At 46.3% G+C, this 68,867-nt stretch overlaps 6 protein-coding genes and 1 long non-coding RNA gene across 16 annotated transcripts in view; 5 read left to right on the forward strand and 2 right to left on the reverse strand.

Moving 5' to 3' along the window:
- The window catches only part of oclna (occludin a), a 7,473-nt gene extending 4,063 nt beyond the window's left edge, over positions 1–3,410 (forward strand). The window contains exons 5-9 of the mRNA XM_076029593.1: positions 249–379; positions 1,832–1,984; positions 2,140–2,311; positions 2,656–2,697; positions 2,780–3,410. Of these exons, the coding sequence (XP_075885708.1) occupies positions 249–379; positions 1,832–1,984; positions 2,140–2,311; positions 2,656–2,697; positions 2,780–2,878 (597 nt within the window). The 3' untranslated portion in view covers positions 2,879–3,410. The remainder of the gene's footprint in view (positions 1–248; positions 380–1,831; positions 1,985–2,139; positions 2,312–2,655; positions 2,698–2,779) is intronic.
- A 457-nt stretch (positions 3,411–3,867) lies between these two features.
- On the reverse strand, positions 3,868–5,917 carry ankrd34ba (ankyrin repeat domain 34Ba). The gene has a single exon (XM_076029592.1). It carries the CDS (start codon positions 5,632–5,634, stop codon positions 4,075–4,077), a length of 1,560 nt encoding a protein of 519 aa, XP_075885707.1. The 5' UTR covers positions 5,635–5,917; the 3' UTR covers positions 3,868–4,074.
- Positions 5,918–15,570: 9,653 nt separating this feature from the next.
- Positions 15,571–44,395, forward strand: LOC142890507 (ras-specific guanine nucleotide-releasing factor 2-like). 7 transcript variants are annotated; one of them, XM_076029596.1, is made up of 29 exons: positions 15,571–16,228; positions 24,199–24,305; positions 25,240–25,387; positions 25,693–25,782; positions 25,871–26,139; positions 26,225–26,304; positions 28,175–28,368; positions 28,459–28,568; positions 28,651–28,769; positions 28,863–29,026; positions 29,782–29,848; positions 29,953–30,089; positions 30,174–30,256; positions 30,826–31,074; positions 31,806–31,898; positions 32,871–33,391; positions 35,437–35,562; positions 35,671–35,751; positions 35,850–35,956; positions 37,845–37,957; positions 38,153–38,213; positions 38,310–38,339; positions 38,571–38,674; positions 39,113–39,197; positions 39,624–39,821; positions 39,951–40,030; positions 40,120–40,237; positions 40,329–40,397; positions 42,132–44,395. In XM_076029596.1, the coding sequence occupies exons 1-29, from the start codon at positions 15,950–15,952 to the stop codon at positions 42,225–42,227; spliced, it is 3,978 nt and encodes a 1,325-aa protein (XP_075885711.1). In that variant the 5' UTR covers positions 15,571–15,949; the 3' UTR covers positions 42,228–44,395. The 7 variants fall into 7 exon arrangements, with proteins under 7 accessions (XP_075885711.1, XP_075885712.1, XP_075885713.1 ...); XM_076029597.1 differs by having other exon boundaries at positions 25,871–26,124; XM_076029598.1 differs by lacking the exon at positions 38,310–38,339.
- Positions 44,396–46,861: 2,466 nt separating this feature from the next.
- LOC142890510 (creatine kinase S-type, mitochondrial-like) lies at positions 46,862–54,667 on the forward strand. 2 transcript variants are annotated; one of them, XM_076029611.1, is made up of 9 exons: positions 46,862–47,088; positions 48,809–49,007; positions 49,920–50,015; positions 50,113–50,334; positions 51,207–51,292; positions 52,699–52,822; positions 53,406–53,540; positions 54,124–54,249; positions 54,354–54,667. In XM_076029611.1, the coding sequence occupies exons 1-9, from the start codon at positions 46,943–46,945 to the stop codon at positions 54,468–54,470; spliced, it is 1,251 nt and encodes a 416-aa protein (XP_075885726.1). In that variant the 5' UTR covers positions 46,862–46,942; the 3' UTR covers positions 54,471–54,667. The 2 variants fall into 2 exon arrangements, with proteins under 2 accessions (XP_075885726.1, XP_075885724.1); XM_076029609.1 differs by lacking the exon at positions 51,207–51,292 and adding an exon at positions 51,512–51,597 and having other exon boundaries at positions 46,863–47,088.
- A 582-nt stretch (positions 54,668–55,249) lies between these two features.
- On the reverse strand, positions 55,250–61,854 carry LOC142890511 (ubiquitin-conjugating enzyme E2 L3-like). 2 transcript variants are annotated; one of them, XM_076029613.1, is made up of 5 exons: positions 61,714–61,854; positions 59,780–59,946; positions 57,501–57,596; positions 57,177–57,363; positions 55,250–56,430 (listed from the first exon to the last, which is right to left on the reverse strand). In XM_076029613.1, the coding sequence occupies exons 2-5, from the start codon at positions 59,804–59,806 to the stop codon at positions 56,276–56,278; spliced, it is 465 nt and encodes a 154-aa protein (XP_075885728.1). In that variant the 5' UTR covers positions 59,807–59,946; positions 61,714–61,854; the 3' UTR covers positions 55,250–56,275. The 2 variants fall into 2 exon arrangements, with proteins under 2 accessions (XP_075885728.1, XP_075885727.1); XM_076029612.1 differs by lacking the exon at positions 61,714–61,854 and adding an exon at positions 61,326–61,446.
- A 5-nt stretch (positions 61,855–61,859) lies between these two features.
- The window catches only part of zfyve16 (zinc finger, FYVE domain containing 16), an 18,727-nt gene continuing 11,719 nt past the window's right edge, over positions 61,860–68,867 (forward strand). Inside the window, exons 1-4 of one of the 2 annotated variants that reach the window (XM_076029595.1) lie at positions 61,860–62,071; positions 64,018–64,126; positions 64,251–66,235; positions 67,768–67,864. In XM_076029595.1, coding sequence (XP_075885710.1) covers positions 64,057–64,126; positions 64,251–66,235; positions 67,768–67,864 — 2,152 coding nt within the window. In that variant the 5' untranslated portion in view covers positions 61,860–62,071; positions 64,018–64,056. Of the gene's footprint in view, positions 62,072–64,017; positions 64,127–64,247; positions 66,236–67,767; positions 67,865–68,867 lie in introns of both variants that reach the window. The other variant, XM_076029594.1, reaches the window with a different exon arrangement.
- On the forward strand, positions 66,248–67,016 carry LOC142890512 (uncharacterized). Its single transcript, XR_012927079.1, has 2 exons — positions 66,248–66,926; positions 66,971–67,016. It is a non-coding gene; the product is annotated as an uncharacterized LOC142890512 (long non-coding RNA).

Consider the following 68,867-nt stretch of genomic DNA (forward strand, 5'->3'; position numbering starts at 1 on the left):
TGCAGAGAGCTTGTTTTTGACACTTGACCCAGTAGTTAGTTACCCAAATGACACCTTGAGTTTACTCAAAGATGCCCTGAAATTTCCATACATTTAAAGTATGCCTCCTCCTCAGAAAAGCAATGGAAACCAGTATATTTTCTTCACTTACAAAAAACATTGTTCTGTCTCTGGTCAGAAGGGTGCGAGGCACTCTTACTCCAAGATAAACAGATTGTGAGATTGAGTGAAAATTTCCCGTCCTCCAGGTGAACAACGTGTCCGCGGTGCCCGACGCTCTGCCCATGTCGGACTACCCCGACAAGCTGCGAGGCTCCAGGAGTCACCTGGACGACGAGAGCACCAACTACGACAAACCCCCCTACAACTACTCCCCACAGTGAGTGCATCCCGCTTTTGAACAGTAGTGTTGTTGTGGCTCAAAGTTAATGAGTTGAAAATTATGACTGGGCTCAAAGAGGCCCATGGTGAGTTCTAGAATCTGATAATTTGCTCATTTGCACTAATAATGTCTGTCCATTTCCAAGATAATTAAAGATAATGAATATTATAAATAATATAAAAATGAGTACTGCCCATGCTAAATGAAGAGAGTGAGTAGTGTGAAGTCAAGGCAAGGCTTCAGTTTTCTTTAGGCTGCTGCTGTCGAAGAACGTGCTGGGACTTGTTCCTGAGTCGATATAGGGAGTTGGAATGTATTTTTTTACTTCCAATCAGTCAAGTGGTGAAAACACCGATACCGTTTTTGCAAAAATAATTTTTAGATCATTGTATATTTGTGTGGCCGTTAATGTTAACAATATCATCATTGCCATTCCTATGATGTCCAAGCCACAAGTTGCTGGCTGCTGCTAACTACAGTAAAAAAAAAGAAAAAAAAAAGTCAAATACCAAAGTGCTGACTTCATACTGGCAAGGAAAGCATCATATGTAAAATATGTTTCCTGCTTCACAGACACTACAATGACAGTGGCTGAAAGTCACAGTCACCGGTTTCACTTCCCCCTTTCATCGCAGGTATCAGTAGTTTAACCGTCTGAGCAGGCGCCCAGACTCCAAGATGGCGGCCCATTCATTTCAATGGAGTTGCTCACCCAGCGCGTACGCCAAAGTTTATGACTTCTGCATTAATGGGCCCATAGAGCGTGTGCAGCAGTGTCACTTCCCATCATGCCTCTGTAACTCACATGATCTATTTGGCCAATCAGAACGATTCTAGAGAACGTCACTTACAGACGCGCAATCAGAACGAGCTGAGACACAGCAGCACGTACAACGTCATGATGTCACGCTAGAAATAAACTCTTTTCTGGGGTTTTGGTCTTTATAGTTTTTTAAAATGACTAAAAGACCATAACTGAAAAATCTACAATAGAAAGATTTCGCAGTCATCCTGTCAGCCATTTTAAAGGCATTTTTTTGTTTTGCAGTCAATGGGGAAAAATGCTTTTTGGGCCCATGGGATGTTTTTACTGCAGTACCTCGAGTGGCCACTGGGAAATCGTTGCACTGCCCTAGTGCCAGTCCGGCATCCAGTTCTTATAATACATCCATGGTAAAAAAAAGACCCTAAAGCCCGGAGCAGATCCATTTCCTGGGCTACTACAGAAACATCAACAAAGTGAACATGCTTTACATGTAAAAATGAATGTTTAATTATGAGATTTTTAGATTGCAAAAACACGCTAGCAATTTATTTTTAGTGTTCTTATCAAACTGACACTTGCGTATATGGTGTTGGTTCTGTTTCATGCCAGTAAATGTCTCACACGGGGCACTTCAAGACCAGATTGCCCAGTCTAACAATCTGTCACCGTTCTTTGCCCCACAGTCCGCCGATGGAGGAGAACGTGCCTCTGCGTAATGGAGCTCCCTACAGCACAAACTCGGACATCGCAAGCTCGTCCGGAAGGCCCAAAAAGAGGCGCGACTACGACGACTACAATTCGTCCGGCGACGAGCTGGACGACGACGACTTTGACAGGTAGGAAGCACGTCAGCACGGTCATCTCTGCCGCTTACACCTAGGAGGAGGGGGAAGAGAAAAGAGGAGAGCTGGTACCTTGCAGGTGGTGGCAACTTAATTTATTTATTTATTTTTTTTGTCTATCCCTCTCTCCCACTGTTTTCACAACTCAGCGAATATCCCCGAATCGCAAACGAAAGGGAGCGCAATGACTACAAGCGCGATTTTGACCGTGACCACCAGGAGTACAAAGACCTGCAGGCGGAGCTGGACAGCATCAACAAGAACCTGGGGGACGTGGACCGGGAGCTGGACGACCTGCAGGAGGGCAGCCCGCAGTACCTGGTGAGAGCTTGCGGGGAAACACATCAGCGTTAAATTAGTGCACAACGCAGAGGGTCCATACTCATCATTGTTCCCCATATTTTAATGTAACTTCTTTTTATCACAAATAATATCAGACTGTAATCCAGGACTGCAGTCTTGGCAAAATGGCCTGTTTCTTTAGTTAGTTAGTTAGTGATTTTAGGAATACGCTCTGTTTTCTCTGGGATACACCTCTGGGATACATATGCAGTGAACATTTTTAGCATTTAGCACAAATTTATCTATCGTAAGATTTTAAGGTACTTGTTTCATTTATTACGGGTAAATAATTTGGGCGTGTCATGTGATGTCTATTTTCACAGGACGCCCTTGACGAGTACAACAGACTAAAGGAAATCAAAAAGGTAGGTCACTGGTTTATTGTTGACTTCAGGCCAATTGCATTAGCACTTTGCATTCATAACCTCCCAAATGTCTTCTTTGAAGACACCAGACTATCGGATGAAGAAGCGCCGCTGCAAGTATCTGAAGGCCAAACTGAACCACATCAAGAAGATGGTGAGCGACTACGACCGCCAGGCGTGAGCGATCCCTCAAGGCTCCGAGGCCCGTCCGAGATGTGACAGAAGAGACTAATTTGACTTGTTGAGGACCAGGGGGAGGGTGAGGAGATGTGGCAGCAGACACAGCCTCCATGGCAGACAAGAAGATTCCCACCGAGCTGATGTGAAACGCGGCAATTATTGAAAGGGAGGAGAAACAACATTTGTTTGTGTTTCACTGCAAACTGTATTCACATCAGCTGATTTAAATACAGCAGCCACTCCAGTGGATACTTTTATTTTTTATTTTTACGTTACTTGTGATTGTTATAATATAACTCTTGACAATATTTCAATGTTTTATGTTCTTATTTTTAACATGCTTGTAAATACATGGGATTTGTTCTTTCTGCAAAAAATATTTCATACGGTTAATGAAAGTTTTTATCATGTGCTTTGTTATTGGCAGAAGATCAAACACTTTTAAATTCTCACATCCAGTGATGTACTTTTACAATGAGCTGTGACTTTTTTTTTTATTATTATCATAATAAATGTCTTTTATTGAAACAAAATTATGGCTGCGTCTTAGTATTTGGCTGGCTTTCACACACATACTTTCTCAACTCCCTGTGAAGATGAATTCTTTCCAAGGATATTCTTTATGGTACAGTTTAAAAAAAAATGCTTTTGGTAATAACAGCATATAGAATAATGCCATATTTATCTTGTTGTGTTAATTTTCCCCACATAAATAACACATTGGTGTCTTGTTCACCAAAAAAACAGCCACTGCAGAGAACAGAAAGATGAACACAAACATTGAGCAGCTCAAAGCTAAAGATTCAGCTGACAAAGACATCTGACTAAATTTTTTTTTTTTTAAATAGAATGATTGTTTTATGCTGTTCATGATTCGCATGATCGATACTCAAGACTAAATTTATGCTTTAAACTGTGCTTGTATTTATGCTAAAAGCTAATTTTAAAGAGTACAATTTGCTGCATTCTGCCCCATGGTGACTAAACCTTTAAAAGCAGCTTTTTAAAACCCTACTGACGCTACATGCTGACCTACAAGCGCACTGACAACACAACGCACGGCCGAAGAAGCAACCTGATTTTCACACGTAGAATATTTAGTCTTCTCGCGCGTCCTCTTTGGCGTCACAAACACTTGCGTTACACGCGACAGAACGTTTTGCGCCGCATTGCGCGTCAATGGCAGGTGGCTGAAGTTCAGGCTGTGCTTTTGAACTGTTGAGGCTGGATGGAGTGTCTCCTCAGCAGCATTCTCCTGCCCAGCTCTTTGGGATGTCCGGGGGGAGCAGACGGGAGGAAGGTTTTGGGGCCGAGCTCTCTGTCGCCGACGGAGCCCGAGTTGTAGACGTTGAGGACGGAGCTGTTGGAGGAGCCGAGGGCCAGTGGCGGCAGAGACCTGGGCCGAGACTGGGAGCCGTGCTCCAGCAGGAAGGCCCCGGAGCCTCGGCGCTCGAACCCAGACAGGATCCTCCTGCCCGAGCCGGAGTTTGGCGGCGATTCCGCCGAGCCCAGGGTGCTGGAGCAGCGTAACGGTGCCAGCCTCCGGCCTTCCGCTCCCACCGGCCCCGCTGCCATGTCTCTTTGTCTCTGCTGGGAATCCCGAGGGACGTTCTGGGCGTCCCTGGCAAGCTGCGGGTCGGAGCTGTAGATGTCCAAGCCCAGCTTGCGCCTCTGGATTATGCTGTGGAGGCTCGACGATGCCATGCTGTGAAGCGGGGCGGCGGGGCTCCTGTAGGGGTCAACCCCGAGGGTGACGCAGCAGAGGTTCGGGTGGGAGGCGGAGTGAGGCGACTGAAGCCCCGGCAGGGTCGTCTTCTTCCCTCCAGGGTCGCCTTCCAGCCCGGCGTCCCTCGCCGTCTTGTCCCGATCCTGTCTGGGAATTTGGAGGAGGACGTCCTCGGCTGGGGAAAGATCCCGGGCCCTCTCTGAGGAGGACGAGGCTGCGTGATGTTTGAGCAGCGACTGCGGGATCTTCAGCCAGGGCTCCGAGTTCAGCCTCAGCAGGTGCTGCTGCTGCTGCTGGTTCTGCTCCTCCGCCTGGCCCAGCCTCTGGAGGCGGGACGGGGAGCACGGGTGGGAGCTGACGCCGCAGGACTGGCCCTCTTTGAAGCAGAAGACAGACTTGGGGGGACGTAGGGAGGAGTTGGGCTGGGGAGAGGTGATGAGCTGGATCTCAGACGGAGAAGCTGGAGCTGCGGCGGCAGTGGTGGTCGTCTGATCAGGAGGACCACTGGGGGGCACCCTCATGCACTGCTTGGCCTGCAGCCTCCCGCCCGGCGCTTGGTCGGTGGTAATGATGATCACCTCCTTCCCCTTGGCCTTGCACGTGTCCAGCAGCAGCCTGAGAACGGCCCAGTCTCCGGCCATCACGGCGTAGACCAGCGCCGACGTCCCGCTCTGGTCCTCCAGGCCGACGTCGGCCCCGCTGGCCAGGAGCAGGGACACCACCTCGGCCTCCGTCCGCTCCCGGCAGGCGTGCATCAGCGCCGAGCGGCCCTCCTTGTCCTGGATGTTGGGGTCGGCGCCCTTCTCCAGCAGGAAGTGGACCAGCTTGACGCGGCTGGCGCTCTGGCTGTCCTCGTGCCGGGTGGTGCAGGCCACCATGAGGGGCGTCTGGCCCTGGCCGTCGCTCTCGTTGACGTAGGCGCCTCCGTCCAGGAGGAGCCGCGTGAGCCTCAGGCGACGGAGGAAGACGGCCCTCAGCAGGGGGTTGCCCGGCTCCACGGCGGCCACGGGGTTCGAGCCGTCGGCGTCCATCCCTCCCTGGTCCTGGGTGCGGCAGGTCTCTGCGGAGGACGGCACAAACAAGACATCCAACGCAGAGGTGGTAAGTAACAGAGTACAAACACTGTCACTCTGCTTAAGTAGATTTTTCAGGTATCTGTACTTCACTTGAGTATTTATTTTTCGGACAACTTTTGACTTTCCCTCCTTACATTTGTACTAGGGATGTTAACAATTAATCCATTATCCATTAATTGTCGATTAATCGATTAAATTAAATTAGCCGCGATTAATTGAACGTTTAACACTCAACATAATTTAAGGGTTAAATGATGTGTTCATTACACATTTTTCATTATGAAATTTAGGTTCTCAGGAAAAATCACTGCTTATCAATTAATCGTTAATCGATCGATTCGGTCAATCAACTAATGATTGATGAATTAATCGATCATTTGCCTCCCTAATTTGTACACAAATGTCTGTATGTCTGTAAAGGTTCTCAGTCTTCCAGTCATCTTAAAGTAGAAGGGTTAAGTTGGGCCAACTGGACTTGTTCTTGCGCTCTTGAAGACGTTTCGCTTCTCGTCTGAAAGGCTCTTTCAGTTTCGAGCTGCACCCACCTACACCTCCTGGTGGTTAAATACTTGGGACTCTCCAACCTTCTCTCAGGACAGAAGAAGCCTTTCAGATGAGAGGCGAAACGTCTTCAAGATCGCAAGAACCCTCCTACACAAATGTCCGTTTTTTGTACTCCTTCCATTAGAAAAACATGCTTGTTTTTAAGTGTCGAAAAGATTAATCGATTCATTAGTGATTAATCCAGATTATTCTCAACAAATGTACATGTACTTTTTAACGCAAGTATTTGTACTTTTACTTAAGTGCAGAGTGTGAATACTTTTGCCACCTTGATCTAGTTATTATTGTATTTTTCTTGTTATTTTTCACCATCCCGCCCAAAAAAAAACCCCACCACAAAACCCTTTGGTCTGTTTCGCTTCTCGCATCGGTCAGCTGCTTCCTTTTCATGGTTTGTCCTCCGCAGCAGTTTTCCATCAGCCCTTTGTGCCACGTTCGTCCTTGCCCGTCCCCGCCAGAGCGCACGAGGTGACAGCGGCGTCTCAGGCAGTGACGCAACGTGACTCAAAGGGCCTCCGCGAAACTAAAGCGCAGCTCCAACTTCATTCTCGGGCCAGTGACGGACGCGTCGGGCTCGAGGGGGTGGGGGGTAGACCTTGAGCTCTGCAAAAAATCTTTACCAGGTGTTAAATGATTTTTTTTTTTTTTTATCTCCAACGTTCGCCCGTGAATTGATCAACTTTTTCTTTGCAAGGCAAACTGTAGAGAGTGGCGGCGACGCGATTGTTCTAAACAAGGACAAATCTTGGTTGTGTGGATGCGTGTTTCTTTTCTTTTGCCGGTGTTATGTAATTGTGCTGCAGGCAATTTGTTGAATTCAGTGGCCCGCCACACACAACACACACACACACACACACACACACACACACACGCACACAGTCCAAAAACAAAACACCACCTGCATCATGTTTGGCAGATGAGGTGGAGGTGGTGTGTATTTAATCAGGCTGTTCCTTTTTGTTGTTGTTTTTTTCTTTCATCTTGATCTGCGAAAGGCCGACCGCTGAGTCACCGCCACAGTTTCCTCAGTGCTGTTAGCCAGTTACATTGTGATGATGGCTGGAGTGTTTTTTTTTGTTGTTTTTTTTTGGTGCATTTCACCGCATCACGTAACAACATGGTGACTGAAGTTGCAATTCTTCTCGGTTGATGAAGTCAAATTTAAAACAGCCTTGACATGGAATTGTGTGAATATTTTCCTCAGCCTAAATCACCACCAGGCCCCCTCACTTTGACTTCCAAATAGCTCAAAGGTCAAACAATTTGTAATTAGAAGGTATTATTACCACAATAGCTTCTTCCTTTTCCTTTCAGCTTTTCTCTTCTCCAGTCAGCCGATCATCGTCCTACATTGGACCTCCTGCTCCCTCACACCAACTTCCTTCCTGTCCTCTGTCACCTCGTCCATGAAGCTCCTCTCTGGTCTTCCTCCAGGCCCACTGTCTGCCTGCCAGCACCAACCTCAGCATCCATTCTGCAGCCCCACCTACATATTTTTTTAAACCTCTGTGCTTTTTCAGCAAATGTTTGAACGCTAACTTGCTTCTCTACACTGTAAGTCCATGGAGGAAAGACAGTGTCATCTCAAGTGTCTCTGAAAATGTCCACTTGTCTCGTGTTTCCTTTTCAAAAACATTCTCCGCCCTCACGTCTCCAATCGAACTGCAGTCTTATAGAAACAAAACTGTAGGAAGGACAGGTGAAATATGACATTTGGATCCAAACTCCCAGAAAACTGCAGACGACACAGTCGCTCGTGCTGCGGCTACCCACTGCAGTGCGCTTGCAATGTATGCATATGCTGTGCTCTTCAGAGCGCACCGGTGTTTTGCTCCCTTCCAATTATTTCGCCGATGAGAATAGAAAAGTCCACTTCACCTGAAGAGGCTTCGCTCAACACTCAGCCTCAGCCCACTGACACTGCTCCTGTGTGCGTGTCTGTGCGTGCGTGTGTGTGTGTGTGTGTGTGTGTGTGTGAGCGCATTAAGCATCAGCATCTGTTCACATCGGACCTCCATAGCACGCTCGGAAAGGTGAAAATTTGTACATTAGAAATCTTCACGAGCAATGTAACGCACGTCTGGACTAAGACTCACGGCAGAACAGTTTTATTTTGCAGTTTAGCCAGTTTGCCACTAAGTTATCCTGAAAAATCCTACAGTAAACACAATTAAATTAGTGCAAGGAATTTTGAATGACAATTATCCTCCTACTTACTCTGACCTTTCGGTGATTAGTCCTCTGTTGCACACATCTGCTCCCCTGTTGCAGCTGCTGGGAGCGAGTGTCTTCTGTGGCCAGGCTGCGCTACTGTGATGTGGTTGCGTGTAAATGGGGTGGTGTGTGCGCGTGCAGGCATGCGTGAGTGAGTGTGTGTGTGTGTGCGTGTGGCAGTTTGTCAGAGGAGGCAGGAGCCGCAGTTGTCAAGGTCTCTAGGATTTGCTCTTTAAACAATGTGATGAGAGAGACCAAGAAATAGGAGCTTGTCGTCAGGCAGGACTGAGAGACGGTGATTCAGCGGAGAGAGGAGTGAGGAGAGGGGGATAATGGAAAGAGGAGAGAGGAGTGAGGAACAATGAGGAGTGAGGAGAATGGAGAGAGGAGTGAGGAGAGGAGAGTCAAGAGTGAGGATGGAGGAGATAAGAGAGAGGAGTGAGGAGAGGAGAGTGAGGAGAACAGAGAGAGGAGTGAGGAGAGGAGAGTCAAGAGTGAGGATGGATGAGGGAAGAGAATGGAGTGAGGAGAGGAAAGTGAGGAGTAAGGAGAGAGGAGTGCGAAGTGAGAAGTGTGGCGTTAGGAGAGAGTGAACAGGGAGGAGTAAGGCGGGAGGAGAGCGGAGTGAGGCAAGAGCGAGGAGTGAATAGGGAGGAGAGAGGTGAGAGGCTGAGAGGAGGGAGAAGAAGGGTGAAACGAAACAGGAGTGAGGTGAGAGTTGAGAGGAGGGAGTAGAGTGACGAGAGAAGAATGCGGAGAAAGGAGAGAGGAGTGAACAGGGAGGAGAGAGGAGACAGGAGAGATGAGTGAGGTGAGAGGAGTGATGACAGAGGAGTGAAGAGAGAGGAGTGAGGAGAGAAGAGTTAGGAAAGAGGAGTGAATAGGGAGGAGAGAGGAGACAGGAGAGATGAGTGAGGAGAGAGGCAGGAATGAGGAGTGAATATAGGGAGGAGAGAGGTGAGAGGGTGAGAAGAGATCAGAGTGACGAGAGAAGAGTGAGGAGAAAGGAGAGAGGAGTGAGGAGAGAGGAGCAGAGAGTTGAGAGAGAGGAGTGAGGGACAGTGGAGTGAATAGGGAGGAGAGGAGTGAACCGAGAGGAGAGAGGTGGACGGCGATGAACAAACAGTGCAGAGAACATTGATGGCTCGCCGCAGGTCTGAGTCTCTTTTCATTAAGGCGAGGTGTGATTCAGAACAGCTCCATCAACTGAAAAAGTGCCTCACACGATGTTTCCTAGTAACATGCATAAAAGGTGTGTGTGTGTGTGTGTGTGTGTGTGTGTGTGTCTGTGTGAGTGTGTGTTTGGGGGGGGGGGTGAAAAAAAAATCCACCTTATCAATGACATCACCATGACAACCACAAAAGGAGGCTGAATGACGGCACATGCTGTAATTGTGCCCGAGGAACTGTTCTTTGTGCGCGCGTGGGAGTGCTCGCACACCTGTGTGGCCGGTGAGAACCCCGTGCGTGCACCTTCCACCATCCAAATTAGGGTTGTCCGAGTGATGTTTTCAACCAATCACACCAAAGTTCACACAAAGTGGCTCAAAAATCATTGTCGGGCTTTTCCTTTTCTTCCCGCAAATTATTAAATTAAAGGCAAATGTAGCAACGCTTGAGCAATACAACAATTGAGACAAAAGAAAAAATCTGGGGGGTGGGGGGGGGAATGATTATGTAGCTGACAGCAGGTTAGAGTTTAATTGAAGTGCAGATGGCTGGGTGAAAGGACTATATACACATTTTAAATGAAACTGCAGAAGGACGTGCCATCGCATACTGCAGTTGTGATGATGTGCAACATTTCTTACCTTGGAAAATAATTAAAAAAAAAAAAAAAAAAAAAGAAGAAGAAAAATATTGTCAGCTGTTCTCTCCAGACCTTGGTACAAGATGATTGTCACTTTACTGTTACCATAGGAACACACGGCATTCTTAGGGAGCAGTTCAGATACTAACCACACGATGTCACCGTTTGACAACGTTTTCTATTTTCCAACGTGTCCGACACGTTCTTCAATTTTTTTTATTATCGTCATAATGATTTTCATTTTTGTGGTATATTTGGCAATATAGTTTAGATTGCCTATAGTATATATGTGCGTCTGCAATTATTACATTTAATAGTACACAATTTAGTATTTAATATGAATCTTTGTCCCTGTTTGTTCGAGCCAGGACAAGCTTTAAAGTTTTCCAAGTTGATACATACGTTTATTTTCTTCAAGGACATATATGTATAAAAACATGATCCCCTCTGCTGTATCTTCATTCTTTCATACCTTTGTAATATTTTATTTCCGACATTTTTGTACTTGTTTCAATGTCTCGGTGAAACATTCAAGGTGAAACATTCAAACTGATGGTACAACAGCCTCAGAAACATTTTTTTCCCTTGTTTTTGTGGCTTCTGCGTCTCCATCTTGTTACATGTTCAAGGTCTCCGCAACCCGAATAGCAAAACAAAGCTGCTCTGAATCAATGCAGACACCCAGTGCTGCTGCGCACGCTGCGATTTGCTTCATCTTCTGCGGCGAAGGGGTCAGCAAAAACTGTGAAAAACAACAACCAACCAACCACCACCACCACCCTCCGCCTCACACACCTGCCACTCAGATCGTCAGCGGCACGAGTGTGAATTTGAGCCACCATCCCCTCCACTTTCCTCCAGCTCTATTCTGATGGAAATCGCCTCATTGAACAAGCACTCTGGGCAGGAAACGGGAGACACCCACGGGACTGTATGTTTAGCCATCGTGACTAACCAGGCCGCCGCTTGATTGCTCTCCGAATGGGAGAACAGTAGCTTGCAGGGGCCGCTCTCGACGAGAGGAGCTCCTCTCATCTGGGGCCGAAGGGCCCGAGACAGTTGTTACTGTGAGCGCCGCTAAGGCTGCGTTCAGACTGCAGGCGAATCTGATTCAAATCAGATTCCTCCTGAAAACTAAATTTTTAGGGCTGACTGTCCACACTGTTTTTTTAGCAAGTGTCCAAATGATCAGGCTCTGTTCAGACTGGGCCACATTATTGACCCATCTGACAGCTTGCTGTAGCAACGACGCCGGAGCGGAGGCGCTGTCCAGCGCATGTAGTGTGTGATGTCATAGAATTGTGACAGCGGCACTTGTTGCGATACATGGCCTGGAGCTATCACTATCCCTTTGTGATGTCACACATAGTTCCTGGACACTTCCTTTCTCCTGTCTGGTGTTTCTCTCTACTTCTGAGGCCACATTGTTTATTTCCTACTTATTAACTGTGTGGAAAAGCCAATGAGGAGTGAATTTTAGGAAGATGGGTAGATTCAGGAAGCTAAAGACACTTAGTGGGAGGCTGTGAACAGAAGGCTAAATATTGCTGATTTCCTCCGAGATCTACAGAGTTCTTTGGAAAAGAAGTCTAAGATTTAAATAAAAATAAAAAAATAAAAAAAAGATAAAATAAAGATCATAAAATGGCCATGGCGACACGGTGGCACAGTGGTTAGCACTGCCGCCTGCCTCACAGCAAGAAGGTCGTGGGTTCGATTCCGGGGCCCGGGCCTGGGACCTTTCTGTGTGGAGTTTGCATGATCTCCCTGTGTCTGCGTGGGTTCTCTCCGGGTTCTGCAGCTTCCTCCCACACTCCAAAAACATGCATGTGAGGTCAATTGAACACTCTAAATTGTCCGTAGGAGTGCATGTGAGTGTGAATGGTTGTCTGTTTCTATGTGGCCCTGCGATGAACTGGCGACTTGTCCAGGGTGTCACCTGCCTTCACCCTAAGACAGCTGGGATAGACTCCAGCAGACCCCCGTGACCCAGAATAGGAATAAGCGGGTATAGAAGATGAATGAATGAATGAATGAATGGATGAAAATGGCCATTATTTCAGACCTCTAAAAGGGATTCAGTTACAGGTCCTCGATACAGGTTCACACTGTTGGTGAGCTGCAGTAACTGATTTCAGGTGGGACAAGCCCTACCGAGAAAGCCACAGTTTGCCAAGATGGAGACACCTTCACCTGCCTGGGGGTTGGTATTAAATATGTATTTCCATCTTCTCACTGAATTGAATGCGTAATTTTCATCAAACCGCTGCTGGGCTGCCTATCAACTTCATGCAACACACCGCAAAATGCGAAGAGCGGATCGTATGAAGCATCGCTGAGGGCGAGTGTGAATACGAAGCGTCACACCGCGGGTGGCTGTTGTTACCCAAATACGATTACGCGCTCGGGCGCACAATAGCGGAGAAAATGACAATGGCGATCGTGATCGGTAATGTTGGGTGAGTTATGTGCAGCAGTCATAGTGGCAGACACACAGTAATCCCCCCTAATCCTTTGCTGGCTATATCTACAGATGAGAGCGCTGCTGTTAAAGCCCCTTATGTCTCTGGAGCAAGACCGCCCACTGTCGATTGTAGTAAAGAATTAGTGTGAAATGAGATTTGTGGCATCTTTTCCACTCATTGTTTTGCTTTCATAACCCACAACATGTTTACTTTTTTTCCCCCCCACTCGGTCTGTCTGCACCTTAATCAAGAGCCATTTGGACGCGCGCGCTACGCTTTTATCTTTGTAAATTAAAACTCTGTGTTACTCCCATCCAAAAAAAAGTAAATGTTGACAATTTAAAAGTTCCAAATTACCAATTTTTAGATCTTTATTTTTCATGCTTTTCTGTTTGCCTTGTCATGCTGTTTACAGCATCCGTCAAAGTTTTAGCCTCTTGCTAAAAGTGATGCTTTTCGGGGCTGCACATATGCTTGGAAGAGGACAAGAAACGGCAAGGTGATAGAGAAGGGAAATCAGACACCTGGCCTCTGGAAGGTATCAATCACTGCCTCTTATGACATCACAAGGCAGAGGAAAAGTGGAAATGCAAAGCAAAGGGTGGATTTTTGTCAATTCTGGGAAGTTCAATTAAGAAGTAGAATGTAGAAATGCATAGTGTTAATAAAAAAAGACACTGGAAGAGTGAATTTTGCAGAATATGAGACTCGCAGGCTGATGCAACAAAGCTTAATGATGCAATTTTTGGGGGATACAGATGGTTCAGGTTGCAGGCTTGTAGATGTATATATAATATTATGGTTGAATTTTTTTATTCTTTTTACTATTGAGATGTTTATTTTGACCTTGATATGATATGATGGTCATATGTGGTCACTCTTGTTTTCTCTATTATTTGTTAATGTCTTTTGGCTGTCAGAATTCAAGAGGTGTTACACAGAGAGAGAGAGAGAGAGAGAGAGAGAGAGAGAGAGAGAGAGAAGTCTTTATCACTCTGCCTCAGAGGGGTGTTTTTACTGTGGGGGGAGTCGTCGACTGGTGTCGCAGTGTTTTTGTAGATGAGCCTTCCTCCCGCTGGTGAGGCAGAGAAGCAGATGAAGCCGGGCGGCCGTGTGTCTCGCTGTGATGCAACGCGCGTCCTTGTCCTCTCCTTTAACCTCGCGGGGATTGTTGTCGCCCTGTGCTCCACCCCATGCGGGCCCACTGATGATGTTAAGCTGCAACGAGACCCCCCCCCCCCCCCCCCCCGCCTCCTATTTAGTGTGGTTCGCCTGTGAATATCAGATACAGCTGAAAAAGTGACAGACGCACCAGGATGAGGCTTATCTCCGATGACCAGTTTAATACCAAGAGTGGGCATTCGTAATCGGTTTTTAGCTTTACCTTCAGACTGCTGGCCCTTCAATAATGCAATGATTCTGGATGAAACCTTTTTTTTAAAAAAAAAATCTACCAAAAGCCTTTCTTGGGTCAAATCTGTTCCCATTCCACCTCAGCTTGCTTCCTGTTCTTTGTTGACTTTGCTTTTTGAAACTATTGAAAAACTTGGATTGAAACTTCCTGTGAGAACGGTCCCTGAGTAAGCATTCGTTCTTGTCAATATAACTGCTGCACGCTCGAAAAGGCTCAAGCGAAATTGAAAATGAGACTCCGTTAACGTCCGGGGGGGGAAAAGCACAGGCCTGAAACCAAACGCAAATCACATATCAGACAGAGTTCGTTATTCAAAACCCACATAAATAAATGATTCTTCCTTGACCTTGGACAAAGCTGATTACTCCTTAAAAAGTAATCTAATTACTTCTTTAACCACTTTGTTTCATAAGTAATCAATTACTTATTACTTTAGTTAAAAGAAAGATAAAGTAACAGTTAATAACAGTTATTAAACGTTATTAAAGTGCAAATTTTGCAATTCCAAATACTGTCGTCTTGTTTGCTGCAACATCACGCACAACGAACCACAATATTCTTTGATTTAGACGAGATGAACTCAAAATGATGTTTGTATTTCACAGGTGTCAAACGCAATCGCTGTTTTGTCTTTTGCCGCCGCCATGCTTGTTTTGGTGCGTCGTCGCATATCAGTGACGTTGCATGCACGGCCGCATCATCAACCTGCGACGTCGTTGTTTTCGGCTGTTCTTCTTAAATTTCAGACATTTTGTGGATAACAAGATATTTTTCAGCTTCCAAAAGATTTTGGAAGAGTAATAGAATTGTTACTTGATAAAGCAAGTATGATATAACTGCCACTTTTGCCACAGTAATCCCGTAACATTACTTCGTTACTCAAGAAGTAGTTGAATTACAGTAGTAGATTACTTAGTAATAGATTACTCGCCAACACTGACCAGGGCTGCAGTAGGAATGATCCCGCAATGTAAAACAAACGCACACACACACACACACACACAAAAAAACAACAGTATTTGATGTGTAGTGATTTCACAATAAAGACTATTCAAGGACTTTTTCATGCAGATGTGCGGGACCGAACCGGAGTGTGGCTCCCTGTGCTGGGCTTGTGGCCACTGTGACGCGCTGTGCGCACGGCAGTGGCAGCAGCGGTAGCGGCAGCGGCGACCTGTCTCTTTAAATTGGTGTCAAAGCCGATTAGCGCTGATCTCCGCCGTGATTCTGTTTCCACCGTCTGTTCCCTCAATCTATTTTTGTTGTGCGCTGCTGCTGCTGCTGCTGCTGCTGCCGCCGCCGCTGCCGCTGCTGCTGCTGCTGCTGCGGACTGAACGGTGCGCGCTCGCCCGCCTTCGTACGTTGTATTTCTTCTTCTTCTTCGTCGCCGCCCCCTCCACCCCCCATCCCCTCCCCCAGTATTTACGCACCCCCGACGGAGAAACTCCAAACTCGCCCAAACTTTGCAGCATGGGGCCGCCGCCGTGAAGGTGCTCTCCGCCGTGGCTCTCGCCTCAAAGCCTCCCGCCCGCGTCCCCCCCTCCGCAACCTGGCGGACGCTCCAACTTTTTCTCTACCATGATAAGCCTGGATTACCTTTCACCACAAACCGCCGCGTTCACCGGAGAGCCAGCGGCTGCGGCGGCGGCGGCGGGATGCGCCGAGTGATGTAAGACCCTGCGCGCTCAAGTTTGCTCACCCGAATTCGGAATTCTGATAAAATAAAGGTGGTTGAATAAATATTGGGGGGAGGAAAAAAAAAACTTGATTAAAAAAAAATATATATATTCGGGTGGACCGAAAATGCAGAAGGGCGTGCGGTACAACGAGGGCCACGCTCTGTATCTGTCGGTGGTGGCCCGGAAGGAGGGCACCAAGCGCGGCTTCCTGTGCAAGAAGAGCGCGGAGAACAGCCGCTGGACCGAGAAGTTCTTCGCGCTCCACCAGAACGTGCTCTTCTACTTCGACGGCGAGCAGAGCGCGAGGCCGACCGGCATCTACCTGCTGGAGGGATGCACGTGCGAGCGCACGCCCGCGCCCAAGGTGCCCGCCGTCAGCAAGGAGCCCGTGGAGAAACAGCAGGTGGGTCCGCTTCTCCGGTTCTCATGGTGGGACGCTGAGAAGTTTGGAGGGATTTGGTCGCGCATCATGGCAGTGTTCATATCTTTATTATTTCTTGGTGCAAAGTTACATATTGGCAAAACTTGGTAGATCTGCAGAAAACGACACGTTTAGCCCTCTGTTTACATCCTCCTGCGTAAATGCTGAGGGGGAAAAAAAAAAAGTGTTTTCGCTTCATGGGGAAACAAATGCTTTGTTGCACCTTCCGCATGTTCGGAGTTGGATCAAAACAGAGGAACACACACCCCAGCCCCCAGTGCATTCTGTGACATCACTAAGGGCTGATGAGTGTGTTTTGTTTTAAAAAGTTTCACCCCTAAACACACACTATTAATATCTTCCACAAAAAAACAACAACTAAGAATTGTCCAGAAAACAGCAAATTTAGCCATTTGTTTACATCCGCCTGCAAAAATGCCTCGTGAAAAATAGTTACTAAAAATGTGTTTTGGCTTCCCAGAAAAAAATATGTTTTGTTGCACCTTCCGCATGTTCGGAGTTGGATCAAAACAGAGGAACACACACCCCAGCCCCCAGTGCATTCTGTGACATCACTAAGGGCTGATGAGTGTGTTTTGTTTAAAAAAAAAAGAAGAAGAAAAAGTTTCCCTTAACAAATATTAAAAGTCCGGTGTTCTACCACGTCTTTATATTCAAAAGTTTCACCCCTAAACACACACTATTAATATCTTCCACAAAAAAAAACAAACTAAGAATTGTCCAGAAAACAGCAAATTTAGCCATTTGTTTACATCCGCCTGCAAAAATGCCTCGTGAAAAATAGTTACTAAAAATGTGTTTTGGCTTCCCAGAAAAAAACTGTTTTGTTGCACCTTCCGCATGTTCGGAGTTGGATCAAAACGTAGCAGTCATGCATTGATGTTGATGCCCCAAAGTGCTTTTCATGACATCACTAAGGGCTGATGAGTATGTTTTGTTAGACAACAAAATTTGGTCCTTGGAAATATTAAAAGTCCTGCATTCTACGCCATCATCAGATTTTAACTTTTCCATTCCATCCGACCATTAATTATATCCTCAAAAAAACAACAACCAAAGAGTTGTCAGGAAAACACCATTCTTAGCCCTCTGTTTACAGCCTCCTGCTAACCCTCCACATGTTTCAAGGGAACAAAAACAATGTGGCCATGAGGGTGTTTCAAGGATGAAAGGCACACCTGACTGGGGAAAAATACTGCACTGACTTTCTGAACAGTGGAGCAGTAAAAAGAAGCAACTCATGAGCTTTTCTAATTTCTCCAGAGCCCAAAAAAAAGCTGCAGAAACCTAAGTGAAGTAAGAAATTGGGAAAACGGACCTTTCCAATTCTACAGTCGCCTTGTAAGATTACTCAGCTTCAAACGTATGAATACGCTCTAATATTCAACATGCGCCGTCTCATTTCTTTTTTTTTTCCTCTGGATTTCCCATTACCAGCCATTCCTGCCACGGAGCTGTAAAATTTCTGAGCTTTTTTATTGGCATAATTGCCAAGGGAATAAGCCTAAATAAAAGAGAGGGGGGGGAAAAAATGTTTGTTTTTGTGTTTGGGATGCTAATTTCAAATGACCCATATTCCTGGTTTTGCTGCTGCGGGCTATGAAGATGGGTTTCATCCCTCAGCAGCATAATGCAATGTTTTCTGTTTTTGCGCATTTGACCTGCAGATCCCCTCTGGATGGGGTTTATGTCATGCGTTTTTTTTTTTGTGTGTGTGTGTGTGCCAGATGGATTTAATCAGCTAAATCTAATCTTGTCATTAGTATCGAAAGGTAATCTGGGGCGTTTGGGGTGGGCACCTCCGCTCCGCTCGCTCCTGATCTCAAGATAGTCTTGTGTGGTAGAACTGCTCACACGCATGAGTGATGTTCTTATGATTTGACTCGAGTCTCACTTCCTGTTGGAGGTATTTCAAGATGGATCTTTGCTACAGTTTACTGCACATGCGAAAAGTTTACTTGAAATTGTCTCTTTTGCTAAAAACTTTGCTGGCCCTTCATGGTGCGTTTCCCTTTCCTTTTTTATTTTTTTTTACCAAGACTTGTAGGCGCCTGTGACGTTTTGGGCTGAGCGCCTGCCGTCCTGGTACCTCGGTGTCTGCACGCATGGAGACCCGGCGGTTGACGCTGTGACGGGACGCCGCTGCCGCTTGGCTTTGCTGTGTTTATTAGTGTGCGAGTGTAGCGAGGTGCTAATTTTATGCCTCCCATCAGACTTTTATCGCGTCGGCGCTATGGCCCGGGATACATTGTCCGTGTGGAATTTGACACCTGTGGCCACGAGCCAAGACATGTTGCTCATTTCTAAAACAAAAATTCTTCTGCTGCATGTTTATCACCTCTGCGCGTGTTCTCGGCTTGCTGGAAGCCGCTGCATTGTTTCAAATTACGAAAAAGTTGCCGTTTAACTTGAACCCTGGATGTCTTTAAATATTCACCATTATTTAGTATTTAATTTGAACCTGAAAAAGAGAGGGTGTTGTCATTTTTGTGGTGTCGTTGTTTTGGGACGTGATTTTAGTATGCATGCATTACATCAGTTTAAAGCTCCATATGAAAGCTTTTTGTCTAACAGTTAGTTTTTTAACTTGTCAGAAATGAAAGTCTATCCTGGTGGTTCTCTTGCTGACTTCTGGAAGTACGCCCTTTGTGATGTCACAGTTGCCACTGATGCGCCATCTTCAGCCAGGTGTTCGTCCCACCCTTGTGAGACTCCCACGGCTGATGTTTTTGTGTTCTTCCAAACGCGCAGGGGGTCAGCGAAGCATTCGTTCAAGCAGGAAGCTAAAAAAAAAATATGTATATGTATATTTTATTGTTCAATACATCGATTTTCTTTCCAAGCCGCGCTTCCCCCAATTTAAGACACATTCTCTGAGACGAGTCAGCGAGATCGGCTGTTTACCACGCACACGGCCAGTTGGACGACGACCAGGGGAAGAATCTGTCAATCAGCTCTTTACTAGCGACCTTCCTCTCGCTCTTTATTGCACAGTGGAGTAAGGCGGTGCTGTTAAGCTGTGACCCATGCAGAGTGACAGCTTGGCATTAGAGCCACGGGCGGGATGCCTGCCCGACCGTGCCGCTGCTCCCGCTCGCTCCTCCTTGTTGGTGCTCTGCAGCCTGGAAACACTATGCAGTCTGGAGCGAGAGGTCTTGCACAAGTTCAGAGGCTGGTGAAGAACACATTGGTAAAATGTTTAGATGGTACTTGCAAGGCAATTTTTTTTTTTTTTTTTAATGTCGGCTTCAAGGGTTAGTTCCAGAAGTTTGTGTTTTCAAAATGTTGGACTGCAGCAGACATTGAAGCAACACATTTTCAAAAGCAAGGAGTGCACTTGGCAGCCGCAACGCTGGCACTTTATTCCAAATGTTGCGAGTTGTAGTCTAACAGTCAGATCAGATGTCCTCCGTCCACACAGCTCACTTCCATTATCAAAATATGTGGCACTGCCCCCCTGGATCAAACGCCTCTTCTTCTTCTTCTTCTTCTGCTTCTTTTCAAATTGAACTGAAAAGTCCCAACAGGGCTAAAAATGTGAGTTTATCGCTCATGTACCAGACGCACAACCTCGTGGTGTTTTCTTGAGCGTGTGAACCGTTGATTGCGCTGCTCTACACTCTAACACTATCATTGCCTACCTCTCAGCGCAGTGTAATAAAGAACAGCTAGGTCTTTAGCTCAAACGCATCCCGCCGGTTCACCGGTTATCATCCTTACTGTCCTATTTTATTGGGTCGATGCACTAAAATGTATCGATTGGCGCCGGGCAGAAAGTGCATTCGAGGATAATGGGGTCAGCGCCATGATTGATCTGTGCAACCGAAGTGCCGGCGGCTTTGAATGCATTCATGTAGTCATCATCATCATCATCATCATCATAAGAATAATGATGCGATGAAAGGCAGCAAGCACGGCGGCCCGTCCCCTGACTGGAGGATGAAGCAGCCAGTTTGATCTCCATCACTTGCTTTCCGGGGGTTTTTCTTTTCTTTTCTTTTCTTTTCTTTTCTTTTCTTTTCTTTTCTTTTTTTAAATGGCCAGACAATAAAGTCAGACAAAAGCATCAGAGAGCTTCAAAGCACTCCCGCGATATCGGGAGATCATTTGATGTCCACTCTCGCCAGATTCTCTGGCAGCGGCATTCATTATTCAGCCACCCGAGTGAGGTCACGGCAATCTTGTTCATCAGCGCCACTGCAATGGTTTGCTGAATATTCCAGACTGTGTCCGTTTCTCTAACGTCTCCTTTTATTGTGTCATAAATTGCGGTTCTTTGAGTGCAAAAAAAAAAGAGCTCCTAAAAAAGGGCTAAAGTCGAGTAGCAATAGATTTATTTTGCTTTCGATCTCGTCAGCACAGAAATGAGAAAATAATAATATCAGTTGCTCCAAACTTGAGCGTTCAAGCGGCTTCTGTTTGGATTTTCTTTGTCTGTCTGTGTATGTGTGTGTGTGTGTGTGCGCGCTCGCTTGCTCTGGGATGCTGCTGTGCCCTGACTAAGAATAGCATCCTTGCTGGTCCTTTTTGCCTACAGTCACCGTCTGAATAGCGAGCCAGCGCAACGGCACCACCTCGCACGCCGACTCGGCTGCTCGCACACTACCTGCGCTATTTGCGGCCCGACCCTGCACTGTACCGAGTGGGATCCGTCTGCCTCCCCTCCGGGGCGTTCGCTGCGCGCGAGGCGGCGCGCTCTCGAAGCCCACTGCACGGACAAGCCGTCTAAAAATGACTTGACTTCTGGTCCTGCGTGGGGGGGCGGGGTTAAGTGTTGCCCCGCGTGTGACTGGGGATGCGAGTTGGGTTTTTTTTTGCTGTTGCTGCTTTTGTTTTCAAACTGCGATCTTTCATTTGATCGAGTGCATCGCCTCGTGCCACGTTACATAAAAGCGGAGGGCGCATGTATGCATACGCACAAGGATTTTTGCTGTAGTTATTTTATTTTCAGGAATATAGGAAGATTTATTTTTCCCGGCATTGTGAACACGACCCGTGTCTTATCCCGGCTCCCTACAGGGTTGCATTTGGTTCTTTGCTGCTGGGAATTCCTGCTCAGACTAAGTTCTTTGTCTCACAGTCATTTATTTCACGACTGCACTGAGTTGTAGTGAAAAATAACCACTTCAAACAACTGGCACTGCTGGTTCCTGCTCCCAAGTATCATTACTAATGACTTTGATAACCCTAAATTTGTCCACACGGCCTTAATCGAGCACTTTGACTGAAATTGATCAATTTCCACAAAGCTAGCAAAAGTGGATACGGAACTCCGGGACTGAATGGTTCAGCAGCGTTACTAAACCACTGGGTTGTGTTGCTGTTTTGTTTTGTTTTTTTGTTTTTTTGGCAACATTAATAGCGAGACGACAAGGCAACATGATTCATTCTCTCTTGTAAATCGGACGGATCAGACGGATGAGCTAATTTTTGTGGCTGGGTGTAGCGATGCAGAGTGCAAGGCGGAACAGGGTTTAAAGCTCTGTCTGTCTGTCTGTCTGTCTGTCTGTCTCTTATCTGTCTGTCTGTTTTGTCTGTCTGTCTGTTTTTCTCTTTTTGTTATCCTCCAGCTTAAAGCGGGCTTGTGGCAGGGGAAGCCGCATTAGCAATGCGAGGAGCTGTACGAGGCTTGGCGGTTATGTAAACCTCCCCCTAATGTACACACACACACACACACACACACACACACATACACGCACACACACACACACACGCGCGCACACACCAACCCTTAAGCCTCTCTCTGGTCCGATGCCGGCACACGCTAGCAAGTGTCTGTCACCCGCTTATCGTTACATCATTACTCTACAGGCCTATTTCCCTCCCTCCTCAAAGCACCATAGTGTAGTTTAGTTTTTACACATTTTCATATGGACTGAAAATGAAATGATGCGGAAAGACGGCATGTTAAAAAAAAAAGACAAATTCAGCAAATGGTTTTGTTTGGTTTTGATTGCCGCAAAACAAAAAAAGGGTGTGATTTTAATCTACAACAAAAGTGAAAGTAAAAGAGGAGAAAAATTTAATATCATTTAAAAATCTTATCGTCAGATGTTAAGATGAAGAGCTGCTGCGAATGGATGCTGCGATGTCAGACCTGTTCTGTCGAGTTTGTTCACAAGCAAGTTTCTTGAAAGCTGTCTTGAGTTCAGGCAGTGGATGTTTCTGATTGTTAAACAGGGGGAGGGGATGGGTTACTGAAATACAGATCACCGGGGACTTGATGTTCATTGCAGAGTATATCGAGATCCAACGATGATTCAGATGCACGGGTGATTAAATCTTAAACAAAGTGTGACCAGATAAGAGTGTCCAAGGAGCATTGAATAGGGCAAATAGGCACATACAAGATTGATGTGTATTAAAAAAGTAATGGAGGGTGCCTCCTTTTAGGCCTTAATATTGCAGCAGGAGGGATTCACAGCCCGCAGTAGCCTCGGTCGGAAACATCGTCGACGCACAACTTGGGTCAAAGAATGAGAGATTTCAAGGCGCCACGCTATAGCCATTCTCTTTCATCAGGTAATCCAGTGCAGCCTCATATATTAAATGATCTAAAAGGGCTACAGATCATCAGAAAGCAGCACATTTATCATCGTAACTATACTTCTACTTTAGTAGGTATAAGTAAATGATGCACATTTTTGATTTCTTGGTGTTGTATCACTGACTTTGCAAGAGGAAAATACGGCACCTTAAGGAGAATTTCATCATTGTTTTACGGATAAGAATTGATTATTTAATGAAGCAGGACAGGAGAAAACACACTTCCTGCCTGTCCCTCTTGCTGGATTCGATCGCTTCAAACTGTTGCTGCAGTTAGCTGTGGAGCCACTGAGCTATAGTGGGAGATCCCCTTGACGTGGAGGAAGAGGAGGAGGAGGAGGAGGATGTTTTCAAGCCGTGGAGTGGGGAATACTGGCAGGGCCTGGTGCCAGACTGTAAAGCAGCGCTGGGCGAACCAGATCCAGCGAAAGCTTCCTGCAATATGAAGGTGAAGAAGACGCGGCAGAAAAAAAAGGAAGTGATAAAGACGGCGACTTGACGAGCGAGTCCAAACCTTATTGACGTCCCACTTGGAGCTGCGTGCAAAGGATTTTCCAGCGGTTGTTCATTTTATTAATATAATATGCGTCTACTAATTAAAGACCTGTCAGGGCCGCTCTCGTTAATCCATTAATTAGATCATGACTGCTGGCGTGGCGACGCCGACGGTGTCTAATTCGCCGTGACACGACGACTGCCGGCCGCTGATGAGTGTTGACAGAGCGGGCAGGAGTCGGGACGGAGCGCGGCGAGGACAAGGTGGGCACGGAGCTGGGGGCCCCCGCGGTGGAGCGCGCTGCCCGTGGCCAACAGCGGCCTTCTAAAAGCCGCCGCGGGCCCTCGGTTAACCGCATGTGATAAAAGAAAACACTACTAACGTGAACGTGAAGTAGTTTGTCGACCTTTCAACGGTGGCCTCCGGCGGAGATGGTGAACATTCTTGGGGCTCTTGTGCCAGAGTGGTGCTGGGTGGAGTCATTTAATGGCCGAGCTCATGATTGCAATCATTCGTAATTCGGATAATGAATGCCCAATAAAACGGCTTAGTTCAACTGGTATCGCAGATAGGATTTTTTTAGAATGAATTGGAGCAGTCAGATTCATCTATTCAACTGTCCCCAATAAAGTTTTTTAACTTCTTCAGTCAGACTTGAGATTTCCAGAAAAAATAAGCTGATAATAGTGGTTAAGGATGAAATAATAATGAAATGTGTGGTTCTGATTTTGGAATATGATCTTTCTTATGCCATACATATCACTTGAGCTAAAGAAAAAAAAAGTGTAATTGTAACGTGGTGTTTTTAATGATTTTAACATAATAAATGGTAAAAAAAAAAAAAATTGAAATCAAATAAATGGTTCCCTGTCTGTTTTCTGCTCTACAGCACTACTTCCTCATTATATTTGGACACGATGGCCAGAAACCTTTGGAGCTCCGGACAGAGGAAGAGTCCGACTGCAACGAGTGGGTGGAGTGCATCCAGCAAGCCAGGTGAGAGGGGGGGGGAAGAAAATTCAGTTTGCATAAGGATGTGAAAGACATGGAAAACTGCTGCTCTTACAGCGGCACATCACGAATAACAACAGATCCTAAACAGATATCACAACCTTCCACCAGCTCCAATTTGATATTCTGGTTAGGGCTGTCAGTCGACTGAAAAATCTAATTGCGATTAATCACATGGTGACCTGAGTTAACTCACGATTAATAGCAAATTAATTGCAAATCTTATTAACGCGTTGACTTCGACAGCCTTCAATTCTGATATTTAATTTCATTTTTGTAGACACGCTTCATGTCTTTTAAACATGATGTCGATAACACAGAGAAATCGCAAAAAATAGCAACTTGCAGCAAAGAGAAACTATTTTTTCTGTTTCCTGATTTCATTTTTTTCTGATGGCAACTCTTCCAAGCGACCGTGTGCTATCCCGTGATTGTTTAACGTGTCTGCGAGCGTGCGTGAGTGCGTGCGCGAACGTGTTCTGCTCGCAGCAGTTCACATTTAGGTCACCCTCGGTGCCGTATCGCTGCGCCGGTTACATCACAGACTTGATCTCGGCCCTCGACCTCCATTCTCTCGCCGTGCTCCTGCTTTGTCAACACTTTTCCCGCATTCAGGATGAAAAATGTGAGGCGGCCGCACGCCGGCGCACACACACAAAAAGCCAGATACTTAACCCCACCACCCCGCCACTCCACATCTGTTAAACTCTCAAAAATAAAATACTGGAAAACATTCAGTCGAATTAACTGAGGATATATTTGTGAATGTTCTTTTAACAAACAAAAGCTTTCTCAAAAAATTCAATCCTTAATAATTTAAGTTGAATTTAGCTGTCTGTGATTGCAAAATATAATAATTCAAACTGTTTTACTAAATTAATCTCAACAACATCTTCGTTACTCCCCACCCGCCGTCTAGCTACTCTGACATCATCATCGAGCGTGAGATCCTGATGCAGAAGTACATCCACCTGGTCCAAATCATGGAGACTGAGAAGGTGGCGGCCAATCAGCTTCGCACGCAGCTGGAGGACCAGGACACTGAGATCGAGAGGCTCAAGGCAGAGGTATGCATGAGCGCACCCACATCTGCCTGCGCATGCATACATAAGACCCCCCAACCCCCAGCCCGCCCCAGTCGCAGACGGGCGCTCAGATGGAGCACATGGAGGGCGAGATCGTACACAAATTGTGCGTGTGTGTGTGCGAGTGTGCGCGCGCGCATGTGCGTCCAACTCGTGCAGAGCAAAACTCCCGAGACTCGATGGCTTATCATGCAGTGATATGTGTGTTGTTTTCAACCTCTGAAGCTCTCATGAATATGTGAACCTCTGCGCCGGTGCACTCACATGGACTCTGCTTGTTGTGCCAGATTGTCGTGTTGAACAAAGCCAAGGAGAGGCTGCAGCCGTTCCACAGCAACCAGGAGGAGGAGGACCCGGATATAAAGAAGATCAAAAAGGTAAACGGCCGGGCCGGCCGGAGCTCAACGGAGCAGGAGAAGAAGTTGACCTAGTGAGTGATGCCTTTGTGCGTTGGTGGCCGCGCAGGTGCAGAGCTTCATGCGCGGCTGGCTGTGCCGGAGGAAGTGGAAGATCATCGTCCAGGACTACATCAGCTCGCCGCACGCCGAGAGCATGAGGAAGAGGAACCAGATCGTCTTCAACATGGTGGAGGCCGAGACGGAGTACGTCCACCAGCTCTCCATCCTGGTCAACTGCTTCCTCAGGCCGCTCCGCATGGCCGCCAGCTCCAAGAAACCGCCCATCAGCCACGACGATGTCAGCAGCATATTCCTCAACAGGTCGCACTCAACTGAGTCAGCAAACAAACAAGCACATTAATCTTGAATTATTAAAGAAAACACCCAGAAAGGTCTGACAGCAGTTGTCTTGATATTCCAGTGAAACCATCATGTTTCTCCATGAGATCTTCCATCAAGGCCTCAACGCTCGGATCGCCAACTGGCCCACACTAGTCCTCGGTGAGTGAAAGCAAGGAGAAGATCTCAAAGTGCTACACGGGGGAAAAAGTCCTTTTGGAATAAATGGGGTTTTCAGTCTCGTTTTAAAAGAGTTGAGGTTTTGTGTGGCCGTTAGCTGGAGATGGAGGCAGTTCCAGAGGCGTGGAGCAGCTGCGCAACAAACTCGGTCACCCATGGTGGACAGTCTGGTGTTGGGGATTTGGAGGAGCAGAGTGTTTGTGGATCTCAGGGCACGGGTGGTGGGTTTCAGAGTGATAAGTCCTTGCAGCTAATTAGGTGTATGTCCATGAATGCATTTGTGAGTGAGCAGGAGAATTTTGGAGGTGATCCCAGGCAGCACTGTTTTGAGTATATTGCAGCTTCTGGATGTTCTTGCCAGGCATCCCGATGAAGAGCCCGTTACAGTAGTCCAGTGTCGAGGAAACAAAGGCATGGACTAGCTTTTCTGCTGCTGGGAGAGGTAATGTGGGACAGAGTCTTGCAGTATTGCGGAGATGTTTTATATGGTCGGTGAAGGTTAGTTGAGGGTCAAACCGGACTCCTAGGTTCATTGCTGAGGATGAAATGGGAATGAGCTGGCCATCCAAGGTGAGATGGGTTACAGGTGAGTAGTGAACCTGATGGGGAGCTTCAATGAGGAGAACCTCTGTTTTATTGCAGTTTAGCTGGAGGAAGTTGCTGTTCATCCATGCCTTTGTTTCTTCGAGGCAGGTGATGAAGGATGACAGGGCTGTGAGTGAGTCTGGGGTGGTTTTAATGTAGAGTTGTGTGTCATCAGCATAACAATGAAAGGAAAGCCGATGTTTGCTGATGACATGACAGAGGGGAAGCATGTAGACAGTGAAGAGGATAGGGGCAAAGATTGATCCATGGGGGACGCCACAGGTGGCAATGAGTGGTTTGGATTTGCAGCCTCCCAGCAAGACATGTTCAACAGTTCAAACCCATCTGAGAGGTAGGATTCAAACCATATCAGAAGGACGGTCGTGTCTCTTGGTGCACTGTGGCCTTTTGGGCAAGTTTGAGCAGATCTGGTCTGGATGAGACACAAATAAAAAGTTCAGAAAAGAAAACAAGAATGAGGAGCCCCAATGAATATAATGAAATCAGAGTCCTTCATAGTCCTTGAATATTTATCCATCCATTCATGCATTGCACTGCATCCAGGGTGGCAGCAGTGCTGGAGCCCGTCCCAGCGGTCTCAGGACTAAAGGCGGAATACATTCCGGACAAGTTGATTGAATATTCAGTTATTCTTAAATCAACATTCAAAGTCAATTGATGCGCCACCCGGTCCGAGCAACTGGCCAGTCTGCGCCAAGTAAGAAGGTAGAGCAGATGGGATGGGGGGGTGAGGGGTGATACAGGTGTGCAGGGGAGCAAGGGCAGTCAGGGTAAATGGAGATCAGAGAAATGGAGAAGGAGAACTGAAGTCACAGGACGGTTAGAATGTGGCACCAAAAAGTTGAGTGCAGTTGTGTCGCTTGGCTTTTATTCTGAAAAAGTCCTGCACTCACCATCATCATCACATGGGCATTAAATTCTTTCTTAAAGCCTCATGTTGTACTTTTTGTATAGAATATAATAATGACATGAAAATTGCATTTGATACTGTTCTGTTTAAATTCTGTAGATAAGAGTGGGGCAAGCCTGCACTGCTTGTTTCAATGTATTGACTTTTCTACCGAATTAGTTTCTCAATGTTTCGGCAGAAGAGTCTAACCCATCTCCAAAAAGTTGACAATATTAAGCGTATGGAATCGCGATGTATGGCGATGCTTCGTCTCATATCATAAAGTATTGTTTCGTTGCTTATCGCTGCCTGACCAGTTAACGCGCTGTCGTTTTTACTTCCTGTTTCCACGCTCAGCGGACCTGTTTGACATCCTGCTGCCTATGCTGAACATTTACCAGGAGTTCGTACGGAACCACCAGTACAGTCTGCAGGTGCTGGCCAACTGCAAGCAGAACCGGGACTTCGACAAGCTGCTCAAGCAGTATGAGTCCAACGCCGCTTGTGAGGGCCGCATGCTGGAGACCTTCCTCACCTACCCCATGTTCCAGGTATGGGTGTGGGCGAGGACTCGGACCGGGCTGCCATGACTTGTTATATTGTTGGCTTTCAATAATCTTTTTTTGTCTTGGCCACGTCAGATTCCGCGGTACATCATCACCCTCCACGAGCTGCTGGCGCACACGCCACATGAGCACGTGGAGCGCAAGAGCCTGGAGTTTGCCAAATCCAAGCTGGAGGAGCTGTCAAAGTGGGTTTGGGCACATTCCACTGGCCGTGTTTGTGTGTTTGTATGCGTGTGTGTGTGTGTGACGGCGGGTGGTCTTTGCCAGGATGATGCACGACGAGGTGAGCGACACGGAGAACATCCGCAAGAACCTGGCCATCGAGAGGATGATCGTGGAGGGCTGTGACATCCTGCTGGACACCAGTCAGACCTTCGTCAGACAAGGTGACCCAGGCGTCTGTTCTTTTTTCTTTCCTTTCGTCTTCCCTGCTTCCCGCTTCTTCTTTTTGACCCCCTCTCTCCCTCGCCGGCGGCCAGGTTCCCTCATCCAGCTGCCGTCCAGCAGCGAGCGCGGCGTGCTCAGCAAGGTCCGCCTGGGCTCCCTGACGCTGAGGAAAGAGGGCGAGCGACAGTGTTTCCTGTTTACCAAACACTTCCTCATCTGCACCCGAACATCTGGAGGGAAGCTCCACTTGCTCAAGGTCCGCAGCACACGGCCCCCTCGGGCAAACAGTGCACGGCCCAGTGGTTTAGAGAAGTTTATTAAACAATGAGAGCTTCTTCTTCTTCTGCTGCTTCTTCTTCTTCTTTACTCCTCTCCCTTTGTCAGATGCTGAGACACTCCTCTACTTATCTCTCATCAGCTTGCATCAACGCAACAAACGTGCCCTCAGGGGAAAGAAGTCAAAACAGAAGTCAAATAATAAGCAAATGTTTACATAAAACAGCTAAATTACCCCAAACACAAACACATGCAAACACAAAATATCAACTATATACATTTTTGTCTCATTTTGGCCCTTTTAATTTGCTCATTAACATACTTTTTAATTTTATTGGTGGATTTATTTTAGTGATATCTTGAACAATTCCCTATCACAGGCAATTTCCAAATCACCAAATTTTTTTTACATTTCTTCTGTTTCTCAGGACTGATTTAGAAATTGCTTGTTTTTTATACCCAAAATTTTAGATCGCTTCTTGTCATCCTAGGCTAAAAGATGATTAGTCATCCAGAAAAGATTCTTTGATTTGCAGAAAACATGATGTTTGGTCCTCATTTTGCTGTTCGACATTTAAACTATGGACTTCATAGTAAAGTGAAAAAAATATAAAAGTTAAAAGTCTAGCCGCTCAGATACAGTTGAAAGTCATATTAAGTGGTTCCAACTTTGCTAGTTGTGAATTAGTGAAACATCCCACGTTCATTTTTCCTATCTGACCACCTTCCCAACAGCAAGGAGGAACGCTCTCCCTGATCGAATGCACTCTCATTGAGGAGCTGGACGCCAGCGACGAGGACTGTGAGCAGCCGTACACTCTCCCACTGAGTCCGCGCAGCTGTTTTTCAAAACTGTGGCGCCGCCGCCTCGGCAACAAACCATGCGTCTTCTCCCTTTGCCCTCAGACAACGCCGCCGGCCAGGGCTTCAACCACCTGGAGTTCAAGATTGTGGTGGAGCCTCCCGACGGTCCGCCGTTCTCCGTCGTCCTCTTGGCTCCGTCCCGCCAGGAAAAAGCGGCGTGGACCAGCGACATCAGCCAGGTGGGGCTGATGGTTCGAAGGCCGCCGGGACTGGGAGTTGGTCGCATCCACACCGGATAAATTTTCTTCTGCTCTCCGTTTCAGTGCATCGACAATATCCGTTGTAACGGCTTGATGACCAGCGTGTTTGAGGAGAACTCCAAAGTCTCTGTGCCGCACATGATCAAGTAAGCACGGCGCCAAGAAAAGAATGATGATGTAATGTTGTTTATGTCGGTCCATATGTCAAATAGACATTATGTATAGCAGAAACGTTGCAAAAAAAAAAAAGGCCAAAACAACAATTATTTATACAAATTAATTATTAAAATGTCTCCTGGGCTTAATTGCAACCGTACTTCCTGGAGGGTAAATAATGGATGATTGTGACCTTTAAAAAAATGTATTTTTAAAGGGAATTTTTTATTTGATTTTTGTCCAAAACGGGCAGTAATTTGATGTCAAGACAAATATTGTGCATTATTTTTAGTCTTTGAAGCTCTTTTTTTTTTTTTTTGCACAGTTCTTTGTGTCTCTGACCTAATCTCACCTGCACAATCCGCGTTTGACAACCTCTGACAACAAAATCTGGATTAATCTGCTCCTAAAAATAGTCCCTAATGAATGTTGTGTTTTTTTCCCCCCCGGACTATGATTATCTTTTGAGACAGGGAAAAAAAAATCCAACCATACTTATCCTTTACAGAAAAATAAACCTGCAATGTTTTCTTTTTCCTTCCGTACTTCCTTTCCGAAGATCCGACGCTCGACTGCACAAGGACGACGTGGACATCTGCTTCAGCAAGACGCTCAACTCCTGCAAGGTGCCGCAGATCCGCTACGCCAGCGTGGAGCGGCTGCTGGAGCGCCTGACGGACCTGCGCTTCCTCTCCATTGACTTCCTCAACACCTTCCTGCACACGTACAGGATCTTCACCACGGCCGCCGTCGTCATCGACAAGCTGGCCGACATCTACAAGAAGCCCTTCACCTCTATACCTGTCAGGTACCTTTGCTGTGGTGCTTCTCAGTCGTTGTCCACACAAATATTCCAGGTTTTTTGTGAACCTTGAGTTCCAAAAAGGTCAATTTCCTCATTGCAATGTTCCTGCTTTTCCTCTTATTGTTGCTCCTGCTGTGGACACTGGTTTCTGTTGTAGTCCAACTTTTGCATAGCCATGCAGACATTTCAGATTCTGAATCGAGTATAAAACATTCAAACGTCTTGGTTGTCTTGGTGTAAAGAACTTACCCTTCCCAGGATGAGTATGTTCCAGCTCCTCTGCCACTGGGAATGCAATTGCCAGCAGCGCAGTTGGCCACCAGACTGGCTTTGAAAACTCATTTTCTGACCAATAAAACTCCCGTAGCTCAGAGAAAGTTCTCATCCGAAAGTTCTCAAACTGTAAAAACAGGCCTAATCTTTGTAGAATGGTTCAGTTGATACAACTGGACAGGTTTTGCTATTCAGCATTCTGAATAGTTATTCAGCAAAACCAGTCCAGTCCATTAAGATGACCTGGATGACTGAGAACCTTGACAGAGTGAGGACTGTTGTCATATTTGGAATAATTGCGGAACATCAGCACGCGTTTTCGACATCCATCCATGACATCACCAACATCTCATCTCATTTCATCTCATCTCGCTTGCCTCCACTCTGTCTGTCTCTCTCTCACTCATCCTTGCCGGTCACCCCCCACCACCACCACCATAACCCTCACGCCGCTGAACCAGGATCGAGCAGCACTCATGCGACCGCCTCTCCATCATGTCCCTCTGTCCCGACTACAGCCTGAAGATCACGCAGCTCGCTCTGGACCAGTCCAAGTAAATACCAGCAGTAGCTCCAGCAGCAGCTCCAGCAGCTGGACTGGGGAGACTTACCCCCAATTCACATCCAAAGCGTCTGCGATTTGCTATTAATGTCAGTGTCCGTGTTCACACCAGGCGCGGTTTCACGCTTCTGGGACGCTTCTGAAACGCGCTTTAAAAAGTAATCGAATTACTTCTTTACCGTCTTTATTTATTAAGTAATCAATTACTAATTACTAATTTCTTTAGTTAAAAAAAGATAAAGTAACAGTTGCTCAGTGCTTTGGAATGAACTTTATTCAAGTGCAAATTTTGCAATTCCAATTATTGCCTCTGTCCTCTTAATATGAATGAATGTTTGCTCTCTGAACACAAACTCATGTACAGCACTGGTGCCTTTTGCACAGCCCACAGTAATCCCGGAACATTACTCCATTAGTACAAAAGTAGTTTAATTACAGTAGTGGATTACTTAGTAATAGGATACTCGCCAAGATTGACAGCGATACTTGAGACACAGTTTGGACGGGCAAAATAGATTTGTTTCAGTGTTGTTTTCTTTGAATACACGCAAAACTACCTGGGTTGTCGCGCGATCTTGAAATCCTGGCGTGAACCGATCGGGCCGCTGCGCTGGACGCCACCGCTTGGAAACGTACTTGGTGTGAGATGGTACAACAGGGTTTACAAGTGCTGACGCGCCGCAGACACTTTCAGTGTGAATCAGCCTTTATATCAGCCGTGGGAGCATGGCGTGGGAGCATGGCATTGGTCCAACCTCCCATTAGTCCGACAAATTGCACATTGGCAACCTCCCCTAACCCTCACCATAACCCTAGCTGTAACCCCAGTGGGAGGTCGGACCAATGCTCAATGTTCGACTACTGGAAAGTCGGACTGATAGGCAGTTCCCGGGTGTTGTTTCCTTGTCCGGTGGCTCACCTCTCCCCCCCCCTCCCCCCCTCCCCCTTCTCCGGTCTGTCCCAGGTCCCTGGAGCTCTTCTTCGCCACCAACCAGGGCGCCTCGTGGGCGACGGACCCCCTGAACAACAAGTCGCCGCGCCTCTGCCGCAAGTTCTCCTCGCCGCCACCGCTCGCCATCACCTCCCGCACCTCCTCCCCCGTCCACTGCCGCAAGCTCTCGCTCAGCTCGCCTATCGGCGGCGGCAAGCTGGCCGCCCTGGACCTGACGGCCACGCCCACCTCCTCGGCGGCCAGCTCGCCCACCTCGGCCCACTGCCCCTCCGTGTCCTCCCCTCCCCCCGGCGCCACTCGGGCCCCCTGCGGCCTCTCCTCGCCACCGCCCACCGCCACGCGCTCCCCGGGCCTCCCACCGGTGCCGGGGGCGTTCTGCTCGTCGCCGCCACCCTCCTGCACCAAGGCCCCGCTGGACCTGAGCCGCGGCCCCAGCTCGCCCGAGCTGAGCCCGGCCGCAGGGGACGACGTCAGCGGGGAGCTGCCGCGCCTCGACGCCTTCTGCGGGAAGCTCAGGCGCAGCATCCGCAGGGGTGCGTATCTGGAACGCCAAATGGAGAAAAAAATAAAATAAAAAATAAAGCTCATGATTCACACTCGGCTGGGCCCACACGCGCATCGACACATGTGTGGGCGCACGCGCGCCTTTAGACTTTGACTCAAACACGCACTCTCGCCAGCGTTGCAGGAATTCGCGCTTGAGAGGCGAGCAAACGCAGCTCCTCTTTCTCCCCTCTTTCCTGCTGTTCGAGCAGACGTTGAAAAACACTTTTCTTTTATCTTTATCTGTCACAAGTACGGTTGGGCATCGAGCGTTGATTGGAACCAGGACTAACGTTCCGATTCTCCCTGAATAGTTAACATTTTTTCAATGTTAACAAATTTCAATTTCGATTCCAATTTCGACAAATTTCCTGATCCGCAGACTGGAAGAGAAGCGCCGGCGTTCAAAAGTGTGGCAGAAATTGTCGTGCAAAGGAGGGTGCAAAAGCAATGCGATAAACCTCCAGGGTCATGGTGTTGAAATAACTGCTGCTAATCTGTACTGGGTTGTTCAGTGTTAGCCCATTAGTGGGAGCTCAGTGACATGTGACACAGTTCCCCTGTAAAAAAAAGAAAATTCATTACATTTATATTTAAGTCCATTGATTTGATATTTATATAGTGTGAGAAATTTATAGTAAAGTTCATAAATGTTTGTAGATTTAAAATTTTTTAAATTCATGAAGCAGTTCAAACTATTGAAGCCAGGTAGACCTCTAGTTAGCTATGAGCAAAACTATTTTGACCTTGCCTCTTAATAGAATCAGAAGTGAGAATCGAATTCAAACAATTCCCAACCCTGGTCACAGCTGCTGACGGTGGCTTGTGAACCAAAACTACACTTGGTGAAGTAGAGGCTGATAAGTGGGTCACCGTTACCCAACAAAGGAATAATCGTGCTCTTAGATCACCATCTGTCTCTGACTGACAGCATGTTTGTTCGCCACAAGAGCGCTGGCGGAGGCGTGAGGTCGGAAAAATCTCTCGACGACAAATTTTAAGGGACTCAGGAAAAAAAGATGTTGAAACGGAACCCTGATGTGGCAGCAGAAGTTTAGTTTCTTTTGTGTCCCGGGGAAAATATGTATAAACGCTGTCGCTTTTAAATGCAGCGTCAATGCATTTCGTTAAGATGAGACTTTTGTTTGTCAGCACCTGCACCGATTAGCATTCTTCTTCTATCCAGACGGGGATGAATCAAATCATCTGCGTCATCGGAGAGGTGTCACTGATGAAATGACAATGAATTATCCCCCCCGCTCTGCTTCCTGTGTCTCAAAGGACCATTTTTAGCGTCCGTTTGATGTGTTCAAGTTGCTCTGTGCTCAGCAAACGCACCAAGGGGTGACCTTTTCTACAAGTGAAGAAAGAACATTTTTCAAAAGGTTCTTCTGTGTCACACAAAATTAGAGATGTATTTTAAGCAAGAAGTGTCTCCGACGTGTCAATACACTTCACACACATGAGAAAAGTAATTTACTTCAAAGATTGCGTCCTCCTCCTTATGCGAAATCAGCCCTTTGTCTCCGCGGTCACAAAACGCACTGATGTTGCTCTCCAAGTTATTGACAAGTCAGGGCTGTACAATCGTTGCTCTAACAAAAAAAAGCAAAGTCATAGGAATACAAATAAAACAATAATTATTTTCCCTTCCGAGCCGTGTTCTGTACATGCCGGGGAGTTTTGGAAGGAAGCTAAAAATTGTAGGTTTTTGCCGTAAACTAAACCGAAGACTAATTTTTCTGTTTTCTGGTGATACGTAAAGAGAATATGTTAAAATCATAATTTGTTTGAATCTGGGATGAAACAATTAAAATATGAAAACGAAACAAAACAGCTAGAAACTGATCAAGGCCACTGAAGCTAACATTTGTAGTCGCGATGGTGTGAATGCTAGATGCTAATGGACGCTAATAAAACGGCTAATAAAACGTTTTCCTGAACAGCGTTAAACTGACACATTTAAACAGAAATACTCTCCACCTTTAGCATAACTCTGTTCCTAAACATTGCGACGCCGACATTTGTTTCACAGCTGTGCTGGAGTCGGTGTCTCTGGACAAGTTCATTCCCGAATCACCGTCCACCAGTGAGCCGGGCGACATGTCCCCCTGCCGCTCCCCTTCGACGCCGAGGCACCTCCGCTACAGGCAAACGGGAGGTACGAGCCCCACGGACACACTCACCACACATGTCCGCGATGTGTTGTTTTCCTCCTTGGAAGTTTCAACGCTGCTTTTTCATTGTCCCGGGATCGTCGCACTCGCAGGGGACAACTCTCGGACCACCATGTCTCCGGCCTCGGCGTTCGCCATCGCCACAGCGGCAGCCGGACACGGCAGCTCCCAGGGTAGGCAGAGCGAACCGGGGTGGGGGTAGTGGGGTTGTAGAAATACGATTCACCTGGTGAAGTGGCTTTCCTGAAATGGCGTTCTCTTCTCTGCTTAGGTTTTAGTACTACTGAGAAAACCTGCGACAAGGAGTTCATCATCCGGCGAGCGGCCACCAACAGAGTTCTCAACGTGCTGCGACACTGGGTCTCCAAGCACTCGCAGGTGAGTCGGCAGCAGGTCTGCCAGCCAGACTGTCGGCCAGAGGAAATGGATTTCTGGAATATGAGGACATGAAGTGGGTGGACTGCTGTCCGGAATTAAAGAACCAACGATTAGCATTTGCAAGCGTTGATTAGCCAGAAATCAAACATGTATGCATGTTTTGTGTGTGTGTGTGTGGGGGGGGCTATACAGTATGTAGTATGTATGTATAAATATATATCTATATGTGTGTGTGTATACATGTATGTAATGCTCATTATTTTAAGTAACTAAAAGAAAGGAACAGAAGTTTTCTTTTTACTTTCTTGTAACAAGCATTGAGTGACAAGCAGTGAGTCCACAGTTTGATGATTTGACCCTGATATCACAGCTAGTATTTATTACAGCCATAGTAAATATAACCATAACTAAAATAGAGACTTCCTTAAACATTGGTGAAAGAGCACATCAGTGTCAATGTAATGTGAATTTAAATACCTACAACAAAGCTGTTTAAAAAAAAAAAAAAAAAAAAAAAAAAGTCTGTGTGTGTGTGTGTGTGTGTGTGTGTGTTAGAAAAATAACCTAAATATGAAGGCAACTACATAGGTACAATATAGTATTGATTGTACATTTGGTTGAGCATAAGTTGGGCCCCCTGGTGGTGAGGCCCCTCCATTGCATTCTCTTGCCATACGTTAAATTGCCAGCATGCCGCCATGTGTTTACAGGCATCTGCCGAGAAAGTTTCGACCGAAGTCAACCCTGCTCAAACCAGAACTCATGCAGGCCACCTGAAAGAGTTTTGTTGTCGCTCCGGATGCTGCTGCTGCTGCTGTTGTTTTTGTGTGTATGTCTGTGCTGCTTTTGGTCTTTTCCCTGTCGGAGGTGCTCTTTGCTCTGCATGTCTTTTTTTTCCCCACCCAGGAAGCGTGCAGAAAGGTCAGTTTCCACCTCAGGGCCACTAAGAGGACTTTGGTTTTCATTCAAGATTATATAAGATGCTATTTTTGTACCTGGATGCTCCAGCCTTAAGAGTGAACATTTCGGGGTTTTTTTTGGCTCCGTCTGTAAAAACAGACTTGGCCCTCTGTCGTTGCATTATGAAAGCAACTAATATCTTTTATCACGCTGCTTAGAATTCGACTCATCATATATATTTGTTTTGGTGATAATTGATTGATTGATTGATTGATTGAGTCTCGTTCTTTTACTATTGCCCAGAGTGTCGTATCTTGACATAGAATTTAAAAACAAGTAACATTTATCGTCAGGCGATATCTAAGTTTCAGACGATAATGCAAAATCCAAAAGGTAAAGACTGAGATTAGAGTTTGAAAACCTTTAATGTAGGCATTATGTTAACAATAATGCTACCCCAGTTTTCTTTAAACACTGGTTAACTCACTGAATCAACTAATAATATATCTGATTTCAGATATTAATAAAAAACCTTGTGTCACAGACAGAGAATGCTGTGAGATAATTTTAGGAAAATATTTAGCATGTTTTAAAAAAAAAAAAAAAGAAAGAAAGAATGATTGAAAACTGATCAATGAAATCTATCTAACTGATAATTGACTCTATTTATTTTCATATTAATTTACCTCTGTATTAAACAGCTCCAGTATATAACTATTTTGTCTGCAGGATGTATAATTATACTGCAGGGGGGGAAAAATGAAATTGCAAATATTGTCCTGAAGGGGGCGTCCTCCCCCTTTTATAGCAGATATGAGTGGATTATGTACAGAGATGTTGTTTTTTATTATTCATTATCAAGATTGTAAAATTAATGATGATACAGGTCTGACCTGATCGGGGGCGGGGGCGTTTGATGAAATGTCCATCATGCCCCCCTGAAAAACTGACTCGCGTGTCAACAATGTGTGCGATTGCCGCCCACCAGGACTTTGACATGAACGGCGAGCTGAAGATGGGGGTGATGGTACTCCTGGAAGAGGTGCTGCGAGACCCCGACCTGCTGCCCCAGGAGAGGAAAGCCACCACAAACATATTAAGGTGTGCAAAAAAAAAATAAAAAAAAATGGAGAAGTATTAGCCAAGCACAAAAAAATAGAAACTCGCGTCAGGAAGCAGATTTATATCCGGCACTTTTCACATTAAGAATTTAGAGCCAGTCCGCTGCGGGCGGGCGGGCGGGCGGCCCTGCTTGCGGTTCCTTTTACTGAGCTGCGGCCGCATTTCCCTCCGCAGTGCCCTTTCTCAGGAAGAACAAGACGACGCTCAGCTGAAGATAGAGGACATTCTGCAGATGGTGAGTTATCAAACACCTGCAGCCATCGCAGTGCTTTCAACAGAAGGGCCTCTGTCGCCAGTTTTTAAGCCACTGTCAAAACCATTTTGCCTCCAGAAAAGCTGCCCCCTACTTCACTTCATCGTGGTAAGACTGCGATGCTGTCAATAGAACACCCGAGACCACCCCCACCCCCCACCCCCCGACCCCCACCACCACCACCACCACCACCACATAGTGAACCCAGTCCCAACCCCAGTAGCTCAACACGTCCCTGTCTGTGGATCTTTTACACGCTAGTTCAACCATTCTGCGTTGTGAACTGTACACGTGTGTGTGTGTGTGTGTGTGTGTGTGTGTGTGTGTGTGTGTTTGCAGGCAGAGAGTCCGAAAGCAGAGTGTTTCGAGTCTCTGTCGGCCATGGAGCTCGCAGAGCAGATCACCCTCCTGGATCACATTGTGTTCCGGAGCATCCCCTACGAGTGAGTGATTCATCCACTGTGCTGTTCTCTCAGTCCGCCGCCCGTACACAAGTCCTTGGAATAGTTGGGCTGAGGATCCTGCGACATAAAAACCCACAGAATTAAACTGGAGTGCGCAGTATATTTAGCGCTCAGGTGGTGGTGTTTATTCTAGCAGCACTGATGAGATATGTACAGAATTCTACACACTGCACTTCGGCATGCACCATGTACCGTCGCTCGGGGCCCTCTTTTTTTTTTTTTTTATTAAAGGCCTACTGCGTAACATTTTAAGGGCTTTCAAACGGAATACACAATGTATATGTATGATTTAGAACTGTGGAAATAACTGCATAACAACGTTGCGCATGTTGTCAGTCATCGCACGATCAGCGGCTAGCCAACTTGTCGTTGTGAAGTCAGACGGTTGTTTCAACGCCACTTGCTGTGCGTCCGCAGGGAGTTCCTTGGCCAGGGCTGGATGAAGGTGGACAAATCAGAGAGGACGCCGTACATCATGAAGACCAGCCAGCATTTCAATGACGTAAGAGCCGAGCTCAGACGACAGGCTGTGACTGAGTGTCCAGCCACAGTGGTAAAAATTCAAACAAAACTCCCTCCAAGCATTTTAGACATATACAATCTTCTTCAAGTTGGTGATGTAAATACCATCACTTTTCGTCTTAGACATGGACATGTATATATATATATATATATATATATACATACACACACACACATATATATACACACACATATACATACAAACCTCAATAAATCTGCAGTAAAGGGCACATTTAGCGCTCTGTTGACAGACGATTCTGCTTCCACATTGGAAGGAAACAAGAGCAAGAGCACTGAAACACACCTGTGTCACATGCAATTCTAACTTTAAAAAAAATACAGAGTTCCGTGCAGTGCATTCAAGACGTGTCTTTTTGAACTATTGCTTTGCGTTCTTGGCACCCAGATGAGTAACCTGGTGGCGTCTCAGATCATGACCCACACCGACGTGGGCTCCCGGGCCAGCTCCATCGAGAAGTGGCTGGCGGTGGCCGACATCTGCCGCTGCCTCAACAACTACAACGGCGTGCTGGAGATCACCTCGGCTCTCAACCGCAGCGCCATCTACAGGCTGAAGAAGACCTGGGCAAAAGTCTGCAAACAGGTCGGGGGTCTGTCGATCAAACGTTGGTGGCAAATGGGAGGCGAGAAGTGCGTCCTGATTGTGTGTGTGTGTGTGTGTGTGTGTGTGTGTGTGTGTGTGTGTGTGTGTGTGTGTGTGTGTGTTTGATAGACAAAGTCGCTGATGGACCGGCTGCAGAAGACTGTGTCCTCGGAGGGGAGGTTCAAGAATCTCAGAGAAACGCTGAAAAAGTAAAGACTAAGGCCATCACAGATAAGAAAATGTTGCATATAAGCACTTCTGTAGTTCTTTAATTGTTGCTGTGTGTCTGTGAACGCAGCTGCAACCCTCCTTGCGTTCCCTACCTGGGCATGTACCTCACCGACCTGGCGTTCATCGAGGAGGGGACGCCTAACTTCACCGAGGAGGGACTCGTTAACTTCTCCAAGATGAGAATGGTGAAGATTGTTTTTTTCTTCCCACTCCTGCTTCATTTGCGACGACCGAAAAACTGAGTGAATCGAACTGAACTCCGTCTGTTATTTTCAGATTTCTCACATTATCCGGGAGATCCGACAGTTCCAGCAAGCACCTTACAGGATAGAGCACCAGCCCAAGGTGCGTCTGACTCCAGCGTTTCCACCCTTTTAGTTGCATTAAAGCAGCTCTAGGTAACTTTTCGGCCATAAAATGATGATTCCAAACTCAGTAAAGCGGTACATAACCGATTAATAGGATCAATGGTGCCGCCTCGGCAGTGAGAGGGGGGGGGGGTTGTGCCGGCTGTAACTGCACCGCGGAACTTTCAAGCGCGACCCGACACGCCGGACGAACCAATTTACGGCAACGTCACACACGTTTATTTAGAGGCGGTTTTACATACCACTATTACAAATACATTAGATTATAAAATCACGGAATGGAACCCAATCAGTAACCTCGATGAAAGACAAAGTAATAAAAGTGTTGAACGTTTGCTACGACGTTATTGTCAATGTCTGTGTTGCATTTCATATTGGTGTTTTTCCTGAACACATACGAGCGCTGCACCTAGGCGACTATGGCCCCTGCTCCACGGGCCAAAAAACGCTGTGAAGTCCCGCTACTAATCGGCATTTGGTGGCAGGAGAGCAGGCAAGGGACCCGGGTAATAATCGGCTCCGATTGGCTCGCGATGGAATTGGGACACCCGCGACATCACCACCTTTTTTTTTTAACCTGCCGCACGGGATGACGTTGAGCGCTAAAAGTCATAATATCGCGCCAGTCGCGGCGTATATCAAGTACTGACGCAGAGGTTTTCAATCACGTTCCATCCGCGATCGATAATTGTTCATTGTCCTTCTGCTTTTTCGCTCGTGGCTCGCGCACAAAATAGACCAGACGCCGAAACGATCGCTGCACGGCGCGAAGGTGCGCGCCGCTTTAAGTCTGGCGTGAACAACACCATCCGCGGAACGATTCTACAGCCAAAAGTGGCCAACAACTCAGAACACTGGCCAACGATGTATTTTCCCACATCAATAAAGTAGCGCTGCAGTGTGTCACTTCACCATTTCCACCCAATCAATGCGACGTTGCGTCGTCTGAACAGTTGTTGTAGGCATTACAGCTACACAAGTTTATAACCTGTTGTAATATTATAACCATTACGCACCACATCATTTCCAAGCAATTTTCATCCACGAGAATGATGCGAACCAAGCGCAAAACACTGCCGTCTGTCTATGCAATGCACTATCCTTGTTTGTGTAATTGTAGTTGTCCGTCACGTTCAAAAGAAGAATATAACAATATTTAAAACAAACAAACAAACATGTCACGCATGTTACTTTACTTTGTTGGTGGACATATTTCCAAGCGATTCTTCAGTATGCCGACTGTGTCAACAAACCCTGGTATTTTTCCTCTTTACGACACCGGCAAAGAGCATTTGTGGTTCTCAACCAGCAGGGAGTAGTAATGAGTGCAAGTTACCTAGAGCTGCTTTAAAGGTGTCGTGTTGACAGTTTCAGGTCCTATTTTGTTTTGTTTAAATCCTGGATGCTTGTGGGGAAGAATCAAATTATTATTTCTGCAAAAAACTCAACACATCTTCAGAAAAGAGGATTCTTCAAAAATAAAATTGGGGATGAAAGACCAGAGTGGCCTTTGTGACATCACAAAGGGCTTGTTTTGAGAAGTTTTTGCACACAAACCTCTTGAAAAGTCAAGTTTTGTTTAAAACAAAGAAGTAAAATGAACTTCCATCCATTCCAACTGTTCAAAAAATGAAATTTCAGTTTAAGAGACCTTTTTTAAGGGGTGAATGAAGATGAAAAAGTGTCTCCGTCCTGACTCCCTTCCCTCCAGGTGACCCAGTTCCTGCTGGATAAGACGCTTGTGATGGATGAAGACACCCTCTACGAGCTCTCGCTGAAGATCGAGCCCAGAGTGCCGCCTGGTTAAACCGCCACGGACGGTCCCGTCCACACAGCCATGACTGATACTCCATCCGTCCCGTCCGCCGTGTAAATAATTGGCTGCCACGTCTCCAGATTCTCCAAAATCGTTTGGGATGTTTTACGGAACGCCGCCGCTTTTATTTTGTATTTATTTTTCTCTTCTTGTGTGCTTAGAAACCTCAGGAGAAAACGTGCCTTGAATTCTGGTGTTTATGTTTAGTCAACGTAATGAAGTGCACAAGGAGATGCACGACTCATGCCATTCAGACGACCGCGCGGTTATGACTGTAGAAACAACCACAATCACAGCTTCTCTAAATGTAACCAGTTGCTGCTAGCATGTTGTAAATACCCAACTCTTTGCCTCTGAGGTCCTTCAAAACCAAACGTCTGGCGAGTTTTACATCTTTTTTTTTTTTTTTTTTTTTTCCTTGCACGAACGTGTGAGCAACGTGTTTATGGACTGACGGACCTGCTGGGATTTTCCATCTGCAAACCAACCCCCACGCCGGGTCCCGGGTCTGCTGCCTGGCTGCCGAATAAACCTGCAAACACAACACTAATGTATCGTTCTACGGGAGGCGATTAGGTGCAAATTTCACAGCAAATGGTGTGTTACAGTAAATGTGCTTTTAAAAACAATCAAACCTGAAGATATCATGGCGAAAGTGCCAATTAAGCCATATTTGCAATCTGTTAGCTATGATTTTTAAATGCCCAGTATGTACCATTTGTTAGCATCTAATGCTAAGATAACATACTGCACACAGTGTTAATGTTCTTACGTCCCACTTGACCTCTTAAAAGTGCAACATGGCACAGATCAATAGTCGGAGCTGCCGTAGATGATTGGTAGCACAATATGACTTCCTTATATTTGGACCTGCTCATTGTGTGAATATAAATGCTTGTTATTAGCACATTAAAAGACAACAGAGAACTTACTTTGATGATTTGATCCAACTGAAATCATATTATCACAGATATTGATGCTCTTAACTGTTCCACAAGGGCCTTTGACAAGTGGAAATCTTTATTTCCATTGACTGTCGCATCCAATGCACAACCTTAACAATCAGCAGAAATAAGGCGACCAGTTCTCACTTAACAACGCTAACATTTTTTCATAGTAAAATTAACACACGAATTGTCAGCTCAGAAAATGGTCATTGGTGTTCTCGGAACATATTAAATTTTTCTCTGAATCTGTCAGATTTTTTCGGTTGTTATAAACAGTTGAGAAGTTGATGTGGGAGCTTTTCTTTTTTTTCATTTCTGAATTTCTGAACTGGATTTTGTCAAATGATGGTCAAAATCATTGTCCATACAGTGTATTTGGGTGATCCAGACGCCTGTGTGAGGTGAGAGTCCACGCTCCTACCGCTGGACTTCAGGTCGAGCCTCATCTACCTTGATGCTTTCTGACACACTGGTTGGTGGTGGCGTTGAAGCTCACAGCAGATGTCTGCTCTTCTTCTCCTCCACTTGACTATCTTCACTCATCTCCTCTCTAAAGGTTCATGCCGCCGCTGCGCTGCATGTGCATGTTACAGCGAACTCTCTGTTCTTCACGCTGCTGTGAAGACGACATGCAGTGTAGAATTTTGTTGACCTCCCTCTGACAGTCAAATATGTTTCATGTCATTGAATTTTTGTATCCGTAATTATTTTGTGCACAAAACCTCTGAATGATTTAGTTTCTGTTTGTTTTCGAAGAAGCCTTAAAAGGCTTCTTAATTTTGACTTAACATTACTTTTCTTTTACATGCATTAGTTCTTGTTAGTTTCTTGTAAATTCTGTCATCTAGGCACACTTGAAACCTTGTTGCCCGTATTAGTGAGATAGCAATATATTTGCACTACATTTGTTCAGAATGTCAATAGACTCTTGAACTGTTCATAGCATATAAACTAGCATGACGTCCCTTCTGTTTCTTGAGGTGACTTTGACTGACCCTGTTGTCAACTTCCATGGAGTTTTATTGGGCTTAACCATTTATTTCACATTTTCCTGAAAACAGGAATCCCCAGACACGCACGCAAGTCAATATACGATATCCCTACTTTCTACATTGCTGTATACTCTAAAACCCCTGTTTTGCTGATGTATTTTTCCAATGCGTTTCTCTGAGTATTTACTGAGTAAATAAAGGCCAAAAAAACTACCAAACACTTCAACTGCCGTTGAATCATTAATTCGGTCGCAGTACAAAAACTTGGATGACAAATGATCTTACAAAAAAATGCAACGCATATCCAGAAAAATTGTCACTGAATTGTTTAATAGTGCTAATTCAAGTACAAGTAGAGTTGACCAGAACTCAAAAAAACAATCCATTGCACTGTAATATGAGAAGATAAACTCAATATGTTAATAGAATAAATCCGAGTAGAATAAGACATTAATATACAGTAAGTAAGGTTAAAATCCTACAATAAATTTGTGTGTGTGTGTGTGGGTGTGTGTGTGTGTGTGTGTGTGTGTGTGTGTGCGTCTGTGTAATGGAGTCTCACTGGACCAAGGTCAAACTGGCCTCTGATACAGGACCCTGGGTGGCCACGATCACCTCCACCAGTGGTCTGCGGCTTAGGCCTGCGGCCCTTCATTGGTGTGTAAAGCTCCTGGCCTCGACGGACGATTGGGCCACGCTTTTTAATCCCCCCCCTGGGAAGGGGCGGGGCTTCCCGTGATGGGGAGAGTGAAAAGCCCTTAGACTCGAGTCCCTGTGCAAGACGGCAGAGCGGCTTCTCCACAGGTACTGTACCCTCTCTTCTCTCCTCTCCTCTCCTCTCAGGGGACTCTGGTAGCTTCCAGCGTCTGACAACCTGCAGCATGTAGCTTTAGAGCTTCAGTATGTAGACAAGTTTTCATTGTGACTTCTTTCGTTCACTTCGTAGTTATTATTAGAGGGGTTTCAGGTGCATGAGCCAAAATGTGAGGATGCAACTTTTACTGAGGGATTAAGCAAGTGGAACGAATTTTTTTGTGAAATTTAGATGGGAATTTGTATGGAGACAACATTGTAAATCTAAAAAAGATCTTGTACCTGAGCAGGTGTTGCCCTTCCCTTGTCCTCCAAGAGGAAGCAGCCGCTCTGGCGTCCTGCACGTCCAAACCCCCCTCGGTGTTAAAAGGTCACCGTGCTCAGTGGGCGAGGAGGCAGATCCCAGGTCTGCGACGGCTCCGTCGTAATCCTGACCATAAAACCGCGTGATCCATCCGGTCAGTTGGCGGGTGGGGGGTGGGGGGTTGGGCTGAGGAGAGTGCAATGGACCCTTCCGCCACCATCCAGCGACAAAACCTGCTTCCTTTTCTGAGAATTCCAGCGTTTCGCAGCAGCTCCGCTCGACAGCTTCGACAAGCAACCTCTCTTCCTCTGTGTCCTGCAGACTTGGCCACATTGACCGTGGGGGTTAGGATGAGCAGGGGGTGGGGGGAGAGTCCGGTGGTCTTGTGACACAGTCCAGAATGTCACTGCGACGTCAGCCAGCCAAAGGCCTGAATCTTGGCGCCGGACGCCGGGCCAGCACGTCCGCCCTCTCTGATGATCTATAAATAATGCTGGCGCGGAGTCCAGCGTTGTTAACCTTCGCAGGGCAGAAGAGGAGGAGGGAAGAGGGCTCAGGTTGGTGCAAACTCAGGTGGTGGTGGTGGTGGTTGGGGGGCGGAGGAAGGGTGGGCTGCTCGGCCGAAGCCGGCCGAGGCCTCTCAGCAGCCGTCTCCGCTTTGGCCCAGGATTAGCGGGAGCGCTGATGTCCCACGCAGCTTCCCTCTATATTAAGACGCGCTCTCATGGTCCCTTCACACCGCCTCGGTCAAGGGCGACCTCATCTTGGTGGACGACTTCCAAGTCCGGACGCCACCCCCTTTTATTACGCGGACGTTACCGAATGTTGGCCAAAAACAAAATGGCCGGAATTACGTGAAAGCGGGCACCCTATGGGTGGGAGACTATAGGGCATAATGCTAAGACGCTAAGAGCATCTGTCGCAGTCCCACCTACTCTCTAAGCTTGTTAGTGCATTAAAAAAAAAGTGTGTCGTCCCTTGGGGGGGTTGGTGAGTGGGTGGTCAGAGCGGCAAAGGTGGTGGTGGTGCAGGGCTGCACGTTAACTTTTTTAAGTGCTAGCAAGTTAAAAAATTTTAGTAGCACAAAGACAAATTTAGTAGCTTTTGGTATTTTCATTGGAAAAGGTGAAAATACAAAATCCATAATTGTAAAAGTAGAAGAAGGCAAAATGTGAGAAATAATTCAGGATCAAGTAACCGCAGAATACGCAATGTTAGGCAATGTATTGTCATTTATTTCAAATTATATTTATTCGCGCTGTAGCATAAGTCACTCAGGCGTACCAGAAAGCGATTCACAGAGCAACCTTTGACCGGTGATAACAGGAAGTGGGAGGTTTTTCCCATTCAAGACATTGTCAATCAATCCCGCACACACAGACTTGGGATCCTCTGGTTTTCCAGTAGATGGTGCTTTGGCAATGAATCAGCCCAAATGCAAAAATGTCTTAGGGCTGGGACGAGTCAAGTATGGGAAGAATTAGGAAAGAATTTAAACACGGCAACTTTGCATTTATGGTATTTTATAAACCAAAAATATATCCTCAGGTTTTTCCTGTTTGTACCTCACGGTGCCCCCTTCTGTGTGTTTGCCTCCTCAGCTCCAGCTTCGACTCCGACTAAGACATCCAAACGCAGCGCAGCAGAAAGATGGCAAACTCTTTCACACGCCTCATCTCCGGCCGCAACACGGCGGCATTGTTGGCCAGCCTGGGGGCGGGAACGGTGGCCACTGGCTTCCTGCTGAGCGACAGCTCTCTGGCTGCGGAGGCCAAGAAGAAGCTCTATCCTCCCAGGTGAGCCCAAACACACATTCAGGCTTTTCTGTTGTCCTAGTCTTGCAGTTTTCTGCAAAAACGTGGCTGTTTAACGTTGAATCTGAACGTTCCAGACTCACAGCATTGCTCCTGTGAAACAGAGGTTGACTGCAGGGAGTCCAAATCACCAGTACTAAGTACCTGTCCAAGTACTTATACCGAAGAGTATTTATTTTTCTAACAACTTCTTTACTTTTACTCCCTACATTTCAACACAGATATCTGTTCTTTCGAGTCCTTACATTGGACAAACATGCTGGTTTACTTTTGTGTTTAAAAGTTGCAAATTCTGTTAAAAGTAAATTGCTGTTGCTTAAAGTGGAGCTATTTGAACTCTGCTGTTGTGTAGTTTATAAGAATTTTTTTTTTTTTTAGTACCTCAGCTTTTGGGTCACTATGGTCAGTTCAGTCCATGTTATTCTGTCACAACTTTTTCATTTTTTAGAAATGATCAATGATTGTATTGTTTCACTAATGGCAAGAAAATGTATCAAGTTCACTTTTGACTTGCGTACATTTCAGAGCCTGGACTGTCTTTCTTTCACTAGAGAAATTCAGAACTTGTACTTTTACCAGAGTATTTTTTTTTTTTTTACACAAGTATCCATACTTTCACTGCAGTACAGAATGTCAATAATTTCGCCACCTCTGGTGATGAGTGGCAGAGAGCAAACGGGGTCATGGCAGCTAAACAAGCAGCGTCATTAGCAGTGTCACGTTTCATCTGCGCTACCTTTGACTCACTCTCTGGTCACTCTCACACCCACGTCTGTGTGGTTGCACTCGAATAACCCTTGGTTCACATATGCAGGGCGGAGCACTTCGCCAGCCCCTCCTTATCTTTAATGGTTTCATGAAACAAACATGAAGCAAAATAAGGTGTTGCTAGCCGTCACATGCTATTAAGCGTTTCGCTTTCGGTAAGCTCGTACACTGTTCCGTTCTCTCGCACTCATTCAGATAAACGCAGCCCGTCCCCCATTTGGTGCAACATGTTTTAGCTAGATTTTCTTAAATAACATTCGCATTTTTGTGTTTAAATCACGTGGGGAACGTCAATATTAGTTGGCTTTCGGGCGAATCTTTGCAGTCTCAATCTGAGGATGCACATTATTATTATTATTATTTTTTCATTTCGGCACAAAAGTGACGGGACAAAGGACGTTTTTGTGTGTCAGTTCGGGGTAATAAAGTTGCAAGGAAGGAAAAGAGTTGCAGCCTGATCTGAGTGCACACACAACAGCTGCAGGCAGAGAAGTAGAATAGCTTAGGCAGGTGTAGTTGGAAAAATGTCTTCGCGGAATGAGGGCAAAGCTGAAAAGTCTTAAATAGACATTTATTTTACCTTCCGGAGCCAATGGCAGCCGTCCTCGGCCGAGGAGTTGCCAGTTCAACGCTGCGTTTCAGCAGAACAGGAGCGCCTTGCCGAGGCACATGCCGAGAATACCTTCCGCCTCGGCTGTCGTGGCTTTCACCTGAGTTGTGACGTTGAGCCACATGAGTTATTATTTTTTGCCGCGCCACTAGGCAATCCAGCCACGCCCCCTGCCGTTCACAGAATCACGCCAACGTTCAAATTTAGTTTGTGCCTTGACAAGTTTTGAACTCCCAGTACAATTAAAAAAAAAAAAAAAAAGTCAACTAGTGCAAACAATAAATTCCCCCACCAAAAAAAATATATATATATTTTGTGTCGCAGCTCCGACTTCCCTGATCTGAGGAAGCACAACAACTGCATGGCCGCTGCTCTCACCCCGGCCATTTATGCTAAACTGAGGGACAAGTTGACCCCCAGCAACTGGAGCCTGGACCAGTGCATCCAGACTGGAGTGGACAACCCCGGACACCCGTTCATCAAGACGGTGGGCTGTGTGGCTGGTGATGAGGAGACCTACGAGGTAAGATCACGGCTGCCTTCAACCGGGGTGATTTTTTTTCCCTTTCTTTTTTTTTTTTTAAGGATGTAAATGTGATGAGGGATCGTGGAGATGTTGTTCCACTCCTTCACCTCACTCACTCCTTCCAACTCTTCAGTTTGATTGGCTCATTGAATGATCTGTGGCCCGCTGCCAAAGTATAGGTCAGAGAGAAGTTAAACAAAAGCTTTCAAGTCAGTTAATCGATGGATGCTGCAGCATTGAAAATCTGTTTCACCGCCTTTTCTGTCTTTTATCTGGCGTCCTGGGCCACAGTGGAAGGACTTACTTATGAATAGAGCTTCAAAAAAGTCTCTAAATTTCCAGAAAATGTTATTTGCAACCACCTTTTTACAGTTAGAAATGCTTCATCGAGGCTTTTCCCCCCAAAAAACAAACAAACAAATTTTGCTACTTGGTTGCATCTTCCACATGTTTGGAAAGGAACAAAAGGAGCGGTAGCGGTTTCAGTGTCCTTTGTGACATCACAAAGGGTCTTTTTCCAAAACTGCGACTTTAGGATGAGCAAGTTTTCTCATTTCTTGGGAGAAACACTAGCAGGCTGCAGACATATATTATTATTCCTAAACATCAACAAAATGAATCTTGTGTAATATGAACCCTTCAGGGCAAGACTCTGCGCAATAAAATATATTTTGTGGCATCATAAACATCCAAATACCTCCAGCGTGTGATTTTTCGTAGATCCCACGGAACAGATCTAATCTTGTGTTTTATGAAAAACGCTGCCTCAAATAGAAGACAATAACTGTTTTTTTTGATTCCGGGCAAACAAAGCGGAAATAATCTCTCCGGCCAAGCGAGACCATCCGTCGTTTGACTTCCTGTTTTGAAAGCCCGACCCGCACCGAGTGTGTTTGCTGCTCCCCTCAGGTGTTCGCCGACCTCTTTGACCCAGTCATCAAGGACAGGCACAACGGCTACGACCCCAAAACCATGACGCACCCCACCGACCTGGACGCCTCCAAGGTCTTCACAACACTGCTGCACCGTCCCGCTTCCTTCAACCCCTGTGCGAAACTCATCCCTCACACTCCCTTTCTTTTTTTTCTTCTTCCACCCGCAGCTCACCAACGGCATTTTCGACGGGAACTACGTCCTGTCCTCCCGCGTCCGCACTGGCCGCAGCATCCGCGGCCTGAGCCTGCCGCCGGCCTGCTCCAGGGCTGAGCGCCGCGAGGTGGAGCGGGTGGTGGTGACGGCCCTGGCCGGCCTGAAGGACGACCTGACCGGACGCTACTACAGCCTGGGAGACATGACGGAGAAGGAGCAGCAGCAGCTGATTGATGTGAGTCGTTGACTTGTTTGATACGTGAGAAAATCCAGAGAGGAAAAAGAAAAAAAAAGGCCAAGCAAATTTAGATCCCAATCAGTGAAGTGTCTACGGTTTTAAAGGTCCAGTGTGTAAAATTTGGTCTGATTTATGATTTTTACCAAGGTAAAAGCTTAAAATGCTGCCCAAAAAACATGGGTTACCTGGTCTTCCAACACATAAAGCGGTTTTTATTTATATATAAGAATATACATTGAAAGAAAGAGAAAGAAAGCGAGCGAGGTAACCAAGTTTGTGTGCACAGACCACCATAGTTCACTGGCAAGCTCAGGAGAGGGAGAGGGAGTGTAAGGGCGCTGCAATCTAAAATGTAACCACTTGATGTTGCTCTTTCTTCTCAAAATCTCCAAATATGACACACTTAACCTTTAAGCCTTAGTCAGTTTTGAGTATTTTTCTGAAAATAGTAAACCTTCAAGAAAGTCAGTCAAATTTTTTGAAATACTTGAGGCAAACATTTCATGATGTGAAGTCTGAAGGCAAATATAACTTTCCTGTGAGAGGTGCAGCTTTAGGTCTCCATATGTTGGTGGAATCTACTATTATTTGCTGCAATTTTTTCACAGTTTGACACAAATTATGAAACACACTTTTTTGTTGATTTGGCCCTCTAAAATAAAATATAATTTTTTTTTGCATAATTTATTTTCTGAAGGCTTTGGCTTCAGCATTCAGTTTTAATTGCCAAGATTTTGCCATTCTCCTCTAATGACTGGTGGTATTCATTATTACATCTTGGGCCTGCTGAAATCACACCAGCTGCATGTAGTGTACGGCCGCCGTTTGACCCCTTCTCGTCTTAATTGTTTCACGCCTCGCCACACAAGGATCACTTCCTGTTTGACAAGCCTGTGTCTCCGTTGCTCACGTCGGCCTTCATGGCCCGAGACTGGCCTGACTCCAGGGGCATCTGGTGAGGTTTAATGAAATCCCACCCTGAGGTCTAAAACAGACGCTAGAGAGCTGATAAAATCCTGTAATAGTCCCTGAACCTGTCTGCTAGAGTTAAAATCTTGTCTAGTTTTTCTCCCAGTCTCGTCCAATGACATATCAAATAGTACACGTCTTTTTCTTGTCCTTTGTTTTCTCCATCTATGGTCTACCTTGCTTCTACCCCCTTTTGCACCTGTAGGACCACTTCCTGTTTGACAAGCCTGTCTCTCCATTGTTGACTTGTGCCTTTATGGCCCGAGATTGGCCGGACGCCAGAGGCATCTGGTAGGGTGGCGTCGGCTCTCCTGCATGGCCGCTGCTGTGTAACCATTTAGAGCAGGCATGGGCAAACTATGGCCCGAGGTACCAAATGCAGCCCGTTAAGCTTTTTAATCCGTCCCTCCGAACTTGAAGAAATTATATTGATAGTAAGTAAGTAAGTAATAAAATAGCTGCATTTCACCCATTTTTTTTTCAGCGTTTCACAAGTAATTTCAATAAAGCACTAAAAATACCGTGGGACTTCAAAGATACATATTTTGTTGAAACTTTCAATTGAAATTAAAGCACGTTTTGCACTTATCCCATGATATATATTTTTTTCCTAGGAGGTGGGCCACCAAAACGCTCCATCCATCTGCTCCTACTCCGGCCCCTCTGTCAAATTTCAGAACCCATTGTGGCCCACCAGTCAAAAAGTTTGCCCACCCCTGATTTAGAGTCTAACCCCCACATCCTCACCCGCGTCACTCAGATAGTTTTAATACGCCATCCTGCCTCCTGTCACCTCCATAGGAGGCTTCAGTTATTGCGCTGCCTTGGAACGCATGCCCGCATGGAACTAAAATTGAAGGAAATTGCTTTTTTTTTTTTTTTTTTTTTTTTTTATGTCAGTTGGGCATCGCATTAATTCTAGCAGTGTGAATATCAGAGCATGAGTCACCACTCATAATGAAAACGACTGCCCCGGGGAGCTCTTTATTTAGTCCCGTCTGTAGGAGCCGTGACTGCCTAATGGCTACATTTCTTTGATACCTGGGCATGGGCGTATGTGAGTGTGTGCGCGTCACTGCGGGGTGTAGCCAGGACTCTTATTTAATGTAATTCACCTGTGCGTCTCGAGGGTCGATGTGGTGGGGTGAGCGTCGGAGGCGACATTTTCTGTTGACCGCTTTTGCTTGGATTATGAGCACTTTGTTTTTCCGGTGTTTTTTTGTTTACTGGAGCTCGTATTAATAGCAATAAATTAGATGCAAATAACATCGAAGCAAGACTGGATTCATTTTCTGCACGCGCGTCAGCCATCTACTCCTTCGTTTAGCCCACCGCGGCTATTTTGTTTTTGATCGCCAGTTAGCCGCAATACCGTCAACCGCTTCTCCTCAGGCACAACAATGAGAAGACCTTCCTCATCTGGGTGAATGAGGAGGACCACACCAGGGTCATCTCCATGGAGAAAGGAGGCAACATGAAGAGAGTGTTTGAGAGGTTCTGCAGAGGACTCCAGCAGGTATGGGAGAGTATATCCAGTTAGCCAAAACGCAACTTTTATTTATTTATTTCTAATAAACCCATTAATTAGATAGAAATATTCAATGGAAAATGTAACTTTTTGAATAATTCCAAATATTTACATTTACCACAGCAGTACTCATGGTAGTCTGATATGATATGATATGATACGATACAGGGATGTTAACAATTAATCGATTCGCGATTAATTATCGATTAAGAATTAAATTGATTAAATTAAATTAGTCGCAATTAATTGAACATTTTTAACACAGGGTTTTTTGGTTAAATGTGCCTCATTTAAAATAGAAATGAAATACAAAGTTAAAGGGTTTGTTGCCCAGCTTTGCTTAACCTGTGTACATTTTCTGAGGTAGGGGGCACTTAAAGGTCCAGTTTGTAAAAATTGGACCTTTAAGTGCAATTAGGAGTTATTGTTAGAAAGCTTTCGTTTCAAGCCAAGCTTTCGTTTCAAGCCAAATGGCATCTTGGCATTCATTTGGCTTGAAACGAAAGCTTTCTAACAATAACTCCTAGGGTTTATTATGGTCAACTCCTGTTCTCACTACTTTCCTGTGCAGGTGGAAAAACTGATCCAGGAGAGAGGCTGGGAGTTCATGTGGAATGAGCGTCTGGGCTACATCCTCACATGTCCTTCCAACCTTGGCACTGGCCTCAGGGCGGGTGTGCACGTGCGCCTGCCGAAACTGAGCAAGGTAACACATGCATGCGCGCGCACACACACACACACACGCATATGGGTAGACGGTATTTGTAATCGTATCGAGCACACCGTCAACCTCAGCATACAGAAAATTTGTTTTGTGATCCAATCAGTGATGTCGCATAGCATTCAAGATGTAAACTCCCACTGGGAATTTATGGTTGTCTTGTGGATCAAATTAATCTCTCTGTGTAAAGGACATACCTCCAAGTCCAAGAAAATAATCACAGAACGGCCAATGGGTTCACTGGTCATTGTTGTGCATATAAAATCCAAATTTGTCTTCCTCCTGTGTCCACTGGTGTCATCGGTCCTCTGACAATGAGCCACACTGTTGTGCTTTCCTTTTTGTATTGCCATAACAACACACTCACGGTAGTATATTAGGACTGAACACAATCCCTTCAGCCACGACAAAATAAGAGCGTGACAAGATGCACACTTTTTTTTCTCGAAGACCAAAACCAAAGACACATTGTTTGAACACATTTAGGATTCTTAAATTTCTCTTGTTTATTTGCCCACAATAGTAGGACCACTGGAAATGTACAAATCACTGATTTGTAACATTGCAGGACCCACGTTTCTCCAAAATCCTGGACAACCTGCGGCTCCAGAAGAGAGGCACAGGAGGCGTGGACACAGCTGCTACTGGGGACACCTTTGACATTTCCAACAATGACCGCCTTGGAAAATCAGAGGTGGGAATCAATTGAATTGAATTTTTATTTAAATCCTTGAGACAATTCACCCAAGAGGCGTCTTGTTGTGGCGTTAAAGCTTTTCCGTGCGCTTACATTTTCAGGTGGAGCTGGTGCAGATTCTGGTGGACGGGGTTCACTACCTGATCGACTGTGAGAAGAGGCTGGACAGGGGACAGGACATCAAGGTCCCATCTCCTGTCCCTCAGTTCAAGAAGTAAAGAAAACTGCCCCCAGGGATCAGCGTCAGCAGCTCCTCTCCACCACGTCCCCGCTGCTGAAGGGACACGTTACCTACTCCTCCTAGAAAGGGTTTCAACGCCTTAGGTCAGTCTAATGTTAGATAGGGAGGGATCCTACCTCAAGTTAAGGTCTTCACTGTAAAACCTGATGTCAATAAAGCCAACAGTACTTAAGATTTTGACTGCCGTGTTCTCCGTTTTAGGATTTGTAGTTTTTTGCTTCACTTATTTTGACTCTTTAGTTGGTCTCCTCTCGTGAAGAACTGTGAAACTTGCATGTTTTGACCATACACTTCCCCCTAGCTCGCCTTTTGTTTTTTTTTACCAGTTCAAAGTTGAATTCCAGATACGTATCCGCGCTCTGACCCCGCCCTGTTCCCAAAGACAGATAAATAGGCTCCAGCGCCCACCGCGACACTGAGCGCAGGAGAAGCAGTAATACAAAACCAAACAACTCTGATAAAAATCAGGGACTGATAAAGGTTGCGCGTGACCTTCTCGGGGTTTCACTTTCCATAGAAAAACCCCAATGTGACCTATAAAAGTCAAATCCCCTTATTTGTTTCCTTTTTCTCTCCGTGTAATCTTTAATAAACCCTTTAAATTTGCAAAGGCACCACTTAGCTAAAACTGGACTTCTGCATTCAGGACCAGCGAACCAAATCCGGCCTTTCACAACTTTTATTCTCCAAAGTCTCGGCGCGCGTTCACCGCATTGGGAGCAAAAGCACGTTGACAACACAACAGGACTGTTTCAATTAACACTTCCATCACAAATCTTTATTCACCTTCAAATAATCAAACCACTTTGGATCCATTGCCGCGTACGTTTCACAGACGCGAGTACGCTGCTGCAAAGTCCTTAATGTGTCACCTGGTGAGTGGTGCCGTGTTCGATGAAAGGGGGGGTGGCCAATTTTGAACTGCTGCTGCTGCCGCTTTATACTATGTAGCGCAGGTTGGAAACAGTGCCGGGAACAACCAGTGTCTAGACAGCGCCACCTTCACCGGATGGACACCGCGTGAGAAAATTAAAAAGGTGAGTAACATCGCAGGTTATTTTTTTCAAATGTGCAATATCTTCCTCGGACTGGAAATTGCGTTACAGGTGTGCTTTAGGAAACAAAACAAAAAAAAAGGAAATTGACACAAAAGTATGAAGTGCCTTCAACAGTGACATCCATTAATAGTTAAAGGACTGATCTGCACGTTTCAGTCAAAAGGCTCGGCCAAACCCTCAGCGTTTCCACATCTTTGTAATTGAAAAGACGAACGCAGATTTTAACAGAGGGTCAAAAATGTTTGTGTTTGCGCGTGGAACTCTGCATCCGTAACAAACGTGAATTTTAACGCAAAGCAAGAGGCGACTTGAGAGACGACAGCGTATCTCGAGGAAAATGGAAAAATCGTCGATACAAACAAGAATATTTTTATTTTTTAAAAACGAAAGATCATGAGTCTGTAAACAGGTGTGCATGAGCTCAAGGTTATTTTGAGTGAACCTAAAGGTAAGCACAAGAGCAAACCAAAAGGTGCTTACCCAGTCAGAAGTCCCACTTTTTCCTTTTTTCTTTTTTTTTGGTAAAACGAAAAGCAAACACAAACCTCTATGATGGAGTGGCTGGAGAGCGCTAAAAACAATGCAGATACGTGAGAGAAAGGACGTCAGCGTGGAGACAGGGGTGGGGCGCGGAGGGATTCTTAGGGGAGGAAGAAAAAAAAAAAAACACAACAGAAAGCAAACATCTGTGAGCATCAGCGCTGTGTTGTCCTCGTCCTCGTCATCATTCCAGGGGTCGCTTTTCACTGTGTTTCTTTGTGAACTCCTCAGCGTTCTTCATGAACCTGGCGCGATCTTTGCAGTACTCCTCCGCCAGGTCGGCCCTCAGAGGGTGCTCCGGCTCTGGACAGGTCACTAGAGTGATCAGCGCCTTTAGGACTTTTGACCAGAGCGCAAACCAGATTTTAAAAAATGTGTTAATTTACTTGGCAAATTCAATCGTTTCCCAACAATGACCCGTCTCTACCTTGTCACTGTAAACCCCAGATATTAGCAAAGCGCATCTTTCAACTCTCACACATGCTAAAATGTGCACCCCAGTAACAATATGAGTGTCACCACCATGTCATCGTGTCAGTTCTATTATACAGCAGTAGTTCTCAAATGGTGGATTCTCCGGATGCACCTCTCTCTTTTCCTTATCATGAAGTCGCAACCCAAATTTACTCAAAAATGTTCCACAAAAATAAAGGCGCAAGCTCACTTTCTATCAAATCTACTGAATGAATTATTGAAAGTATTGAATTGAATTGTGTGTCTTACACAATAAATTCCCTCTATTTCCTCGATTGAAAAAAAAAAAAATTATACACATATCTTTTTTTTCTCCTTCCAAATACCTTTTAAAAAAAACTGCCCACAAAGTCACGACCCAATCAAAACAGCTCCCACAGGTAGAGAAACGCTGTTTCAGAGATAATAAAGGGGTTGTCAGATACCGAGAAGAGAACACTGGAAAAACCTCACAACATCATGACGATATTACATTGACCATGGGACTGCAACTGTGACGTAGTTCCAATGCTACAAATGATGTGCAGCATAAAGGGAGGAAGTGACGAACTTTGGAACTTTTGATCCATGTCAAAGCAGAGCCGTGACCCTCCCCCGCCTCCCCGTCTCACCTTGGTCAGTTCTTGTGGCTGGCTTCCAGTTTTCGGCACTGATGATTGGCAGGCAGACCTGGCCCTTCTCGTCGACGTTGGGGTGGTAGATTTTCGTTTTGAAGGTGATCCTGGGGGGCTTGAAGGGGTATTCGGCCGGGAAGATGAGCTCCACTCGAAACGCTCCCTTGTCGTATGGCGCGCAATCCTTGGGTGTGGGGGTGGGAAATATCACTGTTGCACATTGAGGTCGAAGAACGTGGCAGCTGTACTTCCATCCACACTCTAACATGACACTTTGCCAGGCAAACGCGAGTTCGTTTGGGCTGTCGACCATGTACTTACCGGAACAATATACCCTTGCCAGGTGAACATGTTTGATTCATCCACTTGAATGCCGCGGAAGTTCTTAATGGGAGCTTGCCGAATGTCCGAAAGCTCCTGGTCACACAAAAAGACAAGATTGCGTGATCAGTATATTCTGTGTAGCTGTGTCCAAACATTAGAAGTATGACATACTGGAGACATTGGCACAATTGAAGACTTTTGTTAAATGAAAATTTTAATTTTTTCTTTCTTTCCTTGCGCATGTATTATATTAAACGCCATAAAACTGTCATTTCAGATGTTCTGGTCTGCGGTAGAAAAGCCTTAGGTTATCAATTCACAGAATATCCCTGTAGATATGTGACAGCGACCACATGTGCCCAGAGGACGGGCACCAAACAGGCCTGGTGAACTAATTCAGAAAAATACGAGGACTTGGAATTCAATTGTGAATAGACCAGGAAGTGGAGGCAGAGACTTCAGTGCACAGCTAATGCCAGGCCACTTGTCAAGATGATTAAATTATGCACGTGTTCAGGCATTGACGTCACAGGTATTGTGATGGGTGTGTGTGTGTTTTTTTTTCTTTTCCAAATGTGGGTCTTGATTCAACTTCGTATATTTAAATCAGCACTACTGGCATATAAAAACAGTGAAATCGAAAGCCCTGTTTCGTGCCTGCCTTGTATTACAAGCCGGTTTATCAAAATTCTGTGCCAAATCACCTTCTCTACCTGGATAGCAGGTAGTAATAAAAACATATCCTCTTTGTACAGTAGTGCAGGTACAGTAATTAAAAAAAAAAAAAAACTACAGTCAATGATTTTTGTTTGCTAATGTTGTGCCGATTGTAAAACATGAGCAAAACAATGTTGAGCGCTTGAATAGGAATACCCTTGTGTAGTTGACGGAAACTAAATTGTTAAGAATCTTAAAATGCAATGACGGAACTGTGCTCTGTGCAGTATTTCTACTTTATAATAAGATTCCTCAACTTGTACAGAATTTGTGTAGCTATTGTCTGTGCACAGTCTGGCAAGTAACCAAAGTCAGATAATCCAGCACCAGATCAGTTGGTTACGGATGCCTTTGTTGCTGTTGCAAGCCAGTGTATGTTCAAATAAATATATTTTAAACGGATCACTTTAAAAGGTACAAGAATACGACGCATTCAATGTCGTCTTAAATCGTTTCACTACATCATCGCATTGTCTGGTATACTAGTCACCAGTTATATATATATATATATATATATATATATATATATATATATATATATATATATATATATATGTATATATATATATATTACTACAATATTCTTTTTACAATGTCGGGACATGATGATCCTCAATGTGACTGAACAGAGTTGTGTAACGCTGCAACAGGGGGGGGGGGCAACAAAAAAAAGAGGTCCATAAAGTTTTATAATCCGAGATACCAGTTTGCTGTGTAGTCAAAAACGACGTGTCAGTGGCACCGGAGAGAAGTTGCTAGTCTCGCCGCTAAGACCGTCGGGGAGGGGGCTTTTCTCTCCGGTCAACGTAATCTTCCATTCAGCAGACACTGTTGTTTACCTGACTCGTAAAACCAGGGGCGGATTCAGGAAGTGCCTCATTAGCATAGGGGCATTTTCTGACTCATGGGCTTCGGTGAATCACATTAGCGAACGCTCGAGAACAAACGAGGAAGAAAGGAAGAAAAATGTGGCGTCACACCGAAAGCGCAACTAAAAGAAACTACGACGGAGCGGCCAAAAAGCGAAAGAAACACGCTGGTCGCAACAGGCGAACCGAAAGCGAGGTTTTTTAAAAAAAACACACACAATTGTTCAAAAATACGCCGCAACACCGTTATTCGACGGCGGATTTCTCTCCCCCCCACTCCCGAACCATTTTAATCTAGACTGCCCAGTTGTTTCTATGGTTTCATGGCTGCCTTCAGGCGTTTCCAGTCTTTCACTCGAGGCAGCCACAATTCTCTCAACCAGGGCCTGAATTTACGGGTAGCTCACACGTTTACGTCGACACAAACGCGACGGGTAAACTTCACGGTAAACGAGGTCGGTTTTCTGTAAAAAGCTGAGTCACGCCCCGCTGGCTTCTCAAACTCACTAACTAGTCACCTCTCAGTCATCATCCGCGCGACGTCATTATCCCTTTTCGTTTCTAGGACGGACACGAGCTAAATATGCTTTGTTTGACTCCGGCAACCTGTAGCCACGGCGATTATTCAAACGCCGATAAGGGGATTAACGAGATGTGTTGCGGAAAACAAAACAAAACGTGTATTCGTACCTTGGTTAGTCTTCTGGTTGCAGCCATTTCGTTCCCGACGATACCTTATTCCGGTTTCTTTCCTCTGCTCTCTTGATTTTGTTTTTAACCGGCTTGCGCGCTGCGTTCTGGCGTCTTACCGCCGCCTCTCGGCGTGGAGGCGGAGGCTACACGCAGGGGCGCATGAGCTGAGGAAAGAGGAAGCGGCACAAACAAAGCTCGATCAACAACTCGCGGGGGGGGGGGGGGGGGGAGCCTCTTTCATACCGTTGCCATCACGCGATTGTTGAATCCTTCTTTTGGTCGACTCGATAGACTAGAAATGGCAACATAATACGAATAATCTACTGTTCTTTATAATACTGCTGTTGATTTTGAATTGGGAAAATTTTAAACTTTTGCTGCCTCTTGGCCAGGACTCCCTTGGAAAAGAGGTTTTCAATCTCATTGGGACTTTCCTGGTAAAACAAAGGTTAGAAATCATACTGATACAATATTAACAATACCACTGATAAAGTAATTTACTCTTCCCTTGACTTTTAATTTATAGATTTTCAATAAAAGCTATACAACACAAAAATGCAATTTCCCCCCAAATCTAAGCGGGAAAATCATTTAGGATAAAGCTGTAAAAGCTGTCAGTTTTAACTTGTGCATTTACACACTAGCACTTTGAGCTTTTATAATGAGAAGTGCTTCAAGAAAAAAAATGGTATTATTACTTTAAGCATAGCACAACCCTCTGTGAAACTGTCTAGGGCACTCTGGCCTGCGTCATCTGGCAAATGGAGACACGTTGACAATTTAATCGTACACATCAAGACAATGCCTCACAATGAGTATAAGTGGAAAGCAGGGAATACTATCATCACTGGGATGTGTTTACACACTTGGTGACACACATGTTTTCATTTAGATTTAGCAGGAGTTAACACTACTGATAGTTGTTGTAAATGTTAGTGAAACAAGACAGAAATTAAAAAGTAGGAAAAAGAATAGATAGAGGCTTGGCTGCTTCAGTTGTAACATGATTGTGTCTGAACTTTTATTGGCACAAATGAAATTAACCAAAGCCCACATTTACAGACAGTAAAAGGAAGAAATAAACAAGGAAGAGATGTGTTGGCAGTACTACTGCAGACAGACACAACGATCTAGAGCCAGAATCCCATGCGGACTGTAAAAGCTAAAAGAGGTATGTATATTGTTCCTGATTTTAAAATACTTATGTGGCTGTAGAACATGCCAATCGAAAGTAAAAGACAACGGCCCTCTTGTGCGCCAGGTTTGTCATGGTTCTAGCCGCGCAAAGCAAATAGGAAAATCATGTTGTATTTAGGATTATTAAGTGATTATCGCATGATTGATTTGTCCATGAACACCGACCCCTAAGTCCATCGTTAATGGTTTTGCATGGCAGTTCTGCCGTCAGCATTCTTCTTTTGAGTGTGTTGGGGGCACAACAGCAACAAAAGCTCAACGAAAACTTCTCAAGTCAAGTAGGGCGACACCTGCTGGACAGGTGGGGAATGAGTAGGTCACGTCATGAAGACTGCAGACACGCTACCTTGCTGGGATACCTGTTGACGAACACACAAGGTGCTGTGCATTGAAGCGCACAGGACGTCAACAACGATAGAAATGCGGAGTCTTTGTCGCCTACATTATCCTAATAATAGATAAAGTTGCTTTATTACAAAGGCAGCGCACGGCAGCCGAACCCCATTGATATAGTACCGAGTGGCCAGTCTGGGAAAACATCAAAGTCAGGCCTGCAATAAAAGTGTTGTAAATACTCATGTACTTTATAATTGTTCTAATTTTGTTACTATATGATAACTCAGGGGTATATTGAGCATAGAAAAAAAAAAATCTAAGGTCGAGTTATGGAACGCAATTATCCACGTGAGCTACATGCTCGCCGTCACTCTGCTGTTAAATCCTCGGCTGCTCGCCAACGGAATGCAAAGGAATTTCCAATGAGGCGAGAAGTAAAAACCCGCTGCGGTGGGTGGATAAAGTCACTCGGTCCACAGGTGCTGCTGCTGGTTTACTAACGCTGTGAAAGCAGGGCAGCAGTTCAGTTCTGTGACCTCGCCGGCAGTCTGTTCAAGATGGCCGCCCGACTGGAGAATTGACACATCTCCAATAAAACTATCTCAACAGCAAATGGTAGCATCCGCTGCAACTTTGGCTCTTTTTTATCTGATAACGAGATGGCGGAAGTTTACCTGAAACTGTCCATCTCTAATGGTGCGGGATGGGAATAATTGTTAAGGGCGACGCCGGGGCGATGGAATAAAAAACAAACTGGTGAGTGATTTTCTAACATACCACTACACTATACAACTAGCAACGAGCTAGCAGCGTTAGCCAGCTAACTAACAAGCTGCCTTTAACTGTAACTGCTCCTTCGTTGTTTTCGCGCTGAATGTCACTTGACAGACAACAGGTTGTTTGTGAAGGTTAATGTCCGGCAGCTTGGAGACTGTTAAGTTTAAGCAGACGCTTCGTTCACACACAAGCTAAGTGTTAACTGTGTTTGTTGCGGAGGGGATGTTAACCTGCATGCTAACGGTGTCACGTTAGCTCAGCGAAATCTACTCTTGTATTCTTCTTTGCTTTATGTTGCCAGTTCGTTCATTTTATGGAAGAATTAAATGGCACGGCAATCGTTTTCACGTAGGTGTGATTGTTTCACGTCGTTCAGGCTGTGGTTTGACCTTAAAGGGGCGTTTGTTAGGTGTAATAAGGACCTAACATGAATTAGACGCTGGAAACAGTAGAGGAATGCGTTGCCATAACGGAAAGTGTTTGCTCCAGATTCTTTTGTTGCGCAAAACGAGAAGCTTTACTCGTGTCTGTTGAAAAATTGTTTGATTTGAGCTTGTATTGTTACTGTAAAATCCACAGTGTTACTCTTGATCCAGTTAGAGACATTCCAGTGTTTCATGTTTGCTGTGACAGCACCGCCCATAGCTTATTTACATCAGTCAGCCGTATGCTAACCGTATGTTAGTCCAGTCTCAGTTTTGTGTCGCTAAAATGTTTATTGGCATCACAGCATGCTTTATAACAGTTCAAGTAGTAATAGCTGATAGAGTGACACTCAGGATAAGCTTTTGAGTTTGATGGCATGAAAAGCTATTACAGCTTTAAATTATGCCAGGTGGATTGGGCTGTTATTCAGGAATCGTTTCCCTAGCAAAATGCACTTGTTTGTGACCAGATGTTAAACCTCCCCCCAAAATGTAAAACCAAACTGTCCTATTTGTAAAAACGACATTGTCCAAAGTCACAAACATGATGATTCATTTATTGTGTTGTCATACGTGCGTATGAATTGTACTTAGGGAGATTTCAGTTCCCGAAACAATGAGTTACTGTGGATGAGGAAGTAAATAGTTTTGCTTCACGTGACAAACACACTGTGCTGTGGTGAGTGTTTGAAAGCCACCAGTCAGCAGCCGCTGTCATAAGCCTACATTAGCCTACATTAGTAGTAGTTTGAACCATATCGGTCATTGCTCCGTGTAATAACCTGGAGCCCTCAAAGCACGGCCTTGAGCTCCCTTTTATTTTTGCCTTTTATCTCTGTCTTTTTGTGGCGACGGGATAATGTACAGTTGGATGTAGTCGGACACTCGGTCTGTCCACTCATCTTCCATCAAATGAGTTTTAGAAATTGGGTTGAGGTATTTCCACATGTCCTCTTTTGTTGTCCTTGTTTTTTTTTTTAATGTGGTGGTGGTGTTCTAATCATTTTATTGGGCAGATCGGTCACTAGTGTGGTAATGTGCCGTTCAAAGGTCTGGTGTTATTCTAGTGTTCATATCATTACTGTTTTTTCCATTCCAGATCTCCCTGTCCACCTCCAGCGGGAGGGGGGGGGGCAGTTTGATGTCACTGTCCAACCTCTTGTAGTTCATTTTCCCCTCATCACTATAATGCACGGCCCTCACTTTGAAGCGAGTCGGCTCCTGTTTCCCGTACTGGAGATTCTTGAGTCATTAGTTCCTGACAGTTGTGCGCTTGTGACGTGGGCTTCTCATGCCAAACTTTTTATCCTTGTCCTAAATCTGTGTGTTAGGAGTCCAGCCTTCTCCACTTGTTTTTTTTTTCTTCACAACAATGCCACACTGGGTTAATACGTGACTGAGTGACCTACATACTTTCTGCTCAGCTAATGTGTTATTTTGGAAAAAATGTCCTATTTACATGTGTCTTTTATTGTTTTGCTTTTCTTTATCTTCTTTTAGAAATTAGAGGGGAAATTAAGCCCTCTATTGTAGCCCAGCATGGACAGCTACTTCAAGGCAGCTGTATGTGACCTGGACAAACTCCTTGATGACTTTGAGCTCAACACAGGTGAGAACACCAAAGTTGGTAGTTGCTGGCTACACCAGTAGTAGTAGTTGTAGTAATTAAGCAGTTATTCTAAATTATGTTCTACGTGTTTCTAAACTTGTGTTTTTCCGCCCTCCCACAGAAGAACACGAATGCAAACCTGTTTTCTTGAAGCCTTCAGCGTACCCCTTCTACTCTCTGGGCTCTCAGTGTCTACCCGCCGACCCTCCCTCGGCCCCTCCGAACCTGCCCGACCTCAGCTCCCTCCACTATGGCTCTGCCCCTGGCTGCGCTGACAACCCCGGCGGCAGCCGGCCCGGCGCCGACGATGCGGAGGCCGGCGCCCGGCCCCTCACCGCCGTCGACCTCCTCTCATCCGTGGACTGCAGGCCGGCCACCTGCTCCGCCCCGCCCTGCCCCGACCGGGCGCTGAAGCCCGTGTGCGACCTGGTGAACGACGCCAGCTCGGCCACGCTCGTCCGGGCCAACAGCCACGACGCCTTCGGCGACCTGGACGCGGCGGAGAGGCAGATGGAGGAAGAGGAGGCGCTGCTGGTGGACTTCAGCAGCCCCGCCGTGGCCGAACGGGACCGGGCCGAGCGAGCGGCCGCCGGGGAAGACGAGCTCCTGGGTTCGGGTTCCAACACGCTGAGCGGCGAGTACTCGTCCTCGCTCAGCCTGCTGGATGTCATCCTTCCGGCTGCTCTTGGGAGAGGCGGCGAGTCCGCCGGCGACTCGCCGCCGCAGCCAGACGACGATGTGACTGTAAGCTCCCCAACACTCCACGAAACGCAAAGCACTCCGAGCGCCGCAGACGCCGAAGAAACCACAGCATTGCCGCTGACCGACCGACAAGAATCCCCGGCCGAGGGCGAGCCGGAGCTGCCGCCGGGCGGAGACACGGAGTCCTCGGACGGCGAATCGGGCGGCCTGTCGTGCCTTCCCCTGGCCGTGTCCATGTGCGGCGCCCTGGTCAAACCGCCGGAGGACGAGCCCGGCGAAGCCACGCCACAGCGCGAGGAGGCGGACGACGTGTCCGAGAGCGCAGAGGCGGACTCTGAACCCCGGCAGGACGCCTACCACTCCGCCGAGTCCGAGGAATCGGCGGCTCCGTCGTCGCAGCAGGTCGCAGAGGGCAGCGTGCGGCCGAACCATCGGCAGCTTCCTTCCCCGGACTCAGCAGCCCCCCCTTCCGAGGACCCCGCATGCCCGGAGCCAAGCCCCGTTGACCCTCCCGAGTTCGGCTTCGAGTACCTGCCGGAGAGCGACCAGGCGGAGCTGCTGGTCACCGACGAGGAGCTGGACGCCTTCCTGCAGGCGTACACGGAGGCCGAGCAGGGCAGCGCCGCCGTCCCTTACTGCAGCAGCTCCGGCGACTGCGGACGACCCGAGTCCCTCTCGCCGCCCAGCGGGGTCGAGCAGGAGGAGCTGCGGAGCTGCGGGACGCGGGAGGACCTCGAGGGTCTGGCCTCCCCGGAAAGCGACCGGATGATGTGCGTGTCGGCGGGACAAGCAACGTCAAACCTCGGCGCTGCTCTGCAGTTTCAGGACTCCTCTCGCCCAGAAGAGGCAGAAAGCTGCTCTGGGGCGAACCATTCACCCACCAGCAACACTTCTCAGTCCCAGCACAGCAGCAGCAGCAGCAGCAGCAGCGGCAGCAGCAGCCCCGCTCAGCAGCACTCCTACGGAGGGGCCAGACCCAAACAGCTCCACTGCCAAACACCCCGATCTCCACCACCAGCAGGGAACGGCCACGAAGAAGAGGAGGAGGAGGGGGAGGAGGAGGAGGGAGATGAGACGACGAGAGAGCCAAGCACCCCCGAGGACGAAGAGTGTCCATCCCAGAGCCCTGAGTATCCAGAGGAGCACTCCAGCGTGGGCGCGTGTCCCGCCCAGGACCACCGGGAGGAGGACAGCGGCGAGTACGACGAGCTCTCGGAGCCGCCGCCCTACCCGGGCGAGCCGCCCGCCGACGGCAGTGTGTCGGCCAACTGGAAGAGAGACGGCGGGGAGGACGTGGGGAGCAGGCAGCCCGCCTGGGTGCCCGACTCGGAGGCTCCCAACTGCATGAACTGCACCCAGAGGTTCACCTTCACCAAGAGGCGGCACCACTGTCGAGCCTGCGGGAAGGTAAAGGGGGAGGGGGGAGGGCAACATAGTCAGTTAGAGGAGGAAGGAGAGCTCTCAGCGTGTGATTGGTTGGATTTTTTTTGCGGCGCCATCTTTCTCCCAGTTGTCAGTTTTGGAGCAGTCGCTTCTCAGTTTGGTTGAAAATGTTACACTCCCCTGCTAATGACACAAATGGAAAGTAAGGCAGGTTTAACATGTACGACGTTACTTGGAGGCTGGCAGGATGGATGAGCAACATTCCGAGTGATGCTGCTGCTGTTGTGCCATGCGTAGTCGTCGTTAGTAAAAAAAAAGAAAAAAGAAAAAAGTCTACAATTCTTCCCTATTTCTCCGCTCTGTGTTGAGTCGCGTTCAGACTGCCAGCCAAAATGCGATTTTCAGCCCATCCAGATTGGAACCGGATGGCTCTTTTGTAGTCTGAACAGTCGCAAAAGCACATGAAATCCGATTTTTGCAAAACGGATTGAAACCACCTTCGGGAGGCAGTTTCAAATGGCATTTGGACGGATGCCTCTCAGTGTGAACAGCTCCAAACACACCGATGGGTTTTGACTGTCCATGACAATGCAAGACCCAATGCGCCAATAGAGGGCGCCATTCCAGGTGCAGCGCTGGAATGTAATGGAGCAGACAGAAGTAGGAAAAAGCAGAGGAGGAAGCTCATTGGCTCATCAGTGTGCGGGGAGATACTGTTGCTCCGTTCAAGCCAAGCTCCAGGCCATGTATCGCAACAAGCGCAGCTGTCGCAATGATATGACGTCACAGTGTGGACAGTCGGCCCTAGGGACCGGATTTGAGAAGGAATCTGATTTGAATCGGATTCGCCTGCAGTCTGAACGCAGTCTTGGAAAGTGAGTTGTGCCAATTGTCATACCTCGCCGAACACGATCAAGTGTTTTCTAGTGTGCGAAGACCATTGCTGCAGTGATCTCACCTCGACCGCATGCTCGTGGTCTGAGCAGTGTACACCCACAATGCACCCCCACCCCCGTGTCACCTGCGCAGCCTGCACAGCCATCTGCCTCTGACGTCGCCAGGTTCGCGGCGTCGCGGCGGGCGCGCCACCCGTGCAGACAGAGGACATAAAAATAGAAAGGAACGGAGCAAATATTGTTTCCGCTCCGAATCGGAGCAGGAATTCATCGCCGTCTGCGCATGTTACCACACCTGTTAAGTAGAGTCAGGTTAATTCTCCAGGAACGACTTTAGCGTGGTGGATTCGTGGACGGGGAGTTTGAGTCCGCCGTTCTTTTTATAAGCTCATTCACGCCGCGCTGTGCGTCCTAAAGATAGAGCGCTAAATCCTTCAGAGGCGCAGTGATTAAAACACCATTCAGCAGGACTGTTTTCATTGTCCCACCGTTGAGACTCCCTCTGAGATGGACCAGCGTGTGGATCTGCTGTAAAATGCCGCCTAGTACCCCCCACCCCCTCCCCCTCCCCACGCCACCCCCACCACCCCATTTTCTCCTGCATGACCGGTAGCTGCGCTGCCCCCCAGCCTTGATTGTCCTCTCCTCTCTCCGTGGCAGGTCTACTGCGCCGTGTGCTGCAACAGGAAGTGCAAGCTGAAGTACCTGGAGAAAGAGGCCCGGGTGTGTGTCGTCTGTTTTGATTCCATAAACAGAGGTAAGACTCGCCCGGGATCAGACGCTGTTGCTGTACACGGAGACCCGTCAGTATTTGTAAGTTTGAATTCCAGAGAGAGAGTAGATTTGTATAAGGGATACAAATGATCAATTAATTCATTAATTGTTAGTTGATTGACCTTATTGATTAATTGATAAGCAGCGATTTTTTTGTTTTCCAGAGAACCTAAATTTCACAATGAAAAATGTGTAAGGAAAACACGATTTAACCCTTAAATAATGTTGAGGGTCCAATGTGACCCATTTTTACATTAGAGATCAGTAAAAACAACCTGAACATTTATCCTCTGACTTTAAGTTGACCTCTAATGGTTCACATTTCAACTTTTTTTTTTAAGTTGTTCTAGTTACACAGGTATACACCACACCATTTAACAAAAAAAACCTGTGTAAATGTTCAATTAATTGCAACTAATTTAATTAATCGATTAACTTATTAATTGACAATTAATCAATTAATTGTTAACGTCCCTAATTTGCACATGTCTGGGAATTGTGTCAAGATTGTTTTTTGCCAATTCTTTTTTTTTTTTTTACAAAACCGTTTCTTTTGTTCTCAAAATAGATGTTAATTCATTTGGCGCTGAAATGCAATTGAGCTGTTTTATTAGAAATGAATTAATGTGCGAAAATAGCCAAAACATTTAGAAGTGGTTTAACAATATTCTAGCTTCTTGCTGGTAGATTCTTGCCAACAGTTGATCACTTCTGCCTTTATTTAGTTGCTTAATCTGAAAACAAAAATGGGGGGGGGAGCATAGCATTAGTCCCACCTCCCATTAGTCTGAGAAATTGCCCATTGGTCTGACCTCCCCTAACCCTCTGCTCCAGGGCTACTCAACTTAATATGGCTCAGGGGCCACTCAGCAAAATCCCAAAAGTCTAAGGGCCGCAAGCTAAAAACGACAAGTCCTGTTTTGAATGTTAACAATGATTTTGTGACACACTTCATGACAAGTCTAATAATTAAGGAAACACAAAGA

Source organism: Nelusetta ayraudi, unplaced genomic scaffold, assembly GCF_046127955.1.
Source record: "Nelusetta ayraudi isolate G7.1 ecotype Tasmania unplaced genomic scaffold, CSIRO-AGI_Nayr_v1 ptg000026l, whole genome shotgun sequence".
Taxonomy (NCBI): Eukaryota; Metazoa; Chordata; class Actinopteri; order Tetraodontiformes; family Monacanthidae; genus Nelusetta; species Nelusetta ayraudi.

Bases quoted from the DNA above. Each gene is read 5' to 3' on its own strand.
- LOC142890507 (XM_076029596.1), top strand. From the start codon at position 15,950: ATGCAGAAGGGCGTGCGGTACAACGAGGGCCACGCTCTGTATCTGTCG. The intron at 37,958-38,152 runs GTGTGCAAAAAA...TTCCCTCCGCAG, and splicing joins GCCACCACAAACATATTAAG to TGCCCTTTCTCAGGAAGAAC. The intron at 40,398-42,131 runs GTGCGTCTGACT...CCTTCCCTCCAG, and splicing joins GGATAGAGCACCAGCCCAAG to GTGACCCAGTTCCTGCTGGA.
- LOC142890510 (XM_076029611.1), top strand. From the start codon at position 46,943: ATGGCAAACTCTTTCACACGCCTCATCTCCGGCCGCAACACGGCGGCA. The intron at 49,008-49,919 runs GTAAGATCACGG...TGCTCCCCTCAG, and splicing joins GTGATGAGGAGACCTACGAG to GTGTTCGCCGACCTCTTTGA. The intron at 50,335-51,206 runs GTGAGTCGTTGA...TCGCCACACAAG, and splicing joins AGCAGCAGCAGCTGATTGAT to GATCACTTCCTGTTTGACAA.
- LOC142890511 (XM_076029613.1), bottom strand. From the start codon at position 59,806: ATGGCTGCAACCAGAAGACTAACCAAG. The intron at 57,364-57,500 runs GTAAGTACATGG...CCCACACCCAAG, and splicing joins GGCAAGGGTATATTGTTCCG to GATTGCGCGCCATACGACAA. The intron at 56,431-57,176 runs GTGAGACGGGGA...TCTGGTCAAAAG, and splicing joins AGCCACAAGAACTGACCAAG to TCCTAAAGGCGCTGATCACT.
- ankrd34ba (XM_076029592.1), bottom strand. From the start codon at position 5,634: ATGGACGCCGACGGCTCGAACCCCGTGGCCGCCGTGGAGCCGGGCAAC.